Below are 72,089 nucleotides of genomic sequence, written 5' to 3'. Positions count from 1 at the left end.
GGGAGTCACCAGAAGCAGGACAATCCACGCAACCGACACATTGAACTGCACCCAAGCTATGCATCGCGAGCTCAATCGAGTAACACAAACACACAAAGGGAAAAGACGACAAGACCGGCCACGGAGTAATTTGTAAAAAGTCACAGGATCCGGATCAGAACCAACCAGAACACGAGTGAAAAATTCAATCAGTAATATTACTCATAATCAAAACTCACCCCCTTAAGAAGCACGACCATCCGCTTCGCTTCCTGACAACGCAGCTATGATGTCAGCTCGATTGACGAAAAATTATCTATCCAGCAAACAACTCGAACAAACAACGAAACTCGGATTTGACACAAAGAGATACTCTACCGTGGTGTGTCCAAAGGTGCTAGAGCAAAAATTACGTTCGTTGGGATCTCGATAAATATCAATCGTACATTGCTTGGTGCCGTTCCGTACTGTTTCACAGCAGGAAAAGTCAATGCTTATTGTGGTTGTGCAACTCCCCTCTTGGGAACTGGCTTCCTGTCCGGTCCACTAGAGTCTGCCAAAATGCACGTTGGTTTGAGGTAGTCTTTTACTGTTTGAAGAATTATCTCTTCCAGGTTGTGTGGGAATCTTCAAGTATGGATGAGGACCATGAGGCAAAGGCTCATTCTGGTCGGTAGCTGGTTCGCTATGAAATTGTTCTATCGATCAGATCTATTGGCTGGTCGAAGCAACTAGCCTCCGGACACGAAAAACCTGGTTATGTGGCGTCGTAATGAATCAGCGGCACCTGTGATGACAGCCATTTAGCCTGACTAGCAGTCACTTCGAGATGCAAGGTTGAAAACCACTCACCTCCGAATCGCGAAGATTTAAATCTCCGCAAAATATAGACGCTACTCGTGTTTGGGATAGATCAACGTTGGAATTTGTACTGAGTTGTAGCATATTGGCCCAAACCTGTTTCAACTGAGATTTTCTCTGCTTACATCCATCTCGACAGCTCTCCAAATGGGCAGTGATGACACGAAGGCGAAGTGGTGGAGGAGAGGGTTGGTTGTTATTCTCACAGATCGGAGGGTGAGTGACATCCTTAGCTGACCACCTGGCGCGATCGAGTAGTACATCAACCGCTACGGTGTGTCGTCCCATCTGTGAGCCGAAGAAAGGGGTGACCTGCGGGAAATGTTACATAAAAGGTTTTCAGATAAGCATTTGCAGTTGTGGAGAGGAAACTATGAAGAATAAAGAGTAAAGTCAAATCTGTGAGGTGAAGTGTCTTGCGCGGACACGGTTCAATTCCCGTCTGGCTCTGCTATCTGATAGAATCTATGAACCTACGTGGATGTGACCAGTGTTCACATTGTATGAATTGGGACAGAAACGTCTGAAGTGTCAACACAGTTCGCGGAAAAACGATAGGAAGGCCGACGTTTTCACCTTAAGCCTACTACCAATGATTGGACATGAAAATGGAGTTGAAGTTTGACCAGTATATGAAATAGAATTAAGGATTTACAAAAAGGTAACGCGAATCCCGTAATGCGGAAAAAGAAGGGCGCGATGAACGTATTTGGCCGACCGAGGAAGTCGACCCCCAGCGTTTTTGATGACAAATTCCGGTCATTTCGCCCTAACATCTTTTGACGACCTGTTTTAGTGGATATTAGTGGGACGTTGGGCAATATTTATACCAATTCACTTCGGTTCCCGTTTTATGGCTGGCATGTACCCAACTTTGGGCATATTTATACCAATTCACTTCGGTTCCCGTTTTATGGCTGGCATGTACCCAATCGAGCTGAAACTAAGGAGAAAAGTTGACCAGTTCAGTAGTTTTGTGATGAGACAGGAGCCAGTTGATGATTAGACGATACATGTGACCCGGTGCTCTGTTTTTGTAACTATTTCATCATCTTACCCATCTACCAATGAGTGGCTGTATACCTTAAGTTTCCAGAGACCTACGAAGTCCTGATTCAAACGATGATATACGATAGTGTTGCTAATTCGCTTATTTCTCAGGTTGACGGAAACTGATTTCTGTAAGACGCGGGGAATCTCTAAGCAATGTTTTCTCACTATATGTGTTAAAATAGTTCCGAAGCTGAATCCGGGTGAAATTAAATTTCATTCCAGTTAACCAATATTGAACCTGATGCCGATTTCGTTCTCTAAATATCAAGTTTCTCTGGAATTGGTACCATTTTTCGAGTTATCTGAACACACCATGTGGCATGGTTGAACACTGCCATCGCAGACAGGATACGCTCCCTTAAAAATTTCATGTCTTCTCAGTTTGTACAACAAATTAATTAGCTTCAATCCTTCAGTGTGCCGAATACCCTGGTGCATATAATCAGATATAGTTATTTTTCGCAAGGGCTACCACGAACCGGCTTTTGGCATCTTCTAGATAAAGTATAGCATTCAACGTCAGTTGTCCAGATTTTTGAAAAAATTATGAGACGGAAACCAGCGTCTAGCTGAGTGGAGAATTTCAAACCAATGCACCGTCTCCCTAAAAAATTGAAGGCTTTTGCCCATTGTTCGAAAGGTGAGACGACATTGGGTGTTCTAGTATCCAAACACACTCTGGCTGGTTAGTTAAATGTGATAGCTAACTCAGCCAAGGCCGTATCGGATCAATGAGAACAGAGCATCATTTCGGTTGGGCTAGCTGACGTGTTTAAAATCCGAAATGCTTCAGCGATTACGAAAAAAAATCAAAAGACCTCCTGGTTTAACAGCGCATGTATCGAACAAAATCTCACGTAACCTGGAAGCCACAAAGCAGACATAATGACTATGTTGGAAGATAGATAAATCCGATGCAAAGAAGGACAACAGATATAACAACCACACAGAAGAGGTCTACCTCCATCAAAGAGTGCTGGTTTAAGAGGTCATAGTCTGTGAAATAGGAAAATAGGCAGCATCCAGTAATTAGTACTGATGATACTTGTAACACTGATGCACATATTTGGAAACCGGACACGTCAGTGTTGCCTAGTGAATTCATATATCAACAACAAGGTGAGACAGTTCCACAAGAAGGAGCAATGGCTCACACTTCTCGCCCATGATGGGCTGACTCAGGCTTCATTTTTGACCGAAGAACTCAAAGCTCTAGCTCTGTCCAAACAAGAGCGTCTGAATACCAACAGTGCACCAAAGACAGGTGGTCAAGTAGGTTCAAAACTGAGGTGGTTAACCATCGGCGAAAGTGTCCAGATACTCAGCTGAACCATCATGAAAAGTTCCAATGGGAAACTGACCGACAGTTTAAAACTGTGGCAGTCTGATACCTATATCGCGTCCATTCTTCACCGTCTGGCAGTTTAGCGTCAGTTCCTTTATTGCAGATTAGTATCATAATTGCGAGGAAAACTCGTAAAATTCGCATCACTCGCATCATCAAAGTAAGTCGTGTGTTTTATTTACAATCACCGCACCACATGTCTTTCACATTTGACACATTTTCACATTTGATAGAGTGGCGAATGCCTTCCGAATTCTAAAAACGGAAGGTGGACCCTAAAGCGTTTGACCATATCAGTGTGAATATGAGTTTAGCTATCAATTTTTCGTTGTTTGGATTCGGTCCCAGCCCCAAGAATGTAAACTTAGTGACTGAAAAAAGGTAGTGTTTCACCGAAAAGTTGTTTACGTCTAAGGAGCGTATCGGCTTCCATTGGAAGCGCCGCTACGCACATAAGCCACACAATTGCGGAACCAGTGGGTGAACGCATAACACCTGGTTCGAGCTTCAGTAAAACTGCGAGGTGCTTAAGTTTGAGGCAAGGTATTTATCATTTCGGAACGGAGAAAAAAATCAGAGGCTTCGGTCTCCAACGTTGCGAAAGGGGTGGACCATCGTGTAATGTGGTAGTGTCATTTGCTACTGGAACGGTTTCGTTAATGTAAGCATAAGAGCTGCTGACTATGTGTAGCTGCTGGGGTTATAAAAGCCACGTTAATGGTGGCTGGTCGTAGTGTATTCACCTGAAGTTGTTAGTGAGCTAGGTGTGACAGAGGGTGAAAATCTACGAAATATCCTGCGAGTCCACTATATCCTGTGGCATCAAGAAGGATGGTCTTCTCACCTGATCTCTTCAAGATCAGCGATACTATCACAGAAGACTCAGTCCGAGCCTATGAACCTGTGGAACTGAAACGTACGCTCAGTAATATCCAACACACAGACAATCTCATGTTGTACTGATGCGGATAATAGTAAGTAGTCTAAATACTTCTGCCTTAGGGTTTGGTGCTTCACGCCTGCGAAGTATAGGGTGCTGCCGCAAGACTGGATGAGCTCGAATCTGAATCTCATGCTTGCGAAGGAGCCGATTTAGCTGTCTCAGGCCCAGTGGATTAGCTAAAGACGATATTTCCATCTGCATTGGGAAAGCTAGAGCAGTCTTTGTCAAACCGCATCACCTGCGGTATAGGCGTGACATCAGCTCATCTGTCAGCTACAATGCAGCTCCCATATTGTTATACGGGTCAGAAACCTGGCCGCTGCGTGCGGAGGACGTTTAGTATTTGACCATTATTGTCTTCAGAGAACTGCCCGAGTCTGGTGGGAATACTGGATCAGTAAAGCTCGAGCAAGTTTCCAGTAGAATGTCTCACTCATGATAGATGAAATAACACGTGATTTGAGTTTAATTTATTTGCCCCAAACACGGGGATGTAGATTAGCGGTTCCTGGCGGTGGTTAAAAAATTAGTAGATTTGATACATTTACTGATTGTTGATCGGTTCACCGACAGTGTACTTTGATTCACAGGCTTTGCGTTATAATTCGAGAATGTATTATCGATAGGCGATTTGGTGCGCCTTTCTCCCTTCTATCGCGCATTGAAGTGACTTTCAAAGGGTATCTTATACTACCAGAGTACTAAGTCCTAAGAAACTCGTTCTCCGTTAGTGAACGACCAAGCATGTGAGTGTTTCTTATTGAACGGGAATGAGACAGAACTGATCATCTCTTCTAGGAGAGTTTGTGTTCGTTTATTCTCGCTTGTCAAAATACCTGGACTGTATTCGTAAATGACGTCAGTCTTCTCTGATAACGTAATGTGTTCGTAGGATCAAATAAGGACAAAATAGATCGCAATCGAAATATCTCCCAAAAACTATACACAGAGAAACTCCGTCTCTTCGAACACAGACAAATGCTTGCAAGCAAACTGGGAAACTAGAATACCAAACTAACAATCAGTAAACACAAGTGGTCTAACAACATTCCAACTAACTGGGCTCTCAATATCCCCATTAATTGGCAATAACTTTGGGTGTTGTGAGTGCAAAGTAGCCAGTAGACGGGAAGTTCTTCGTTGCCAATGAGGCTCAGCGCAACAGCAGTTACATTCCCCAACAAATCGAATCCACAGCTTGTAATAAAAACAAACGATTCAAAGAAACACGAGCAGGGGGGGAAGGGAGGTGCTAAGAAAGGTATGCGAATCAATCGATTAGCCAAAGCGCGCACTTTAGATAAGCCAGCCAAAAAGATGGATACTACTGAAAACGGAAGGTGCACAAAAAACATACGAAAAAGAATCAATTGGAAAAAGTTTGGAACCGATTGAGAAATCATCATTTCAGAAGAGCTTGGTAAACAATCGGTAGTTTTTATTTGGGCAACGTTTCGCTTTTGACACACAAAGTACGAAAAAGAAGAATAAGATTGAAGTGGACCAGTCAGAAAGGTTAAAATAAGAACTTAGAGAATAGTATCCAACGGACCAGTCAAAATCAGGAAACAGCACAAAACACACGGACTGAAACGTAACATAATTCTCAGAGTTGCCATACACTCTAAAAGTTACGTGAACGCACGTGGAGAGGAACAACAGCTATTCAATTGTGTACTGACAAGGTCTCCTCAAATAGTGGCGAAACGCTTGCAAATAGACTGTGAAACTCGCAAACAAACGCATCGAGAATGGCTTGCAAGCTCACTGTGAGGAGCAACATAAATTCCAGCTTGGATCACCTTAATAACAAGCAATGAGAAATAGAAATATTCGCTAAACTCCACTCGCTTACCGCAAAACTGGAAAGGTCTACTGATAAGCCTGGACATTTTCTGACCAGTAAAACTACGAAGTAGTGTATACAATCCGCATGGCTATCATCTGTTGCGCTGAAAATATGGTAGTCCTCTGCCAGCTGTGTCCGCAAAGCATCCAAACTATCAAGGACCACCTCTTGGAGGCAAACAATGTCCGGCAGTTCGCTGTCAGCGAGGGAAAGAGAGGAGTAAGAATGGATTTGAAGTACACCAGCATACAGCATGGTGCAGCGAAAAATACACTGTGGAAAAACAATCGCTATGGTCTTCTGCGTAATTCACACGGGGAACTCATTGTTGACTATTTATGGTTCTGTTCTTCTGAAACGACCAAACGCGCACAGCCGGTAATAGCAGTTTTACCGGGAAAGAGGTTTCTATATTGAAAGCAATATGAACATAAGACCCAACTAATATCTGGTTCAGCGACCATCAAATAGATGTATTCCTTACGAAACCGTGATAACTTCAATGGGTGCCAGAGGAACTCTTACAAGAACCGTCCGAAACACGAGAGTTGCCTATGGAGTCGTTGAGAAGAGGGTTAGTTTCATGCGTCAAAACAGCGTAGGGAAATAAGATGTCGTAATCCGACGTTTCGGTTGCCGTGCGCAACCTTCTTTCAAGTATTGTGGGAATCTACATGGCGTTTGATCTTTTTAAAACTATCCGAGCCGAATTAGGCTCGAAACTCCTAAGACGGCTGGTTTCGTCACCATTTAAGAGATTCAGTAAAATGAGTTGCAATCATTCATTTATTGTATCCGAGGGTAATTCAAGCAAGATCACTGACTCCGCCAGCTGTTGGTGGCTGTGAAACCGATGGACTCCGTTTCATTTGATGGCCTTATTCTAAGGAAGTGTGACTACCGAGCCGCACTTTCTCACTTTCCTTTCTAGCTGCAGTAATCCGGACCTGAGACACGAGATTGGAAACTCTACATGTTCCAAGGGTTGTGAAAGTTGATTGTTACAAAGGACGACATAGCTGAAGAGTTAAGGTAGAGGCTACTGACTGAGAGGCCTCTGATTCGAACCCAAAGCTGGCTTTTTGACTGCTCTTGTGCGGCCTTGAGTAATCTGGCATTAATTTAGCTATCGTGCTTCCCTCGAATGGCCCAGCAGCTGTGTCGAAGGGATTCCACAGATGAACGATTTCTCTTTACAGACGAGGTATTCAAATGTCCAACGCACTGAATTTTCTTACCTCCAACCGAATCACTGCCAGCGATATTTCTATGTATCCAAAACATTTGAATAAGGCGGTTTGAATGGACGAAACGGTCATACCATGTCGAATAAAGTAAAAGATCTTACGTTCATTTGTGTATAGTGAAATCCTGGTCAATTAACTAACTGCTAATCGGTGGGGTCCGGTTCTACGTTTTCAAAAAAATTATGATATTACTGCTGCTCTGGATGGCACATGTGCCTTCAGAACGACACTACCGAAGGGCATCTTTCAACACACGATCTATCCTGAGAAAGATCTCCTAGCAGGAGAACTACACACAAATGGCTTCTTCGTACTAGTTGCACTGATGTATCATAACCGTAGGGCTTTAGAATCGCCTTCAATTCAAGTGCTCGGAAATTTCTGCTGAAGGGTATCAAAACCCTTTCTATCCCTTTTACACATCTATACCGATTGGAAAGAATACGTTCAGAATGGCGGAAACGGTCGAAAACTCTCACCTCACAGAGCCCTTTTGCCGCCATTTCTATTGATCCTCTACAGATTTTAATACTTGACGAGCACCACACTCTTTTATCAACATAGCATACTCCACACTAACGAGCGTCTACAACAGAGACCGTCTTGGATTCTACGGCTAACAGAGTGATGTCATGGTGATTTTCACATAGTCTTGAGTAGACGCTCAAGAATTCTAATCTTGTAGCAGTGATTCGATGTAAGCACTCACCTTTTCAGGCAACTGAGTATAGCCTTCAGTCGTACATGAAAATTTGTCTTGTCCAGTCCATCAATATTCCAAGAAAGTACATTCAAGATGTTGCTTTGCTGGAACACTACCGATTTGTCCAGTTCGCTCTGGTCATCGGACTCGGTCAGATCAACGTAGGCCCTCATTCTGGGTTGAAACGCAAATAGTTCGACATGTGATGGCTAGTGAACCCTTAACGACAACACACTCCTGATAACCTTACCACGTCTGAAAGCGATACCGAAAAACACGGAAATAGTAGGGAACGATGGAAAAACGCTTAATATCACACTAACGGAGATTGAATGGCCACCAAAATAACATGTAATGTGATGCCTTGATTGTTGAAATCTAACTTAATAAGTTATTTAATGTGCTTGATTTTCGGATCCGGTTTTTAGAGCTGAAGTATGGTCAGTGAACCATACTTCCATACCACACTGACCAGTGGACCTGGTCAGTGTGGACCAGAGAAAAGTAAGAACCAAGTTTGATCCGCCGTCACGTGCTTGCTTAATTTTATCAGTTATAGTCCGTGAATATTGCAGAAACCATATCAGGGAGATATGCAGATTCCGTTCGATCTGTGGACAACACAGCTTATTCATTCGAAGTCCATAAATGGCGCAGGACTAGATCATCGGCTGGCAATCGAATACGAACAACAACCGTGCGCAGAGAAAAAAATAAACCGGTCACCTGTACCGTTAACGGAAGACCCAGCAAATTCTCTGTGACGGCTCCTCTAAGAGCGTACTGTTGTGCACCAGCAGCCCGACCGAAACGTGCTTACTTGACCGTAATGTGCCGAACACTAGCTACACGACTGGCTTTCAACCCAACACGGAAATGGGGGAAGGGTAGCTGAATGCCAGTGTTGTAGAACATCAGTGATAGGAGCAGTGTCACACTTATCGTAAGACCCAACAAAGGTGGTGCTATTCATTTAGAGTGGAAAAGGTCTTGAGAAAGGGTGTTTTTCGTGGGGAATGAAGGTTTACGGAAAGAGATAAGCATCATAACTGATTTTCAACAAAAGAACAAGCCCAGAGTAAAAAAAGTAACAGTCCTCGAGAATGGGTGTCTTTACCACAGCGGTTTTTGTTCAAAGGAAAACGAGGGTCGATATGTGGGAACTTACACTGGGTTGGATGGTCCACCATGTTCTCGGAAGTAGTCCGAGAGTGCCTTCTGCAACGGGATATGCAAGGAAAGGTACATATTCGTTCAAATGGAAATTTGTCTGCAAAGCAGATTCAAAACAGTGTATTCGACAACAAAGGTAGTTTCATACCCGGCAGAAATCAAGGAGACTAAACACATCAATAACCGATACATTTGTCAAGTGTTTCATACAAGCAGACGATATGGAACAGCTGGAGGTATCGACGAAACTGATACCCTGGAATGAATCCAACTGAATCAACATAACACTCCAACATCCGTATCTCCCACAAAATGATTAGATTACCGAGTGATCCATTCCACAAGTAGCGAGCCAACTACAGTACGACTCGCATTTTCACTTCCTAGTATTCTATGCTTTTTAACCAAAAGTAACTTCAGATGGAAATCACCTACAATAGGATGTGAAAGTGATTTCCTTTTGGTGTTTGACTAAATGTGGCCAAACAACACCCAGGGCACAATCAATTTTGGCATATTATTGCCAGAAGCATGAGAATTTGTTGTAGTAGATAAATGGCAATCAGAACTGTACATCATGGACTGACAAAATCTAACTGAAGTTCGTGATGTCCCGGAAGAATCGCGTTTCAAAACGACTACAGAGCGACCAAACTCTTGTCACACGACATGGGAAGATACAGTCATTGTAGGGGCAGTAGCTGTCAACGGAATATCGTAGTCTGAGCCAGCTTTAAATACCACCCCAGGATGAATTGAAAACTAACGCAGTGACAGAATAATCCGTCTGATAAGATATTGTGGGAGATTTTGTGCACCAAATATTTCCATGTTTTCTACGTGCCTGGATGAGAATACCTAGCACGTTAACCAAATCAATATAGTGTACAAATGTGACATTTTCTCGGTTAACTTTGCAGCCGAACTCATTTTGAACATCGTCTAGCATTTTCAGTTAGGAAGCTTCAATTTGTTTGGCAAAATGATTCGACACAATACCAACACATATGAAACACTCCGACAGGAATCCTAGGATTTCCGGAGAGGTGTGCAATTCTTCAAGTCATCCTTCAAACTCACCACGATGCTCCCATGCGACGTGATATCGTGTGGTTCCTGTTGAGGAATTCCTTTTCACTCCATTCTTGTGCAATGCCTTTGCTGAAGTGAAAGGGTGACCGTGCCGGTAAGGCGTTATGGTCTAGTTGAAGGTCCATTGTTTCTCTAACTCGGGACGGTCAGCTAAACCTTGATTTCAAACCGATAACATGAAGCACACGAGGACGGGTTTGAAGGCGAAAAAATTGAAGTCGAAAAGTCAAGTAGAGTCTGTTCGATAGGTCTACACACGCGGGGCAAATAGTGTAGTCCGTAACATTCTGTGGAGAATTTTGTGACGTGACTGCTATAAGATATTATTATTCGCACGCCAGTGTCCCAGGAAAACGAAAACAATGCTGCCAAAGCGGCTGGGATGACCAATTAGACGTCTAACAAACCCAACTTCAGAGAACGAGTCTTCGGGAATGCTGGGGTCGTTTTGTATGTTGAAATCAGGCTAAGAGAAAGTGTCCCCTGCATGGGTACAATCTTGGCAGCGTGTTTTCCGGTAGTCCAAACACCTGGGCACATCACCGATATCGTCATCAGTGTTGAAACACCCGTTTACCAGTCGCACAAGTGTTTAGGTTATTTGAGAAAAGATATGCCGGAAGTGGAAGCCCACAGTTCTAGTCTGGCATGGACATGCGATATGCATTCACTTTCAAAACGCAGCCAAACAATCTGGATAGAAACTAGTGACCCGAATCCCACTGACTTCCGTTTGTTATCACATGCTGCAATGTACATGACCAAATATAGGGAGGATCACTTGAACACCATTCCGGAAGGCTAGCGGCGTCTACAGTATCCAAACTTTCCGTAACATCCTCAAGTACCTTGTGCTCATCTCACAATTTACGGCAATCCGGAATCGTCACGGAACACTACACCTTTCTTGATAATCGAGTACTAAGAAGGCTAGTTCCTTGCCATGGATATAGTCTTGAAGGAACGTACCGTTATACCATTGAAAATATGTTGAATAACTATATCATTGTGAATTCACAAATTGCAAATTGATTATTTGCAGCGTATTCAGCTGAAGAATATTATAGATGAGGGATTCGGCTGGAATTCCGTTGGGTCGCCCGTTGACAGAAACATAAAACAATGTATTACATCAATTGCATACAGTTTGGCGTCAAGTTAGAACAAAAGGATAGCTGATATTCGGAGAGAGCGCGTATCCGATGTGTGTGAAAAAGGGCGAAACCGATCGCAGGCTATCGAAAGGTTTCTAATGATAGCGATTAGTCAGAATTGACACCCACCGCTAATGAAGCCGGTTAGTTGCGAGAAATCTCACTAGCTGGTTTTTTGACTGCATTAACAACTCGATCAACCCTGTAGCTTATTCACTTGGCCTGACAAAGCAGTTGTGTCAATATCGAAACGCCCAGCGATAAATTCACCGATTGTTTACCAAGCCTTTCCGGAACGATGACAACCCAATCGGTCCGAAACATCTTTCAATCGATTGAAAAGCTGTGGAGACCTTCAAAGTTTGTGATCCACGATGCTCCTACTAGCCATCTGAACAACGCAGCAGACCTTCAGAAGGACAGGATTGCGGAGCACACTGTGTTCCCCAAGGAGAGGGAATCATGGCTCACAAAAGCACCAAATCAATGAACTCTCTGATGCCTAGCAATATTATATGCCACCAACGAACGCAATCGTAAGCAAAAAGAAAAGCCCATCGAGTGTTGCTAACGGTGCACACATTTTGGTTTCAGTTACAAGTATTTAGAAAGTGACTATGTGATGGAACAAATGAATGGTGATGGAATCGACAATACCTGCTGGTCTGTATACAAAGACCAGCACGCAATCAGAAAAACAAAAATAAATACCGATACTGACAGTGCAAAACTGCATGAGAAATCCCAACACAAGCAGTTACCTCTAGGTTCCATTCCCGATCCTGGAGATACATCATCGCCATAGCGTTGTCCGTATGGGTAACTTGTGAAAACTCGGAACATCGCTTCATTAAATCGTCACCATCTCCGCTAGAAGCTGGATCCACTTCCATAGGAACCAAATGATCACGACGTGCCATATTCAGCTGAAGTGGGTTAAAATAACTATTTTTGTTGGAAAAAACAACACAGAGTCTATCAGGGCTGCATTTAGCGCATAGCTAAATGGTACATGGTACAACTGAACCCAGGAACTGATATTGCTACTGGTCCATAGTTGACGTATACTAAAAAACGTTTCTGAAAATGAAACAACAGATCATACATAGTCGAAAACGACACAGCATTCAGCTCTCACTTACAAAATCAAGGAGTCACCTGATTATGGCACCGCCCACATTCTGGTGGAACGATTCAGCATACAAGCCAAGCTGGAAACATCCGCTGGCGATGATGCGTATAGGATAAAAGAATAACACCGAAAAATGGACGCGGGAAACAAGTTCTAAGATCTAGCTATCAGACGATGACCGTTAGGAAGGGAGCATATTTATGCTACAACAAAACCTAGTCTCATGAGGGATACAGGTGAACGTGCAAACATATGGAATGCAGCCATAATCAACAACCAAGGGACAAAATATTATCTAATCGTCACCGTCAAAGAGTTCACTATATACATAGAAGGCATCATGGCTCGCTATCCTACACAATGTTGACTGATTATTCCATGGCATTATTCGCGCTCAGAATACGATAATGGAATAACACAAAATACATGCTTGAACAGAAACCAAATCGCTAGCAAAGTCAACGCGCAGAAATAAAACATCAAAAGTAAAAAAGAAACCAAATCTCAGCACAGCTTAACCGGGTTCGATAAGCTGGTCATCACAGCGTAGATTCTACCAACAACAGAGATCCCTTTTGAGAGTCACTGTTCAACCCAGTTGAACCAGATCTAACGGAAACGCTCCCTCCATTCAATGGCAGTTACCGAGACAAAAGTTAGCTACGCCTTAGTGTCTTCGTGTGGTCTATGCTCCCTAGAGAAAGCTCAACGATGTAAATACCGCTCCGCATAAGCACGAACGGAAAAACCCGTCCACCGGTCCTCCTCAAGGAACAACGCTGTCTAGTGTAGTTGCTTGCTGTGGACTTATCGCATTTTGGGAGAATCCTGAGAAATCCTAGGGGTCGTATTCCCGATGGCATTTCACCAGCGAGCGAAACAGCTGATAATGACCAGAAACAATTCGCAAAGAAAACATCCAAGATAATCGAGCTCCGTAGACCCTCTACAATACTACCTGTTACTTGCTAATGAGGACAAGGTTACGATTCCTTTAACATCGGCTCAATTGAGCATTAGAACTGCATACTGGGTTGACAGACGTTAAAAGAAGATTAAGGTCCACTTGAGCTCTCGTTCACGCAATCCACTATGCAAGCGAGTGCTTGAAACATCAGTGGGTGAGAAATCCACGAACGCATTATTCAAGTTGTGCAAGCCATGCACTTCTCAAGACAATGCAATGTGTCAACGCAGTGCACAGCGCACAATCCCACGTGTTCGGTGCTATTATAGCTGAATGCTCCACTCCTTGAGCGGACCAATTTACGCTGTCGAGCCCAGCTTGAGTTCACTCGACTATAAAGTGTCTTCACCCATTCAATGGGTTTATCAGTGGTCCTCTCAAACAAGTAGGCGTTATCTTACAAACATGCTAAGCAGTGAGGTGGAGTTCTTTGCAGCCAGAAAGTAGGTTAGAGATTGACCATTTTCTGCTCGTTTTCACCCAGGTTGCTACTTTGCTTTTTCAGTGAGAGCCCGAAAATCATGACTTAACTTCCTTAGACTGTAGGTTCTTAATTTTAGAAAAATGTGCTCGACTCATGTTTGAGTCGTTACGGAACGCGCTGAGCTACAACCTCATTCAGTCTGATGGAAACCGGCGGTGCTATAATAAAAATCGTTCAGGTGTAACACTGGCCGCCATATCACGCGAAGGAAGCATGAAGGCTGAGATAGTGCTAGGCTGCCCAAGCCTAGACGGGGGAAGTCGAGATGCAGAGGTCGGGCTCGAACCACGGACCTTGAATTCAGTAAACTTGCGCTCTGACCACTGAGCCATCTCGCCCCGAGCGGCAGTGTTGACAAGCGGAAAGCCTGTGGGCGCCAACATTGTACAGTAACCGCATTCCCCGAGCAACAGGGGACGAACGGTGCATGGACAGTATGAAGCCTATCTCTGATCGACAACCCGTCTTATTGATGCCATACACGTTTTGATTAATCTTCTTCCACAATACTTGGCAGGGACTGGGTGTGCGCAATGTGTGGATTGGTCGACAGCCAAGAATCCACCGCCCACCATATACAGAAATGGAGTAATTCTGATTAACCCTGATGGCAAATTTTTAACTTTAAGGAGCCAGTCACATTTGTTCAACTAGGCAGACCTGTTTGTATTTGAGAGGCAGATGAATTGTAAGCGATAAACCACCAATATGGCCGATTTGGGATGTGGAACGTCCTCTTTTCAAACCAAATGTATACTGGACAAAAAATGCCATCAGAAATTTGGAAATGCCGCAATAAAGGTCACGCGTTCGGGCAGGTACAACATTATAACCTTAATCTTCAAAGCATGACGGTGAGCGAAGCGTTTGGTCTGGAAAAAAACGAATTCAAACACCGAAGGTCGATACAGGGGACTGGCACAATGCATCGCGTAAATCTTCGGATATGTTAGACGACAGCTTGGTCTCACACAACTCTTCCTACGATGCTCCGCCTTTCTGTAAAGCAGATGTGAAAAATCCTCTATAGTGATACAACACGATCTCACGTTTGACGTCTCTCATATTGGGAAACACCGCCCTATTTCTTTTGCCGATTTCCTTGCGAGGTTTTACTGGTGCACATGTGAAATGTGGGATTTTTTGCTTCACGTAATCGGTCATGCAGTAGATCAGCTGAACCCCGTATGACGACACTAACCTACCCTAAATCTGATATGACTATACCACATCCTAAATAAGGGTGGGCGACGGCGTCCCATCCAGTGTCCTCTGGTACTGATTGACCATCCAGCATAGATAGCATGACACGGAGATTTATGAAGCAGGAAAATGGAGTGTTTTCATCTGATATTATGTTCAATGGTCCGGTGAGTAGATGATATATGGTAGAAAAAAGTCAAATCCCATTGTAATCCACCCAAACCGTCTCCAGTGTAGATGCATTCGTTCCTAGTAGACATTTGAATGGAAACAAGGATTTTAATGGTAATCACGAAGTACTGATTTTGCTAGCTCTCACGCTTGACCAAGCAAGCTACCAGGGATACAGCAGTCATATCCGGGTTCAGGAACCCGCTACGCCAACTAAAAGCTTGATGGGCCAAGTGGAACGACAGAATACAGACCATATGGGGAGTTGTCCCACACTTTTCCGGAAGGAATGCCATCACTTAGTTTGGTTCTGCAGGCGTTTGTACATCTAGTTCAGGCAGTGAGCACAACGTAGGAAGAATCACTGCGACCTGCGACGATCAATACGCAGAACCGCAGTAACCCGTCTTCTGTTCGATCAGTCGTACCTCCATCCATTGTTGGGTACTCCACCGTTAAGCAGTAATTATTAGTACCCCTCGGTCGACTGTCAAAGGCTTTCCAGTAACAGAACTGAAAAATCGCGACCCACGAATGAAGCGTTAACAGCCGGCTGATTGCAATCGTGTTCCCTTCTAACAGGATGGGAGTGAGTAATTTGGAACACCCAACTGTGTGCGAAAGAGCCGGATACTAAAACCACGATAACCGATGGCTTCGCTTCAAATCTCAAAGGATGAATTGGTGATCCGGTGAAAAACTAGAACCCGGACTCATACTTGCGATTTTTTCTACGGCCAAGCCTTTCAGCACTAATTATGGGGAGGTGGGTACACTGGTCACTTTAGCAAATGGACCTGGTGATTTTTGCCCCACTGAAGGGATTAGAAAACGATCAGTCGATCAATCAATGAGATTAAAGGATTATAACGGTGAATCCGAAGTATCCCATACTCGCTGACCAATCGGCAAAAGCTAAGGTCACAACTGCGGTCTTTTACGATTGGTCAATGAAATATACAGCAGATTACCTACAGGCGTTGGAGTACAGCGATAAGAACTAGGTCCGATATCGAAAGCAGTCAAGAGTTTCTGTGTCAGTGAGTCAGATGGGTTGAAATGGGTTTCTAATAGACAAGGCAAGTGGAACAAATCAGCACGTAGACAAGCATGCTAGTAATGCGACAGTCAAGCCAAACTTTCGCCACAAAGTGCAGAAAGATTTGAAGAGTAGGAAAGTTGCAGGATGGAAAGGGTAACGAAGAAAGCAGTTTCCAACGCACCGACAAAGTGAGACACCCTTATTACTTTTGACGCAGCATCTTCACCGAACAGAATAACCTCTATAGGATATAGAATTTTGGCCAGGGTCAAGCTAAATAAATGATAATGTGACCATCCCTGAGAACGAATAAGTACTTTGTACCCCCTGGATTCAGTCACAACATGCAGAGATGGACCCAAACTAGTGCAAATATCCGGTGGCGCTCAGGTTGACAACACCTGCTCCAATATTGTATTACCATATCATAACCTGTTTACCAAAACCTCTCTATAACATGATCTTGTGATGGAAGAAAGTGCCTGCTTGATTTGTGCAGTATATTGCCCGAAATTCCGACGATTAGTAATTACCAAGCACCCGCTTGTGGACGATTTCATTGCGTACACAAACATTTGTTAACGTCAGCTGTGCCAGAAGGACAACACGGATAAGAAAGTTGAAAATGTTTGAGTTGTTCGGACCCGAGGAGCGAAGTCTTCCACCTAAAAAGTAACCTTATTTTTGGGTAGTACCACCAGCATGGTCCTTTGTTTTCAAGTGAAATTGTTTCTGATAACTGATACAAGTTGGATGGTGTTCACACCTTAATGCATAGCACCTATAACGCCCCAACGATGTCAGCTCGACTGGTTCTGTAACGCTCTTAACCACAGTGCCTAATTGAATGAACGAAACAGCGGCGTAATAACCCATAGCTCACATTCTCCCTTCATCTTCTGGAGGTAGAGAGGCAGTGATTCCTGAAAGAAAACAGTTGAGCTTTGCTCACACGTCCATTGTTCGCTTACGGATACGGTTGTCATCTGGATATCCAATAAGGAAAAGTCCGCTTATTTGGACTAGTCATTGCCCTGTTTCGTAAGATTAGCGCAGAGATCAGGAGTACAGTACGGCATGAAGTGAGTGTCATTCAAATGACCGCAAATCCGAACAAAGGTGAGCAGCGAAAATGATTAATTAGTGAGAACCGATGCATTCGGAGAATATGGCAACCGGCAGTATCGGAATTCGACAACAGGATACATCTACCAGAAAATTTTAGCTCACCGCACACAAAAACGTTTCTGGTTGACGTACGGAAACTGAAAAGGCGACCCTCCACTAAAAATAACACTCAAGACAACGACTTAAACCATGCTACTGTAGGAAGAAATCGCTTTGAAGAGGACGCCTTCTATACATGATTAGGCATGAAGCGTCCCAAGCACAGTGGCTACAGCTGTTAGCTCCAGGGGTTCGTTCGCTGGACGAACGAATTGTGATAACGTCAGCAAGTAGCGAGTGCTGTCGACAACCACTATACTTCATAATTCTTATCTTCAATGATCACATATTCGGATCACCAGCTAGCACCTGGGAAAGCGTGGTCATTGAACCAACACATGTGCTCGTTTTTGCGACACATCAGACACCTGGAACTGTGACGTCATGCACCCAGTGTGAGAATAAGTGGCATAACCACCACGGCATTGTTTACTGTTCCATATTTTGTCCAATAATCACTGCGCCGGATAATTCGCGCTCAGCATACGATAATGGAATAACACAACATATATGCTTGAACAGAAACCAAATCGCTAGCAAAATCAACGCGCTAAAAACAACTGAAAAAATCGAAACCAAGTCTCAGCATAGTTTAACCGGGTTCGATAAGCTGGTCATCATAGCGTAGATTCTACCAACAACACAGACCCCTTTTGAGAGTCACTGTCCAACACAGTTGAACCAGATCCATTCAACGGCAGTTACCGAGACAAAAGTTAGCTACGCCTTAGTGTCTTCGTGTGGTCTATGCTCCCTAGAGAAAGCTCAACGATGTAAATACCGCTCCGCATAAGCACGAACGGAAAAACCCGTCCACCGGTCCTCCTCAAGGAACAACACTGTCTAGTGTAGCTGCTTGCTGTGGACTTATCGCATTTTGGGAGAATCCTGAGAAATCCTAGGGGTCGTATTCCCGATGGCATTTCACCAGCGAGCGAAACAGCTGATAATGACCAGAAACAATTCGCAAAGAAAACATCCAAGATAATCGAGCTCCGTAGACCCTCTACAATACTACCTGTTACTTGCTAATGAGGACAAGGTTACGATTCCTTTAACATCGGCTCAATTGAGCATTAGAACTGCATACTGGGTTGACAGACGTTAAAAGAAGATTAAGGTCCACTTGAGCTCTCGTTCACGCAATCCACTATGCAAGCGAGTGCTTGAAACATCAGTGGGTGAGAAATCCACGAACGCATTATTCAAGTTGTGCAAGCCATGCACTTCTCAAGACAATGCAATGTGTCAACGCAGTGCACAGCGCACAATCCCACGTGTTCGGTGCTGAATGCCCCACTCCTTCCGGAAACACCCATCATGTCCGCGAATGCAGTTTTGCTGACCTGAAGCAAATTTACGCTGTCCAACCTAGCTTATGGGTTCAGTCGAGCTGGTGTGTTTGTTTGAACACATGCTGGCGATAGTGTTTTAAGAATACACCTTAAATCAACTGAAGCTAATGTTGGACTCAGGTCACACACCAAGCCAAGATGTCTTGAGAACACCGTAAACCTATTCACATTTAGAAGACCATTGTTGAACATGTGATGTTGACTGCGTCTAAAATCGGTAGTCATACAGCTGCAGTGAGTTCGCTAATTCATTTTAAAAGTTTGACATAACAGGGTTAGTCAAGTATACCTCATTTGTAAGACGTTCCGTCCATGCTACGCTAACAGCTGCATACGTTATAGGATAACTACAGGGAAGACGTGCTAAAATTTACTTACCTAAGAAGAAATCGAACCAACTCGCACAATAATAATTGAAACGTCTGATATAGGGAAAGTACGTCTTGTTATGTTCTGGAAGATATTTGGTCAATAGAGTGACCTGTGTCCGAAATTTCCTGAGTTTGGCAAGGTCATCCTCCAAAGGGAGGCATTCCAGTTGGCAGTTTGCAGAGGACGACCGCCGAAACAACACAGACAAATTGGACGGGACATTGTGACTACGAACTGTGGCCTGTTAGAAAAGGCTTCGCAATCCAAATTTATACACAACAACCGAGGTCCTTATCGTTTCCGCGATGTCAGCGAACAATGGCCAGTGGCATTTGTTTTTGAGATTAGGATGGTTTGTTAACGACTGTCATGACTGTTGATTGGGTACTGGCAATCTTTTTCCGAGAACGCTCTGCTGCCACATTGCTATTTTTCTGCCTCTACCGATTCACACCGCTGTTGACTATGTTCGCTCATGTTATACTAGTCGATTCATCCAGGGAACCCGTTGTCAATGGAACAGCAACCGCCCTTCTTTAACCCCTCTGACCGTGAACAACTTTCCTGTGAGTCCTAAGCCACTTCACACTTAGGACTCTTCACTCTGCGGCTTTTGTCGTTCAGACTGAGGACAGTGAAATAATGGACGAACTGAGTGTTCGTCCGACTTGTCACTGTTGGATGGGATATCTCGTGTTCCGGTTGAAGGTTTATGGGAGCATGAAGTTAAGAGTACAGTGATCAACTACACAATAACTGTTTCCAGTGGGCAAAATACACTGGGATGAAACCACTGGTTTTTTAGAGGATGTACACTGTGCAGAATACCACTGAAGCCGGGTTTTTATTGGATTTCTTCGCTTCTTTCGACTTCAGCAAAGGTAGCTACTCACATAATTTGGGTCCAATTGATGTGACTTTTCGGTGCATAGGGACTCTCAAATAGCATCGCATATGCGGCAAGAAAGCACTCAAGATCAGCGTAAACTAAAATGCAAAACCAGCAGGGCGTTGTCCTGTTGAATGAGTTTTTTTACAGAAAAATGGAAATTGTTCCACGCTGTAGGTTTAATCGGGGTATGTTAAGCTACCACATAAGTGAAATCCCATGTAAAGAGGGCTATAAAGCCCTCTCTTTTCATCAGCGGCAAACCAGGCAACCGAAACCGTTCAAACTGGAAATCTATTCAGATTGACCGAAAATATCCTCCTTTCGTTAGTCCACAATTTACGAACTTCAGCTGATTTGAAACTCGTTTGGATCCCTCAAAGATAATCCTGAGGCTGAGTAACCCAGTCAATCTATGGGCTGCTCAATACTGCGTAACGCCCTCAAAAACTAACGTCTGTAGTTCATTGAAGGCTTTCTAAAAATCTACCTCTAAGGAGTGATTCAGAATTTGTTCACTCAGTTTTTCGATGGAGTGAATTTTGCCGCAATCTATCGACCGCTTACTATCTAGCCGACAAAGATGACCAAGATTCCGTACCATGCTTCACGTGACTCAAACAGGCTATTAATTTGCTTGTATCGGTGCAATCACTTGTTGAAGAGGAAGACCAATGAGGTTATCTGTTTTTTGTACTTCCAAAAATGTCACCGGGCGTAGTTATCCAGTGAACAGGTCGCAACTTCGTACTCAATTACACAGGAGTGAAAAAACCCTTCGGGGTGCTGCATAAGTACAAAACGCAATTTGAACCACTTCTGTGGTTCGATAGAACTGTTTCTAATATGAACGATGCCCACACATTCAAACATCACAGTGATGGACGAGATAAGTTATGGGTTGGAAAGCAAAAACCGTGTCCGAACACAAAACTGGAATGAGCGGAATATCATTGTCCGTGAGTTAGATTCACTGATGACCTATTCTCTTTCAGTGAACAAAACCACAGTTTGATTAGAATACTTGGACTCTAGCAAGTAAGTGATTATTTTCATAGGTGAAGAGAAGGCATTTTTGCCTCTTGGGGTGATGGAATGAGCAGCAAAGGTAGTGTGACCGAATTTGTCCACTTTAAGGCACAAGTTAAAAACTTCGGACATGATTAAAAAATGCTGAATGGTTTAACAATGAATGAGAAAGACCACACGCACTTAACCATAAGACGAGATCTTGAGGTTGAATAGGTCTGTCAATTTGAATGTAGGTGTTATAAGTGCTCAAGGGCTAATTCCAGCTTCCCCGAGCCTAAAATGATACATCGGGATCAGGAAAGATCGCTTACTGACTGTGATGCATATGCAGAGCACAGTCAAGTGGGTGGGACAACACATCTGGAATGATAAATGGGACAGAAATAATACACACTGACGAAAGTCACAATATAAGTAACTGAAGTGGACAACGCCGGAGTTAGCTAAGACACTGCGTTACGTAGCTACGGAGGTTCGGTATAGATTGCGTGCCAACAACCACACAGAGAACATTTCAACAAACCAATGTTCTCAACGATCTACCAACGAGTTCAAATGTTCCAGAGTAGCAGACGAGACGAATATGACCAAAACGCTTACGAAAAAGGAAACGATGAGAAAAAAAACTGAAAAGATGGCAAGTAACTTTGTATACGTAGAGGCTTCATTGGTCATGAAGCACGAGGGCTGGGATAATGCCAAGTTGCTCAAGCCTCGATAGGAGCAGTCGAGATGCTGAGGTTAGGTTCGAACCACGGGCCTTCCGGTCCGCAAGGTGGCGTCCTAACCACTGAGCTATTGTGAGCCCATGAGTAGAAGTTGACTGATGACGAAGAATTGTATTTTACAAATTGAGCATGTCATCAAAGAAGCATGGTCGCCGAACTGTGTTCTTGATATAAATTTTATTATAATGACGCTACAAAGCGTCCTTTCAACAAGGCGTGGGTAGCATAATCTGTACTGGTCTAGGGATAAGCGTGAACGGCTTCATCTGTCAAAGCTCTGGGATATGTCTGATTTAATGTGTGATGGGAAATGAGAATGACTTGAAGCTAGAAGTTGGTGCTCGCAATCGAAATATCATATTCTGGGCAGAAGCTAATCTGACAGTGTCGTATGAGAAACAACTTCTCAAACAAGTCGAGTCAAACACTAAGCGACCAAGGACATTAACAGTACACTTGTACAAAGTGCCCTAATGGCGATGGCATATTCGCTGTGGGCGTCAATAGGATAATAAAGGTTCATTGTAGCCGAAAAATGTGCACGCGACAGCGATTTTTCAAACAGCACCAAGTTTGAAGATCATCTCGCAAAGGACGGCAGGTTTGAGTGTGAATCACCCGTTCTCAATAGCACTCAAATGCTCAGCTGCATTGTATTGTTGTGTTCAGCTGCCCAACCGCAGTTTGAAGCGCAAAAATGTCACCCTGTGTTCTCACACTAGGCTTGCAGCACTAACCACGTATCGATGTCAGCTGCGCACGTAAAGCATAACAGCCATTCACTGGGTAGCAAAAAATCGGAACAGTGGACACCAAGTGCACACGAACGACCTGAGAGTGCACTATGCAAAACAAAAACATGTGGAATCTGGAGTGGCATTGTTTACCAGAGGGGCAGCCAGATTCGTCCGAAAAGGATAGCCTTCGGTCTGGAGGATTGGATACACTTTTCAAGTAAGAAGGCAAAAGTGCAAGTGGTTAGCAACAACAACAGTGCAAGCGTTGTTTGATTCAGAAGGGAGGGAATTTTGGATTCAGCAAGCGTAAGACGAGAAGAAACTAGCCGTGTGAACTTGCTGCCTTAATGCTGAAAACATCGAGCCCGAAAAATGAAAGCGAAGTATGAAAGAGCGACTTGATCGATAATCATACCCGCTTTAATGCCCAGAGAAAACCAACATCCCGATAAAATGACGGAGTGGGTAACAAAAAACAATCAAGAGCGGCATATGAACCATTAACGACTTTCACTTGAATGAGTATCTGAGTTACGACGTAAATGAGTGATTGACAATCGGTAACTGAAGTGCGGCTCACGCTATTGTCTCGAGCGATTATCGCCCTAAGTTGTCCGACGCAGCAAACGCCTCGGTCTTCGAATAGCTAAAGTGGTTTGATGGTAGACGAGCAAAACCTGCCAGCTTTTTGTTCGAGGAACAGTCTATCGTTTTTCATAATTTCAGGTTCGTGACGTAGAAAAAAAGACGAGTCCAGTTCCGGAAAGGCCGGCCAAGAGATTCTTTCATGCTCCCGAATGCTAATCCACTGATCTCAGCTCCAGCCACTATCCAGTCACCATTTTGGATTTTGTGATTGTGGCGTTCATAAGTTCTGATAAGGAACAATCCAACAATTGTGGATGGACATCCAACTGCGAAACTACTAGAAAGGAGCATGCAGGCTGAGACAGTGTCAGACTGCCCATGCCTAAACCGGGCATGGGGAGAGATCAGGTTCCAACCATGGACCTTTCAGTCAGTAAATTCGCGCTCTAAACACTGAGCCATCTCTCCACCCCCGCGGACATGAACTTCCCTGGGGAGTGGAACGTACTCGGTATGGCCCGCACCTGTTCGAGTATGCGGCCCTAGCATTTACAAACGAACCCTTCAAACGGTTGCCTTTCTCTTTCACAGCACCGATACTGAGACGATGTTCTATCGGCACAGTAGTGTGCCAAGTTACCGTTCGTGCCTCATTATTCCTTCGTAACCTGTACACAAAATTGTGACAGATTGATACAGTGTTTCGCATTCGCACGATTTTTCGATTGAATTAAATGGGAAGGCCTAGTGGACAGTCTGTTCATCTTCACCGACACACAAGTTAGTTTCACTCCGCGGTAAAAGTTTTCATTTTAATCCCTTCGTTGTGACCCTGAGATTACCATAGCTTCACCGGCCTATTCACGGTTGGCGGCATCTGTTTAGTAACCTCACTGTAAAACCTAAGTGATTCTTGTGTCTAGTTTGTTTCCTTGAAGTTTCGTTGCAAAAGAGTGCGCACATAGGTTAGGGAAACATTTTACCGACCTTGTTTGGATTGCCCATATGTCTAACCTAATTTTCCAGAACAGACTGTACATAAACAGCCCCAATTGCTGACCATCACCGACTGTTTTGATCTAAGTAGGACGCATCTTACTCTTCTCTTTAGTCACACAGCTGTCAACTAATCCAAATGGAATTCATCTATGCGGAAGAGGTTACGCAGTTATACCCCGTTGAAAATGTACGGGACGAAAACGTATTATTTAAGCAGGCCGATTTTGAGTCACGTATTACTTCATTCGATGCGCTGCGGTTAAAGCTGACTGAGTGGGAAGATCAGGTTCTTGAGTAAGAGTATTTCTCTTCAAAGGGTAATAGCTCTACTAAGACGAGAGTTAAAATGACATTCATAACGCTGACGTTTCTGGAACAACTGTTTTCGGTAGGTCTATCAATGGACAGAAGCAAAAAGGAGTGGCTATACAATTAGTGCCAGAAAAGGATTTGATAGTTGCGAACGAGGGTTTACATGAACCTGGGATATGGCGGGATGTTTGAGCATTTTCATGCTGGAGCTACACATGGCAGTAGAAATTGTGAGGTAAACAAATCCAGTGGAATGCGTGAAAGGAAGTTCCAACGACAAAACAAAACAAAGACCCGTACCGGATATCGACGGCGAAAAGAACATGACAGGAGAACACGAGGATCTTTTGCGAATATTGCTGCACCGAAACAAGGTGTAGCGACAAAAAGTCCACGTTAACGAGGTCATGAAATGCACCGGACCTACACGGTAAAATTCATAAACGCATAAAACGGTGGAGTGGGACATGTAGATGATCGAAAGGCGTCAGTTACTCAGTAATAAACCTACATTCATATTCTGTCGCACGAATCACCATGAAGGAATATCATACGAACTATGCTATTCTACAAATAAAATTCAACTGTGGCGCTCGCTCGGTGCACAGAAGTTGCGCACATAGAGGCGTGCGTGTTGCTCAGATATGAAACAGGATCGGTGGCTGACGGTTGAATCAACAGTTTCATCCAACACTTCTATGTATCTTAGGTGTATGCATGCCAGCCGTGAACACACACGACTCATGTGTCAGACAGGGATGAATTCGACCACGAAATTTCCAGTCAGGAGCCGGGACTGTAAAGGTCGGCTTACAGATATTCACTGAAAAGTAAACGGTGCCTTAACATCATACAGCAGTGTTAGGCGTACTGCTCAACATCTTATCATTCTAGATGTGTTGTTTCTGTAGTGTATTCTGCGAACTCTTTAGGAAGATCTGTTTACTTGTTAGAAGGTAACTGAGGCACGCTTTGAGACTTGTCTGACTCTCTGGCCAAGAAACATGACGCTGAACCAAACCTGTTTCTTGAAGTCCCTATGAAACTCAGAACCCACTTCACCGGCCCTGTTTGAAACAATGTCTACTAGAAGACGATTCGAGCGCAATCGTGTATCTTCTCGGAGTGAAACTTAGTACAATTGTGTTTTCGATTTTAGGACCCGATATCCTGTTGATGAGTAGACTGTGGCTAAGGATTTCGAACCTTAACACTCCCACGTCAGATCATTCAAGATTTCAAGGTGACTATTTGAGTCCGCTCTAATTTCATATGCTAGAAATTTGCCCTCGGTGTATCAGGCTTTCCTTCGTTCGATTTTAATGGTGATATCGGTCCTAGCAACAGGGCCAAGCTCACCACTGAATTGAAAAGTAAACAGAATGGGTAGTGGATGACCACCGGTTAAATCTTATAATAAGGGTCTAAGCTTCGTTCGGTAGTGCGGCCATCCACGGTAATCAAATTGTCTTAGGTCAGGCATCCGGTTAACAGAGGGAAGCAGCAGATGGGACTTCGTTTCGGTCACTCGTTATAAATAAGGGTTTCCACAGTGCTTCAGCACACTCACTGAACCAGAAAGTGTTGCTCATTGCTGCCCCAGCCGATTGGTTCAGTACGGTCGTCCTCTAAAGTAGTCTGATGACAACACGGTATTATTAATCATACTTGTTTACTTTCGTGTCTGACAGGACAGAGAATAACAACCCAGTTGAAGACGAAACCCTTAACGAAACATGTTCAGCTTGTGACGCCTATACGACGGAGTAGTGCGTAGTTGGGCTGCTCGCTGTGAGCATAAGGAAGACTTTCGACAGATCACACAAGAGTACTGCTGCCGGTGAGTGTAGTCGATTCAGTTAACCCGAGTACTAAAATGAAACATAATGGTATATTACACAAGTGAACCATTTTTAATTGCATCGTACCATAAAGTTAGAGGTGACCGGCAAACACAGTTCCAACAAACATACACTGGGCACGAAACTCAGAGATGCAATGAAAAGAACAAGGGATAAGAGGCTCTATTAGGAGAATCAACAAAAATATTACACGAACTGGTGAACGTACGGATCGAACAAATGGAAGGCAGACGAAAAACATGGATGCGGCTGAATGCCGCGAATTGGGAGGGCGAATGTGCAAGGGTAATCGCAATGCAAAGCAAGCGCGCACAGGAAAGAACATGGAAGCCTTTGCTGTCGGGTGACAGGGTCCAATCAACAAGAAAAATATGAATTTCATAACGTAGACAACCAGATAGGAGTAGAGGTTCAAACATAATCTGAACAGAACAATTGAACTGGAAAAAGTGACAAAAAGTTGAACGCTGTATAATTGCGAGTCTTGATAAACGGCTCAAAATGATTAGGTGTTGCCAAGTTTGTTACCGAATGGTGAGCTCGGTAGCGTTCGTCTGTAGGCAGCAGCGCAAGTCTGATTGTGGTTCGAATCAACGAGCGGTGGGGTAGATGAGAACACAGCGTACGGTAGCGATTTGCGACTTTTATCCGAACTATTTGTAACACAAGGTTCACTAAGAGCGTCACTATTGCATGTCCCAGCAGAAGTAGATCGCCGATATGAGGCAAGCTCAGACGTGTTGAAACTACACTTACTGGCTTGCAGATCACTTGTGATAGTCCCATCGATATGCAGCAGTGGACGACCGCGTTTGCCCAACGTTTTGGAAAGTAGTGTTTCAAACTGGAGGTAACTCCTTGGAAATGGTAGGGGAACGGCGTTCAAAGCTGCATATAAACGGTCTGTAAAAATGGAGGGAAGTTAGGGAGAAATGGTGTTCGAACGACAGCTCCATGGTTTTGAGGGAGACATGAAAAATGACAGTTTACATGAGTGGCAGTGCTTATCTGTGCACTAAAACTCCTCTTTAGTATGAGCGTACCCGCCTAAGAACACCAGTATAGTGAAACCAACAAAACTACCGACGGCGACCTTTCTACGTGTAATCACCATTCCCACTGTCCCGGAATAAAAAACGCTGTTCCCCCGTCTTCTCTCTCTTCTCCGATTTACGCACAGACGCCATATGCTCTCCAAACAGATAAGCCTGAAGTCTTCGGCTTCCCTGTGCTTCTAAATTTGCCATATCTCCCCTAACTTCTGTTGTTTCACTCTTTCCCCTTCAGTCGGCGCTCGTTATCTCGTGCCTGACATCAATACAACGGTCACTGATCTCCTTTTCGTTCACACACAGAAGCGCCTCCATCCGGGCTTTATCCCAATAATAACGTCTATCACTGTGTATCAGTGATGTACCCTCTTGTAGAGAACATTTACAAGTACTTTATTTACTTCAATNTGCCTGACATAATACAACGGTCACTGATCTCCTTTTCGTTCACACACAGAAGCGCCTCCATCCGGGCTTTATCCCAATAATAACGTCTATCACTGTGTATCAGTGATGTACCCTCTTGTAGAGAACATTTACAAGTACTTTATTTACTTCAATGTAGATTCTGGCTTTACCCGAGCCAATATCACCCCAATTGTGCACAATTAATGTCCGGAGCTCCAGGAACCAATGTGACCAATTTTTGAATCGACCTCAAGTCTGGTCACCAATGTTCAACACGTGACCAGTTGACATATGCTTCACAGCTTTAGTCCTCCGTCCTGGAACACTTCTAATTAGGTACCGGAGAGTGCCCTGACAAAACTACCCATGCACGACCTGCATCTTTTCTCAAACAACTGCATCGACAACATCAACAAACATCGACGACAACCTTCCATTTCGCTCTGGCGGTGTGGTGTCCCGGGACAACAACAGCAGAGCAAAGTTCGTCGGACTCCCGCCTGATCTTACCCTATAGTCTTTTCGTTATTAGTTCCAACTACATCCTAAAATTCCAGACTTGTGAATGGGTTTAATTTTTGACTCCGATATGAAAAAAATCGTTCAGCCATAGCACCCTTTCGGTGCCTAACTGCCATGCCACCCGAAGGTTGCACGAGGGCTGGGATACTGCCAGATTGCCGAAGCCAAAACAGAGGAAACTCCGATATGGATAATACCTGGTCCGTGTTTTGATTCTCTCCCATCAGAAATGCTCATTTCAATGGGATACTGCAGATTGCCGAAGCCAAAACAGAGGAAACTCCGATATGGATAATACCTGGTCCGTGTTTTGATTCTCTCCCATCAGAAATGCTCATTTCAACACAAATTATGTTACCACGCATGGGATTGAAAAATCCCTCATCTTCCAGCGATTTCAATTGAAAGCTGTTTCAATGCTGTCCTTCTCCCCTCCTGCTATTCTGAACTCATGATGACGAACACACGTCTCTGCAACTCCGAGTTTAAAGCCATACACCCGTTAGTTCTTCTTCATGCCGTCCAGTCCAGGATTAGGGTATACCTATACAATTTTTTCCGATTATGAGAAATGGGCTAACTTGTCTTCTGTATTCCAAGCACTTCAAAATGTTTCTCCGTATTATTTCATCTGTCATGACCATTTTTAAGGTGGTTTCTCGCTACCCCAAAATGCAACATTCACATGTGAAGACTAAGTGGCTTCTCATCCGACAGGCAAGGGTACTCCTTTGACTAGGGATCCCTGAACTGAATAGTCCAATGCGGACATAAATTAGCCACCAGACTGGCAATCGACCTTGGTCGGATGCAGCGCACAATGGTAAGGCGAAGACAAGTTTCCGAGATCAGTGGGGAGGATCTTACACGTGTTACTGACCTGATGTCGGATTGTTGTCCAAATGCGGCAACATCTCCGAAGCCACTAATAGTCGAAAGGGTCGGTAACCAAAAGGTTAGCTTTGTTACCAAAACAAAGTGGGACGTTGACATCTGAGCAAATCTCGTTTCAAACTTTAAAAAATCGTCTTAGATTGAGAGCATCGACTCTTATTCCACGCATCTATGAACAGAATTGAGTCAATCTGGGGGGCAACAATATTAGCGACCAGGACGTCGAAATGGTTTATTCTTGTGGGAATCCATCAAAGCCCTAGTTTTGTGACAAGTGAACATACCTCAAGTCAAATATATGCCTTTTGTTCAGAAAACGTTTACGTCTATTTATATTCCATATTGTCCTTATAAATTCACTCAGCTTGGAATACTCCCGCACAGACTTAAATTGAAGACAAGAGAAAACAGTAGATGAAGCAGACCTGGTGCCGATCTATTGCAAACATTCTGAAGTGGGCACACCTCCAATCAGGCAATCCGGGAAGAAAAAAGAGCACGTGCGCTTCTGATATCGCAATATCTTTCACTGCTTTTTTGCCGAATCAGACTTTATCTACCTCATGGTGTGCGCCATTCTGGAGGAGGTACGGAGAACAGCGGTCTTCGTAGACGATGTTTCGATAAGTACAACAAATGGCCCAGTCACCGCAACTGACGGTGCTGGATGTTTTCTGCGACTGAAGTACCTGCTGCACAACCTAATACCCGTTTTCTAATTACCTCGTTCGGGATGCGTTGACGCCATCCGACACCGCCAACGCTTCTGAAACACCCGCAGAAGTCTCACCTTTGTTCGTAGACGCCATGCCTCGCAACCATCCAACAACACAGCGCTTGCTGTAGCAACCCTTGAGACCCAGTGATACGCCTCTTTAAACGTCAGAAGTAACGGAAATTAACATAAGTGGTTCTGGCCTTTGAGAATTGCGCACCGATTTCCGTCACAGCTAAAACAACTTGCACTAAGCTTTCACAGCAAACATTCACATTACAAAGAACCGTGAGGCCAAGAGGAACTTCCCACGACAATATCCAATCGATAATTAACGGTGTGCGTCACGTGTATGCAAATTAGGATGCATATATTCCACAAATCCACCATCAGGAAACAGTATGCAAAAAGTTTTGGTTTTCGACAGAGCCGACTTTTGGGTCGATCAGCGTTAACAGCTTAATATAAACTGAGCAACGTCTGATCACAACTTTGGGAGTGCTCCTACCTGATGAGCCCCAAAAAGTAAGAAAGCGGTCGCGGGTTGTCAAAGAGGTCTCATCAACCTCATGAGTAGTGTATCAAATCATTATTCACCTTTGATGATCACAAGACATATTCGTCCGAGAACGCAGACCTCGCACATAGAGTATCAACCGCGATTCAGCCCACAATACTCCGAACTGTTCACCTGTACCAAAGCATCAGTTGTCAGACAGTATCCAAAACGCGAACGGAAGGTAAGCAGTACAAGTAGACTTGGTTCACTACACACAAGTTCCCCAATTTCCTGTTTTCTAAGAAAAGGTGATCCGTGTTGACGATCAATAAGACCAAAATAATCTAAATTCTCCAATCTCTGAATTTTTCTCGTTAACCCAGAAGTTACGTTCGTGAGACCGGCGGTTGTTTCGCTAGGCAGCGAGATCTTTATTCAAGAAGAATTAACTGGAATGCAATTAAGGAATAATGAAAAAAGTACCAACCGGGTTTATCTCACTTATCTGTTACTAATAAGCTAAGCAGTACTTACCAGGATGAACAGGTGCAGACTCATTGATCTCGCTGGTCATGGGATCCTGATCAAAGTATTCAACTGAAAGGTTGATCAGTTCGAAGATGTCAGTACTCTGTTGTTGTGCGTTGAAAACGTACAGTATCAACTGCTTTGCATCAGAGTGCCTGATGGCCCAGGTTCGGATCCGGTCATACGACCCGCTGCTCACCGCAAGAGGTTCAGTTGGTGAGTTGGGGAAATAGGGTTCCTTGGGGGGGAAAGCCTAGAGAGAGGAAAATGGCAATTACACTCTACCTGTCCTTCACAGGCCATTAGTAACTTGAGAATTTCACTTGGTAAATCTTTCATGTCCCGGAAAGCCTCAAATTCGGTCGAATAGTGAAGAATCTCGTTCTTCGAAGTGACGACAGAGATCGGTGGGTAATTGAATATACCGGAAAGTTTATTTACTTAGCGATCAATGTGAGAAACCTATATACCAAAAAAGACTGTCAACCGTATAGCATAAGCCAAGTACATTTTCTAGGAAAGCATAACCTTGAAGTAACCCCTGAATAACGCGATCAACTGGGAGTCAGTTGAGTTAGCGCCTCGGTATATGGTTTAAAAAATTAGGTCGCAGTAACGCGGTGCAGAATACTCTCACTGACGGGATGACAATGGACCTTCCACCCATGCAAGCGATGCCATGATGCAATATCCATGCGAAACACATGCCAAGTAATTAAGTTCACTCTTCACTGATGAGTACTGAAATCAGAAGGAAGCCGCAAAGTAAGCCACGAACAAAGAGCAGTCTAGTGAAATGTTTCATACGATTTCAAGGTGGCAAGGTTGTCGGGATTCCCAGTTCGACATAGTTTACGCGAAATTGTAGGATAAGAACCCAGACAGCATGAAGTGCGAAATAGGTAAAACTGAAAAACAGCTTACTTTGACAGCATATCGTATAGCCGTACGCAAGTCTGAGGCGAAGAGGAACAGGCAAGCTCGTGTGATGAACATTCGAAAATCCACCCCAGTCGAGGACTAGAATAGAGCAAACACAGATTAGGATTATCGACATCTATACAAATATACCACTATTCTGGACATACACAATGTTACCCAGAGCATGCATATATGAGTCTGGAAGTCATCAGTCGTTCTGTTGGAACTATCCGCCAAAACTACACCTATTGGTGGTCGCGACAATCACGGAAAACCATATGGTGTTTCAGAAAAAAAAGATCTACAGAAAACAGCGGATGGGAAAGGGGACAGAGGAAACTTAAGCAGCGGTATTTTGAGACCAGTGCACCTCCAAAGGCCCACAAACAACCCACCAAGTATCCTTCCTATCCAGGTCTTATAGGTCAGATACCATTCAGATTCTCTAAGATGAACGTGGAAAGTTGCGCAAACTATGCGACTGTTTTCGATAAGTCTCATCGAACCTGAACCAGGGAACCAGTTATGCTGATAGCACGAACGACCCTGAAGTACACGCTACACTCGACCTCAGCTTGCCCAACCTTTCCCCTAAGAATGCGGCAACGCGCAGTAACACCACAAAATATGCCGAGAAATCACATACATAATTCACTTCCCACAGAGATAAGGTAAAAAATAAATAAATCGTTCAGCTGTAGCACCCTTTCGGTGCCTAACTGCCATGCCATCCGAAGGAAGCACGAGGGCTGGGATACTGCCAGGTTACCCAAGCCTAGACAGGGGAAGTAGAGTGGCGGAATTCGGGTTCGAACCACGGACCTTCCCGTCTGTAAATTCGCGCTCCAACCACTTGGGCCATCTCGCCCCCAAGGTAACGCAACTAAACCACACAGCCCGTACTACAACCTGATACATCACCATCCTCATCAACAGCATAACATCAGTGTTCAACACCGATGCTTCAATGCCGTACAAACATGATTTATTTGACAGCCTTATTATAAAGAATGGAATGAAGGTGGACGGGGAAGGGACTCGGTGCCAGCTTACTGCAATCATCCCGAGATGCCTAGACCTCCAGACATTCACTCAGGCGATCTGGATAGAGACTGACAACAAGAACACCACCGACATCGGTTGGCAGCCGTCTCGTAGTGTCTCCAACCAGGCGCAGTGAAGATCACGCGGTCCCCACCCTGGAAGTCCAGTAGCACCGACAGCACCAAAATATTGCATATTCTCTTTCATACCCCTTTGCCAGTTCAAGGGTTTCCCACCTCTTTGCTTCCGCCACTATGAATGGAGCACGAAAATCAGTACTCTCTTAGGCAAACGATGGATCGACATACGCAATAAATGACACCTTCTGGTTCTGGACACATTCTTCAATGGAAGTACCCGTCGTTATGGATTCTCCGACACCAAATCATATGAGCTAAGGTTCTGAGACAACGATTGTCGAACACCTGAAGACGTCTCAGGTTCGCTGCTCGAACAGGCCAAGTCTCACAGCCATACAACAAAACAGCCCGCACTGGAGTTTGATACACACGTCCCTTGGAATTCAGGGTTAGACCACTCTGACGCCATAGGTGTCTCGAATTAGCAAACGTGAACCGAAACTTTCAGATTCGTGCACTGACCTCACCGGTCACAGTACAATCAGAACTAATACAGCTTCCAAAGTATGTGAAATACCCCACAACTTCAAGTGCCTCTCCCTGGATTATAAGTGGCGTGTTCAGTGACTGCATGTCCATGAGCATTACCTCACACTTTGTGGGTGCAAAGTGTGAGGATGACCTTGATGAGTTCATCCAAAAACAACAGCTCTTTCTTCTATTCAGAGACGAAAACTCTGTGATCTGCATATTCCAGATCGTTAGAGGCTATATGAGCACTGGGGTTTTGAAGACCTTTCAGCGTTCGTCTCACTATCTCACTGACCGCGCAATTAAATCAGAATGGGGAGTGTTCAATCATGACGGACACCGCTTTGTGTACAGAGAGCTCTTCGTATACTTTCACATGCTCGAAAGTTTGAGAACACAGAGAATTCACGGTGTTCATAAACTTACGGGACACTGCTTGATGGGCAAGCATGCTAAGGCCAACCAAGCAGAATGCGCCTTACGAGTGGTTTGTACGTATGACGCTGTTCTGCCACCTGATGGAGTGTGAAGACTTGGTCAATGCAACCCCTACCAGGCCGGGATCCTCCATGCTGTTCTCAATTCAGTGCTTCACGGGCTACCGTAAGGCGACGAAGCAGTAATGACATCAAGAACCTCGTTACAACTGGGGTAATGTTGACAGCCTTGTGGTTACCACACTCACTATTAGCCCATTTTGAGAAACAGCACTATCACTAACTTTCGAGAGTTGTTTGAGAAAGTCTCCTTTTCCCAAATACAGACCAATAGATCACACAAGCGCCGACTGAGGATTTTACCCCATCTTTGAACAATGTGGGTTAGAGGTCATCCGGACCAGAACTCTGTGGCGTTTGAGAGTTCCGCAATCACCGTCCAAGGTTCTAAGGCAACTGTGGATTCCAGATGAGTGGCAGCTGATGGTCACCATAACTGTTGTTTGATGCATTCGGTCCACCTGTCGAGGCGTTCCTTTTTATTCAAAATGGCCAATCCATTCTGATGCTTGATGGTAGTTTCACAGTTGGTTTCCGGGGACCGGTACACATAACAGTCAAGACTCTATGGTAGGTCTTTTGAGAGCAATAGTGGTGTAAGTAGACGGGGCGAACGTAATCCGGACCTTCTAGACTTCATCAGGAGTGATTCAACTACTGATAGTCTGTCTCGAATAACTAAGGAGCATGCAGGGAGATCGCCCATGTAGATAGACACGAATACCAAAAATGTTTATTCTATTTAATGGCGCTTCCGCCATCGTCTTTAAACTCTAGGTGAACAAGTTCGCCGAATACATTCCAAATACCCTGCAGTATTTTTCGGAAACGCTTGGTAACCATAGGTAGATTTATTGTTGGGTAACCTTTCGCTTTTGGCACGAAATCCTCGTCGACGACGAAGTTGAACGACAAAAGAAAGAAGGGACATACTTGTGAAACATCGTTTTCTCAAGGAAGACGACCTATTTTAGTAAGTCCACAGAGCGGATGATGTTCATGGATTCCTCGGCAGTCTTACTTTGGATGAGCGTGACTAAACGAATTTGTCCCTCAACGGAATCAGGCATGTCACTGAGGTCAAGTGACACTGTGGGTCGCGTGCATATATGATGCCTTATAAAACACTGCCAGAGCGTGAACATCAAGTCCATGAAGCTGTATCCGGTGGAAATCCAACTGGACGCTCATGAATCAGCGTTTCACTAGCCACTAAGATGAGGATGGAACAGTTAGCCTAAAACGCCTGTTATAATAGGAATAAGACCAACGCTTCTGTTGTTAGCGCATTCACCTGAATATTCTTTGAAAATAATACAACACTTGATTAAACCCTTGTCGGGGACAGGGGCATTCGCCCGAATAGGTGCAAACATGTCAGCGAGGCAGCTGTATAGGAAGTCACCACCGTTCTGCAACGGAACTTGGAAGACTGTCCGGATGAGGAACTGCAGTTTCGGTAAAAAAAAACTGTCCAGAGACGAGACGCTAGCAGTAGATGATCGTTACGTCGGACGGATGTGTCAAGAGCCGGCTACAGACTAAACGAAGGCTCCTTGATTTGCCAGAACTTAAGCCAATCACTGTGGCTGGGCCGTTCTCCTCCAATCACGAAGATTCCAGCTGAGCCTTGTGGGAAATTCTGTAACCACTCCATAAATATTGTCATCATCAGAGACCATCTTAGGCTACAGTGCCTCGTGACATACCATAGTGAGTGGAGTAGAAAGCTAAGGGCCGACAAAGGAGACGAATCCCATAGCGGAAACACATTTATCTACTTTAGAATCAGGGGTGGGCGAGATGGCCCAAGTTGTTAGAGCGCGAATTTGCCGACCGGTGGGTCCATTGTTCGAACCCGACTCCTACTTCTCGACTTCCCCTGTCTATGCTTGGGCAACCTGGCAGTAACCCAACCCTCGTGCTTCCTTCGATAGCATGGAAGCTAGGCACCGAAAAGGTGTTACAGCTGAACGATTTCATTGACGAAAACATGAGTATCCCAATTTGAAAGTGTTTGAGCAGTAACTTGAATCCGGATGGTCGAAACGCAAGTTTCGTTCATTCACTGGGCAATCCGGGATAAGTTTCGACATTCTGCTCTCACGTTCCTGTAGTATACCGGATGCCTATGTGGAAAGTCGCGAATAACCAGCTGAATCGTTGTTCGAAGTCTGCAGCCCAAGCGCCCAAACGCCCTTCTTTGTTGGAGACCATGAGATCATTTTGGTGTTTGATTATTTCACTGAGGACTAATTGTACAGATCAACTAGGACTACTACTGTACACTTCCAGCCTCTCTCGGTCCGCATGTACCCTCCTTTAACTGGTGACTGATGTGGCTTCAATGCTTGAAAAAGGTCAGTTTGGATGATCCACAGATAGAAAGTCCGGCACAGCGGATGGTTCGAGGGATCTCGCTTCAAAGACGGTAACTATTCGAACTAAGGTCATCTCGTCGGGAACGGAGAAGGCATGTTTTATTCTGGGCTATGTGCGTTCGACATAAACCGCACAAGCGCGAATAAAGTCAGCACCGAACAATAGTATCAGAAAAGTTCAAGAAAGGACGGAAAACGACTGAGCTTTGTCATCAGCAGCCGGTGGTTTGGACTGATTTCTCGATGAGGATACAGCCATGGAAGTCGTTCCGCAGGGATTCCATGCACCTCCACAATCTATTACTATTCGTTTCACTTAAGGCATATTCAAAATACACCGGCGAGGCAGCAAAGCATCACCGTCAAAGTTAAAACTTTTTCCCAGGTGAAGAAAACAACATATATTAAACAGTGAGTGGAATTTACACGTCCACTGCATATGAATTCGCAGACGCTGTGGTGGCTTGTATGCAATCATTTTGCTGTGACAGTAATCTGCAACTGGTGGGATAGAGCTAAGATCTGTCAGATCTTCAAAAGTGTTCGCAAGCAGGCAGCCCAAAACAGAGGACCATCCTACCAACTGGACTATTCTAAGGTCACAGATCACAAGAGTGATCTCCAAATGGTGAGCATGAATTAAGCGCTTCTGGCCCGGCGTTTGTCGTCCTGTTGATAATGATAATTCGGTGTATAAACACATGTCACAATTCCTCTTCGTTCCATCGCCTTGCTGTGCCAGCCGTTTGCCTAATTCAACGCCAACAGGGCGTTTCCTACTGCGGAAGCATAGTTCGGAGGCTTCCGGTGCCTGCCCGATTACCCAAACCGCTTCAGTCGGGAAAGAGATGGCTTCGTCACCTCTGGGGAACCACTTTTGTTCCGGGTTTATTTTGCTTAACAGATAATGGCAGAATCTATCCGCCCCTTACGGTTGAAAACGTGCGTCCTTCAGAATGTTGATGGTTTCATTCGCAATATTTTGATGTGATTTCAATTCACAACAATAACGACAAAGCCTGCATTCTCTAGATCAGACTACTATGGTGAGTGCTGGAGTTGGTGACCTGATGCGTAAGATGGTAGGACCAAACCTCAAAGTCACGATTCTCAGATCCATTTCCTTCATTCGATTTGGCCAGTCGGAATTACAGATTCTTCTTGCAGTTCTTTGTCCACGGACTGCCACCGCCCGCGCTCTTCAACTGGGTGTTTCTAGGACAAATTTCCAACTGTTTAGCAGTGCCTAAACTTCTGCGCAGTAGAAAAAACAATTATATTGATCCGAAGGTGTTCCATGAGATAGTCTTCAACTTCTGTAATATTCCTTGAATTGGTAAGCAGACATCTACTGAGGAGGCTCTGCTTACACTGTCAGTCGACGCATCTTCAGTCTGCAAATCTTGAATACAAGAGCCCAGTTCGGTCATTCACCCCAAATGGTTTCTAGGCAGAGTTAGATATCTAACACCTCACTCCCGGGTTTACGGCGCAATGAATCGTGATGTCTGTTGTGCTACGGCAACGCCAACAAAAGAAGCTGAAAGCATTGATTTCCAGTAAATAGCCACCCGGAAACGAATCGGTGACCTGGATTCAACAGTGTAGATTATTCCGACCAAAACGTATGCCACATCACAACCCAACTTAGATCTGAAATCTAATACTGGCAAAATAAACATTGACTGAAAAGTACACCCTCATTTACCTCGGTGGTGTAATGTTGGACTGCCTTGTTGAGCAAAAACGTCTCACGTTCATTGGGCTGCACGTTTGGAAAGATTGCATTGATGAAGGCCAGTTGTGATAAATAACTCTTGTGTCGCGCAATGGAGAGTAATTTCTCCAGGCGTACGTGGACCCAGTCTCGGTAACCCGCATTTTCGCATTGCCGTGGGTCTTCAAACCGTTCAAAAGAGCTTTGGGGGGAATGCGGAAGGAACGGCAGATTAAACTGGAGGCAAGAGCATGGGGAAACCAGAGACGGTTAGGACAATGTACACACGATTAAAAACCTTTTCTTCATGTGATATGGACCAAGAATGGTTATCCCATCTCAAGTTCATTAACCGTCAGAAATGGCTTTCCTGACGTTTTCTACCAGATTTAGAGTTTGAGCTGACTGACATGCGGTGCAGTGTTGTCCAGCTTGTGTGACAGCCCACAATATACCAGCAAATACTTGTTTTCGCTCAACTTCTTGCAATTTTGTAGGGTGACCCGTGGATACGTTATCACGTAGAACAGGGGAATGTAACCTACTTTGATTATTACAGTGTAAACGAGATTAAAAGGAGTTGGTGATTTGGATGATCAACGAGCCGAATTAAAAACCCAAGTTTACGTCATTCATTTTATGCAGCTCGGAGTAATTCAGCATGGCTTTTCGGCAGTTAAAGATCACCAAACAGGAGAACATTACTCCAATCAACCGCTAATTCGCTGATCACATTCGCCACAAGTTTGATTGTTTCATTGATATTGTTGACAGTCAGGGATGACACACATTAATATAGTATTTTACACTTTCCAAGAGTCACTGCAACGATGCGAGGTGAAGAAATTCGTTCCGGGCTTGCTTATTGTTTCAGGAGGCCGCTTCAGCGCACTTGGTCATCTACCGCGGTTGAAAAAACTGTAGTGTTCAGGAGAATCTTCATTTCACTATATCAGACAAGTATCGTAGTGAAGCTTTACCGTTTTCCATATAACTGGTACATTCCACCTATGACACTGAAGAGAGCAGGGTAGGCCCCGCGTCGCTGAAAGCGATTCAGCGATGTTTGTTTCATTATCATCAGCACTACCACCGACAGTCGCGCAACTGTGAAGACACTAGCGCTTGAATACCGCACAACTGTCAGTTCGTCCGGATGAATTCTTATTACTAAGTAAAAAGCATGAAAGGAAAATAATTCAGTGCAGATGATGGGCCTTCAGAGACAGTAAGTGGTTTGAAGACACGATTTTTAATCGCGGGATCAGCAAGCGGGCATTCACGATTGCATATCCGTCCCCTAAGCGTATTTAGAACGCAATGAACCTTAGTAGAGATGACTTCCCAAGGAAATCCAAAGCTAGCAGTGCCTGCCAGGTCATATCACACGTGTACAAAGAATTCACGATTTTGTTCCTCGAACAACGACTGTATCCTCCAAGAAAAGCACCATATACACAGAAACAATGAAAAAACCTACGGTTCGAAGGTCGGGTAGCAATCTTCAAAAACATGAGTTTGGGATGCATTCCAACCTAATCAAGAACATTTAGAAATCGTCGACACTCGATAAACATGGGGCTTAACCTCACTTGCAAACCTTTAGAAGGGCTCGTCCCTGATTTCTTTCCCGTAAAACAGCTTCCACAGGTTCTCCGATTTGCAATCGAGGCTGTTAACTGGCTCCGTGCAACTGAGCAGCGAAAATGATGCAGTGGGCTTTTTTTTGCCCACACATGCAAATTCAAGTAAGTTCTCGGGTTGTCACCTCAGCTGACTACACATGAATTGATGCTACAGGTAACCAACACACAGCAGGGCTTTGTTGACTTGTTCGCCTTGGTTGTGAAACATCCATTTACCGATTGATCCTACGCAGCCTTCATCGTTGTCGTACGCTGCAACATTGTTCAATTTTTCCAAGTCGATGGCACCGTTGGTGGGGCCCATTACCGCACAATGCTCTTAGCTGTAAAACCTTTACCAGTGAAGTGAAACTTTTTGCTCCAGAATGTTGCATTTTGTCGCGTATGTGCTCAAACTAAAAACTGTCCTAATCTACATTCATATTTTTGCAGCTCACCGAATTTCGTTGTCCACTGAAGCAATCATACCTCTGGAGAAAAAGTCTGGTGGAATAATTTCCAAGCATCGCTGAGACCCCGGGATGCCTAAATGGGGCTCGAAAGTCTGGATTAGTACTCTGAACTCAATTGCCCGATTGCTTTGGTCCATCAGGGACACATCACAGTCTTCGAAATTTCAATTTCATTGTGCGAATACTACGCGCCGTGTTGCTAGGTTTCTCAGGTTCGCAGTTTAAGAAATCGAAACGCCAGTCAGTGTTCCTGTGGGTTTGATTGGACGACATTTTGATCAACGGTGTGAAGATCGGCGTTTATTGAACACATGACACATATGAGGAGGCCAAAGCATGGTATTCGAATAGACTAGTAGGCAGTGGGCAGCACTAGAGCTTCGTATCGGTACCGTGATAATAGCGACATCATACTACACAACTTAGCCTGGTCACAACAAGTAAGTGTGAAACACTCATTCATGAGAAGCAATACTGCCCAACTTCAAGAAAATAATAGCTCTGGAATGAGTGGAAATTGACAATCGATATACATGACCAAAATTGGCCCTCACAGGTTACCCACATTCGATTAGGGTCTATTTCATCTTACAAGGTATTCTATATTGAAAGTTGTGATAGGATTTATGGAAAAACAATGAGGCACAGGACTAATTATTGAGATAACGTTCGAGGGTTAAAATGTCATCATAATCAGAAGTCTTGCAGCTATCGAAAACTGGCGCTCAAAGGGTGAGTGCGTTTAGCAGTACTAACAGATCGCGGTTCAATCGCCCGGTTTGTTGGCAGTAATTCACGTGACTAGTCACTAGATAGGAGAAACGTAATCATGATGAGACCATATCAACGCAAGCCTATGTTTGCTCCGGAATATTAGTCACCAACATTAACCTACAAGTGACAAGATCTACCTGACAACCAGCACTGAGTAAATGGGTCAGTCGTAAGGAATCTTAGCGGCTGATTATCTGACTGCCTTAGGACTCGGTCAACCTGGTAACTTTTCACTTATCATAACAAAACTTTTATGTCGAAAACGAAACGTAACCCAGCAATACATGCACCGACTGTTTACCAAAGTTCTGAAAAAGGGTGACTCTAGTTTATCGGACTTAGAGCTTCTCCCAAAGGAACCGCAAAGGTCAGTAACAATAGACCAATTCACCTGGAGCACGACACTTACAATGCAGTGCGAAGGAGTGCATGCAGGTAAACCATACCCTCTGGATCAGGCAGACCACATTCGTTGGCTATTTGAAATCGACAAAAGTCATCGTACAACAGATCACAAGTTGGGATGTTCAAAGCCCTGCAAAGCATGAGAGCACAATATTAAAGAAACGGGTATGTGGTGGCATGGTAAAAGGAACTGAATGCTACAACAGGCGTAGGCTATCCGCCTCCAAACGACTTCAGCCCAGTTTGACGACTATGAACCATATAAATATGTACAGCAGTACGGGCTGGGAAAGAATACGGTCTGATTGTGGCACCCTGTCGGTGTCTAGGTGCCATGCTACCCGAAGGAAGCATGGGAGTTGAGAAAACCTGCAGGTTGCCTAGGCAAAAGTAGTCGAGATGCAGAGGTCAGGTTCGAAACACGGATTTTCCAGTCAGTAAGTTCGCAGCTTAACCACGGAGTCATCTTGAGCATATAGTAGCGAACGCTTACTGAGAAAGAGCAAACCACAGATGTAGAGAACAAACAAAAGAATAACGTTTCCCTAAAGTGGTACGGTCAGTCGACTGATAGTCTGTGTTGCCGTTACTGGCAAAATTCTCTAGTCATAGCATCTCCGTGCTGAAATAGAAGAAAACAACGGTTTCCCTCCAGGCCGCCTTGTAGAGAGGAAACCCGCTGAACCTAAATCCTGTCCTTAGTCTATCTTAGATGGCTGACCTCAGAGGAACAAAGTTCCAACCAATATGGTCCTCTGAGAAACCAAATTCCGACTACCACACTATGATAGCTTTTGGACAGAACTTGCGGTAATTATCAGAGGAGCCCTATTTACTGTCTTTGCCGTATTGAGTTGTCTCCATCAGGATGAAGGGCGAACGCATTCTTAAGGTGTCTCCATTAGCAAGACAGTTTATCCGCTATAAGCCATGCATAAAGGGAACTCTGATGCCAGCTCCTAAAAATTGGGTCACAGGAAAATTGGAGAGCAAGAAATACAGTCAGACATTGGAGGTGATATCCTAACCACTTGTTCGTGATTTGGAATTAGGATCGGATGACGGACTAGCGAATAACGGACATGTATTCCTCGGGACACTTGAGTGACCGGCTTCATCATCATCAGCTGTTAGAACAACGTACTTGTCATACAGTGGTAGTAGCTGCCACAGTTTCGTTCACTGATGATTTTGGGAGGTGGGGTAGATAGCTGCGCATTTGAGGCGGGAGCTGATAAATTGGTGCGTAAATACAGTAGTCAGTGGATTGTCAAGCGGGGGGATTGGGAAGGGAGTTATGCATTGAAGGCAATGGCTTGGGTGCATGAGCGCCATTGAGGACTCGACTGGACCACGCCTGACAATGTCTCTAACCATTAATATTGCCCGTCTCGGGGTCCCCACTAAGGAAGATGGCAATGACCTGCGCAACTGAGTTTGCTGGTAATGACTTTTATTCTTCGCTGCCAAGTCATTGTTTGACCGCCTCTGGCTCACTTCCACCCTTCACGTGGTTGTGCGAGAAGAGCTCTTCGAGGAACTCGGTCGACTGACTTATGCAGCACGTGGCCAAGCCAGCGCAACCCATGCAGTGTGATCAGTTCATTTATCGAGTGAGTTGTTTACCCCGAATACCATTCGACGTACTTCAGCACTGCTGACCCGGTGTTCCCACCAAATTCGAGCAATGCTCCGTAGATACCGGTGATCAAACAGTGAAAGTCTTTTGACGCCCTCGGCGCGCAGCGGCCACGTTTCTGATCCACATAGTAATATGAAGCGCACCGCAGCACTGTAAACTCGACCCGAAGCTGATGTCACGCCCACGCCACAGGTGACGCAGGTTCACAAAAGCTGCTCTGGCCTTCTCAATCCGGATGGAAATATCGTCTTTCACCAGACCACCGGGGCTGATACAGCTGCCCAGGTCTAATACCTCAATCGGTTCATCGGCAAGCATAAGGCTATGTTTCGGGGGCCACTCAGTCTTGCAGTAGCACTTTACATTTTGCTGGTGTGAAGCGCATGCCAAACGGTGAGGCAGAATTATTTAAATTATTTAGTATTGTTTGCATTGCCACGGGGTCAGATTTAAGAAGTGCTGTGTCGTCTCGATCTGTGAGCGGACGCCCTGGGAGCACTTCGACCCCACAGGCATTAGAGGCTGGTAGTGAGTCTTCCATGATCGTATCGATGACGAAGTTGAAGAGGAAAGGTGAAAGCAGACAGCCCTGTCTGACAACACCTAATGTGGTGAACTCAGGCGAGGGCTTCCCACAGACCTTCACAGGACCACTGAAGATGGCGTACAGCGCTTCAAGAAGGGTCAAGAATTTATGGGGGACACCGTACAGCGCCTCAAGAAGGGTTAAGAATTTATGGGGGGCACCTTTGCTTCGCAGAAACTGCCATAATGCCTGACGGTCATCAGGGTCAAAGACAACTTTCGGATCAAGAAACACAATCAGTGTTGGTTGATGGAAGCAGTGCCGCTGTTTCAGAATTTGGCGGAGAGTGAAGATATGATCGATGCATCCTCTTGCAGGACGGAACCCAGCTTGGTTTTCACGGATCTGTGTTCAGTCAACCTTCGAAGGATAAAACCAGAGAGCACCTAGATACCACAGCTAACAGGCTGATGTCAAGGTGGTTTTCATACGGCGTCCGCGTACATTTTTCGAAGACAGGAATAACTTTCGACACGCCCCCCAGGCAACTTCTCTTCGTTCCATATAGCACTAATAAGCTTTATCAGATGGATCGCCAGGGATTCTTCGCCTTTTTGAAAAAGGCTACATACAGACCGTCCGGTCCTGGTGCCTTCTCAAGTTTAAGCACGGAGATTTTGTACTTTCTTCCGAAGGGTGACCAATGTTTACATCCCATTCGCCTGTATGCACTATCTCTACAGGCTCTGTTGCAGGAGGCCAGTACTCAGCTCTGGGGCTGAATGCGACTCTCATGTCATATATTCCACGAGTTATCGCTTCTGGGTCACCGGAATCACGGAGGGAGAAATGTGAAAGAGCTGAGTTCACCCTTGGCATTCTCATATTTATAACCACGTCTGGGTCTTGTATGCGTGTTTTGGAGACAGTATAAATCAATTTTAAGAGTATAAGGTTTCAGCAAGCATTGCCTGTTTGCCAATTTAACATAGAGTACGGACGTTAAAAGCTCCTATATAGAAAGGATCTCGAGGATTTGGAAGGGTGTTATTTTGTTTACCGTTAAAAAAAAATTATGTCGACAGTATTGGATAATGCGCCGGCGGTCACGGTCAACCGTTGGGCGATCAGAGTGTGCAACTTGTAGGGCCGACCGTTTCTAACCCGTCTCTCCTCGAGGGAAGGCAGCACCGTAGCTTCCACAAATATGGATATGCTGGTCGCCTTGGGGAAACACTTTACTGCCTTCACACTCCTGTCGTAGACGACAGTACGACTTTACCCCCAGACTGTCTCGTAGAACAATTACTCGTAGTACGGGGTCTCACTGCTCTTGGTCTGACTGCTCCCCTTTGGCCTTCCTGGCATGGTCGCACCTTGTGGAACGACAGTGCACAAAAAGGGAAAGGGGAGAAACTAATGTCAAAGCCTAGGTGAGAGTGTATATTTAGAATCGGTGATGAGTGACACGAACATCCTTTGCAATAACTTCGTACGTTTTTTACGCCTAGCCCAAGTAAGACGGAATACGCTTGAGAGATATATGAAAAATAACAGTCTCGCACATGTTTCATTCAATATGAAGTTGAGCACGAGGGCGATCACCTTACTTCCTAGCAGTCACTATTTGCCTTCTTTTGATTGTGTACCTGCTATAAATCCTTTTATTGTTGTTCTTTTTGTCACAACAAGCGCTACACTGCTTGAGATGTCGTTTTCAATTCACTGGAGGGAGGAGTAAACCGGGATCGTTTTGATTTTGTAGTACCTTGTCTGATTGTACAAGGATTCAACCCGAATCAGATTGTAGCTCAATCGACTCGTAAAAAAGCACGTGATCCATGCTGACGGAGATGATAAAAAATGAAAGCCATTCTTGAAATCGCGACATTCCAGCCATAATCAGCATGTTCAGGGTAACAGCCACGTTCGTCAAGTAAAACGTTCCGATCACACTCCGACCGTTAATACTGCGAGACCACGTACATTTCTATCAAAGTTGGCATATTGGCAAAAGTATGAATGGTGATTGGGAACGAATAAGGAAGCTTATGGGATAGGGTAAGACGAAGCTAGGTGCATATGAGATTGATATTACGCCAATGAATAAAAACAACAATCGTTCAGCTGTGAAACCCTTTCGGTGTTAAGCTGCCGTGCCACCCGGAGGTATGAGGACTGAGATTATGCCAGGTGCCCAAGGAGTGGAGAAGCCGGGGTTGGTTCGAACCATGGACTTTCCGGTTACTGATTTGCGCCTCAACCACTTAACTATCTAGTGCTCCAATTAGTCTAATCAGTTGGGAATGTAGATTAAGTATTCCAGGAAAGAAAATGAGCTCGTGATATCTCATTGCTGAATTATCGTGACTTTTTAACCAGCTGTTTCAGACTGCACAGGATGGAAACACAATCAGGAACAATTAGATCCCAGCTGACTGCAATTAATTCTAAGGACATCTGATTTTGCTGAACTACTAGAAGACTTCAAGTTAATGGGTTAATTAGCTGTACAGTCACTTTTTACTCATGCCCATTTTCATGTGGTCACCACCGCCACAAAACAAAGCAATTTAGACTTTGGACTCCTATTGCGCAACTTTTTATTAACAACGGCCAATTTTCTCCTGAGAGTATACAGTATATATAAGTAGGCAGTTTTGCAATGATGAGAACTGAAAACTGTATTAGCCGACAAGTAAATTGTACAAAACGAATTCTTTCAAGATCCATCCGGGGCATTTTTATTTTCAGGCGTCACGTGGACACTATTTTCTCAGTCTGCACAAACCAAGCCCAAGTCCAAAAGTTTAACTCGTGTCTGAGGAAGCATGTGCACGAAGCTGACAGGCCAGACCCACGCTCGCCAACTGGCCACATGAGTTCCAAGGGTCGCGTGGGCCACACGAGATTCGTTGTCGTACGGTTGCGAAACTTGGCCTATGAGGGTAGATTATCCCAACCGCCTTCAGATTTTAGCACTGACGTCTTACTGGGGTTGCTACTAATGGATGTTGTAACGAGTTAAATAGAAGACAAGTGTACAGCGGCGCGAAAGGTACCCCAATTGCGGGGAACATCCACCACATTTATTATCGTCTTTCAAGACAAGTGTTGTTTTTCACACCACCTTTAGAATGGCGCAAACTTCGGAACGTGGCTGAGAACATAGATGAGGAAGAGACTACTAGGGGTCTGATTGCTGATGGTACAATCCGCCTTCCAGACTGTGGTTTCAGTGACCTAACCTGTGCTTGGCTGAAGCCGTTGCAAGATATGACGTCGTTCGTCGTACCAGAATGTCTGACTAAGCGCCCTGCGGTATATTCGCTTCAGGGGAGGCCAGCATCGGGTCTTTTCAATGTCCACTCTTTTTTTCACTGTAAGCTCTCAAGGATGTTTGCTGAATTTTGTGCTTATACGGCAGTGAAGCATAGGCGTCAACATTGATGCTGTTTGTTTCTGACAATGAGATAACACCCTATGAACCGTGACTGTTGCTAGCATGCTTTTAAACTACCCCGAATTCAGTCGAGAACAGCTGATTATTGAACAGCATATCCTCAATTTATTCTCTAAGAATGTGTGAACTGTAGCCCCAAGCAAATATAGCAATATCAGCCTCACCGTTGCCCCACCCCCTTACAAATGACGCCCAAATTCCGCTTATATAATTTTCCTCTGTCCATTCTGACTCACGCACAACTCGCGTGGCCTGAAGTATTTACCTGACGCAGTGGTTAATCCACGGTTCCTAAGCCCACACTAACCCATGTAATATGACCGTTTGAGCTTTTGCGAATATGCCAGTTCTGTTGAAAATGTACGTCGTGTCGCAGAGGTAACGGTCGAAGAGGAATGGCGCACTTCAATCTGATCCAAGTTTTATTTGTTTTCGGAAAAACGTGAGTAAACGGACACTGCGCGACCAACTGCGGATACGAATTAAAAAAAAACGTCAAGTGAGGAAGCAAACTGAAAGTTGGTGCTTACTCTGCCATCTTGGATCGCACGTTATTGGCATATAGTCGGGGATCCATACGCTCCTCGGAGTTGGGATTGTAGACGGGTAGAAACTGTGAATGGGAAAGGGAGTTTAGAAAAGCAACACAGAATTTTGAGCAAAAAAAATTCACATCCTGGGAAGGATTCTTTGAAGATATGAGCAAGAAGCTATTAGGCTGTAATGCTGGAAGTCTATATCAACCCTTTACAGCACATTTGATTAGTGAGGATCATTGATTTTCAAATGAATTTTAACGCCCATACTAAGGCACATATGTGGGGAAAAAATGAGCGCAGATTAAGCGCAGCACGCAGCTCGTCATTCACCATCAAACGAAGCTTAAAAAGGTATCTATTAAAGGGGAGGGTGGTGTTAAATACCCGAACATCATGACTCGGTAATACGACGTCTAGTGTGAACAGTAAAACACACAAAGCGAGAACACACCTTTAGAAATGAGTCCGTAAACTACCAATCGTAATGTGAGGAAGCTACATAATGAGCGGCACTAAAAATCAGCAACCGGTTAACTGAGCCATACCACGGCCTTCTGGGTTTTACATTCTGTAGTGAAAATCATACAGCGGTTAGAATATTTTCCGACGCAAGTAATAAAGTAAAGCGTAATAGTCAGCATTGTGGTGAAAGGTCAAGTAAATCCTCCAGATAAGCAGGTGACTACGCGTACTGGAAGTTGGCACACACGTTGACCCATGTTCAGAGGAAAGCCACCTAAGGGACTATGAAGAACGGTAATTATGGTGATTCCTATCGGTGAAATTCAGGCTAGCCAAGTATGTTGAGGAAAACTGCCACTTGTGAAGGACTGACCCATTACTATCGTACTACGCGCATCCCAACTCTCATACTGCCACGTTTTACAGAGATACGTCTAGGTCGGCACCTGTTATTTTGATGCTGACGCGAACAAATGGTGGGATGAAATAAACACAGTGGTTCATTCGACTGGACAATGGGTTAGTGATCAAATTTCACGGCGATATAATCTGCCAGCAGTCAAGGAAAGAGTTGGTATAAACTCGTACTATGTATGGTGTGTAGTTACCAGTCCTTTCGAGAAACCAGTTCAATAGATTGAACAGAGATACCTCTCTTGAGTGTGTCCCACCTAGTGGGTAATAACTACATTAGGCATCATCCGCATCTGTTGGGAATGAGTGTTCCAAACCTGAAGAGAAGCAGGGTAAAACTTGGGGTCTGCCGTGTTAGTATAGTTGGCAATTGAAAGGCTGCACGGTCGAAGCCCATTGCGGGTGAGCGTATCCACTATTTCTAGTGGTTATGGTACCATGATCAGGTTTTCTGGTGCCCTCGTCCAAATTAGTAATAGCAGTTTGCACACAAGAAAGAGGGATGGCAGTGCATTTTGTGTCCGGATGAAAGCGGACCAATATGGTCCGCATCTCCAAGTTTTAAGATCTTCCTCCGGAAGAAGTTCCATACCGGGATTGGAAAACATAGCAAACGTGTGGAGAACTCACTTCCCCACACTGCTCAAGCGCCTATCGCAAACCGGATGGGATCAACTGAATCAAATGTCGCAACGTACAACGAAGAACTCTAGGAACGATTTTCCAACGTTGGAAGAACTACAAACCGTATTTTTGCAAGTGGAAAACGAGGTCGCTGGAAATAACTGCGCATGCGCCAAACTGTTCAAACTTGCTGGTCGAGGAGCGATCACTTCTTCACTTAGTTTGTACGACACAGGAAGCTGGGGCGCTCCATGGGGTTGCAAAGAGGAAGCAGAGAAAAGCCAGAATTCTGGCTCGTATTCTGGCGAATCGGATAAACATAAAAATTAAGGAGAAAGACAGTCCAGAAGAGCAGTGTGGACTTCGCAGGGGACTTTGATTAAATGTTTCAAATGAGAGGAATGCTAGAGGAATGTCAGTCGATTTCCAATCCGTCGATCTCACTAAGGATTTTGACACAATAGGCAGAGAAGCATCGTGGACCGTTTTTTTCAGGAAGATGAACTGTCAAGACAAGTTTGTCAATCATGTCATCTTTGCAGCCTCGGGTGAAGCCCACAGCCTGAACCTGCGAATTTCGACAGTGACACGGACTGAACCAGACTGCATCGGGAGCCGAAGTTACTCGGTTTGAATTCCGACTGAAATAAGCGACGACACTTTTCGAAACTTACTTGTGACTATTCACTACCGCCTGGATGATCATCTGTTAAATTGGGAACGCTTCCTATTCAAACGAGCGTTGAGTGACCTGAAAGTTCGAATATTGTTTTCTTTTGCTAAAAACCGTACTCTATATTTTCCATTATGAAGCGGGCATGCAGCATCTAACGAGATGAGTCTGCAGTATCCCGTTTCGGTTGAACTATAACTGTTTCCAAAAAGTCTGTTATCCGACAACCCAATGCTGGGAAACCAAACCTTGCCACATGGAATGAAAGTGGGATAGCGTGCTGCTCAGATTTCTGTGAACTCGGGAGCACTCAAATTACCAAAGAAATGATCGATAAAGGACTGGACTCTATTCCGGCCTTTGATATTCGGAAGAATGATCGCGTGAACGACAGTCCTGGTACAGTGTGGGATCAGAATAACATTTCTACACCTATTGGGACAACCGAACATTCAATAGCACAGCAAAAGTATTCTATAGAGGAAAATGTTGGTAGCTCAGGTAGCGTAGATGGTGGTCGTTGGCTTGTTCGCTGAGCTGGGCAATTTGATTGCAAACATTTCATCACCAATCGAGGTGACATCATCAGTGCGTTATTGTGGAGCATAGTAGCACGTAGCGGTGGGTTGGTGGTTGATGGTTGTTGGTAGTAGTAGTAGGTTGGTGGTAGTTTGACAGAGACAGTCCAATAACTTACGCGATAGTTTATGGAATTTTCTGCGTTTTCCCATCATCATTTGGATGGTGATTACATCAAACTACATCATTCGAGTTGTCTCCAAGTTTCCAACTGTTTGCCAAGCAACATGAAAAACCAATGGATCTTGTGGTTTTATAGCAGCCTTTTCCAGAGTTCGCAATTTACAACCCGATTCCATAGAAAAGCAAACCGACTTGCTCAACCTCTCGGGTAACTAAAACGAGTAGCGTAGCTTTTGCTCAAATAAACTCCTACAATGTGACTCAGTCTCAGCGAGTCCTCTTCCGTTACAGATAAATGTTCAACATAAGTGAAGTCGCTTAACACGACTTGTTGACTAGGTGCTCAAACGCTCATCTGCCATAGTAACACAATGAATGACTTAACGTTCGTTTAAGGCTATGGTCTAGTGCATAAAAATTAACGTAATCACCATGAATTTTCTCATTTGTATTGTCACTGGCATGAACATAGTTCTGCCCTTGATTTTCGTGGACAACCGGTGGTCTGAATACCTTCTAGAGAAACACCAACTTACGGTACTGCTCACTGGGGTTTGGGCATTCCGACACTGTCGTGCTGTACGGTAGAGGAACAGCAACGCTCCTTATTTAACCCTAAGTTATCAAATGCAACAATCGGCACCATAAACCGCTTTGAAGGGATAATCTAGACTCAAAACAGCTTTTTCTTTAGGCTCTACTGAACTTACCCAAGTAACAAGTTCAAAACATACCGAAAGGCAGGTGGGAAATCAGTGGGCGCGTGTGAGTTTCCTCTCCCTACCTTTATGTTTAAACTAGACTCTGAATATATTATACTCTCCTCTACTCGGATATTCAAGGCATCCTTTTAATGCATCATGACAATGCATAAGACAAGGAAACCGGGTTCTAGGCAAGAAACACTCTCCAGGAGCAAATTGGAGGATGGATGCATACAAACAGTAAACTGAATAAATATCGATAAAGCACTTAATCCCATAGCTCTCAAGCAAGCAGATTACGCATCTCCCATACACAGATCTTTTAATCACGTGCATGCCGCAGCACACCTTATGGCCAATGCACATTACCCACTTTCATCAGCACAATCAACCAATGACGCAGACTAATGGTCAGTCTACTGCCAACTTTTAAGTCACAAAAGCGGAAACAAAAGAAAGACGAGGACAGCAGCACGGCTTACTTCAATCTCGAATCTTGTGGTGAACTGCGAAAAGGTCATCCACAAAAGCTTCCAACTGAAATGAGATAAAATGAAGTAACCAGGACAGGGTATGCAACCCGGCGTAGGTAACATTATTGCGTGCGTATAATTCAACACAACAAATGAGTATGCAAAACAACTTTAGACGAGTGCAGAGATACGGGGCAGGCAGGAAAATTAATTCATAGCCAGTGACAACGCAGCTTAGGAGTACGGGTAAAAAGACCGAGCGTCGAAATAGGTCATCAGAAAATGCATACACAAAGGGATTCCAAAGATCAAACGTACACTGAAGGTCCCTTCCAAACCCATGTTGAGGTATCCTGTCAAGAAATGAGAGAACAGACGGATTCGTCTTAATTAAGCATGGGTGAATTTACGGAATCCAGAAAAAAGAATGCCAAGAAAGAGCATATTTAGGAAAAACAGTCGTAAGCATATCATTCGCTGTTCACAGCGAAACATATTTGGAAGGATGAACTGATGATATGGTGTGTACTCTCGAACGAACTGCTCTACAAAAATGATTCCAAATGAATGGACCTGAAGGGCTAAATGAGGCAATCTCTGGCAGTTCAGCCAATAAGAACTACACTGAAAACGACAAAACAGGAATGGAAATGGAGATCCACCGGTCTGAATAAACCTAGAAACGGAATTCACTCTAGTATCCAAACTCGAAAACTTAGCTTGGAAAGTGTAGTTTCACATATTCCATGAACTAGCAAATTCTAGTCACACATGAGGAAAATCAAGTTCAAGACATGGGATAGTTTACATTACTATCTTCCTTTAATGACGACAACGCCTACATCAAAGTTATTTTTGTACGACTGCCTCATTCGTCCGTAGTATTCAGAAAAAAAGCACAAAGACCTACTTACGCCAGAAAATAAATTCAATGATTGCCAGCAGTCGTCATAAAAGCAGAAGTGTCACAAAAATGCGGAAAACTTTGTTTTCTTGTTCATATCTTCATTTATATCGTATGGTACGCAGACCTCTCTGAAACATGATCATTATTTATACGAAGTTGCCCAATTTTGTTACTAAGTTGCCACTGATCCCATTTGTTTTTCATCAAAGCTTTCGGTCCTGCTTCATGCATTCGGACAAGTAGAGCCTCACGGGCTGACGGCAGATTTGGGTTCCTGTTAAATAGCAACCTAAGCAATGGATCATTTCGATCCAGTTGACGACCTGTTTGCAGTGGCACTTGGTGAATAAAGAGGCTGGGTTGTGATATGACAAGCAAATCGAAGCACCTTCTTGGGTGCCCAACTGTCATGCACCCTGGTAAAGGCACAGAGAGGTTTCTAAAAGGCTACAGGAATTCTGTGATCAGACAAGCCCATGAACTGTTTTCATGCTCCACTGTAATGATTCGAGGTAATGATCAAGACGATGAACTTCCTAAAATCGTTCATCCGATGGAAAGACGCAGAGAAAAAACTGATTGTGCCATTCAAACGTATTTTCCACCGCAGAGAAGTTCACTCCCACAAAGTCTCACAACGTACGAGTTTCGTTTCGAGGAGAACTGTCCTTCTGAATGAACGTGTGTTTATGGCACGGTGAGTTCTATTAAAAGTAAGCACTGGGGGAGTTGGTCAGAATAAAACAATGGGAATCCAAATTATTACTTCAAACGCCCGTTCAACTTACTTACCCGTTAACAGAGTTAAAGTGGTGTGACGAGGACTAACAAAAAATATAACAGAAGCATTTCGACAAATACGCTAATATACAAATCAATTTGGTTTAAAACAATGCCAAATTATTACTTCAAACGCCCGTTCAACTTACTTACCCGTTAACAGAGTTAAAGTGGTGTGACGAGGACTAACAAAAAAAAAAACAGAAGCATTTCGACAAATACGCTAATATACAAATCAATTTGGTTTTCACGAGAGACTCAAGTGTAGCTCTCGTTTATGATGTCCTTCAACTGAATGTGCTGCACACAGGCCGCCTCANGCAGAGATACGGGGCAGGCAGGAAAATTAATTCATAGCCAGTGACAACGCAGCTTAGGAGTACGGGTAAAAAGACAGAGCGTCGAAATAGGTCATCAGAAAATGCATACACAAAGGGATTCCAAAGATCAAACGTACACTGAAGGTCCCTTCCAAACCCATGTTGAGGTATCCTGTCAAGAAATGAGAGAACAGACGGATTCGTCTTAATTAAGCATGGGTGAATTTACGGAATCCAGAAAAAAGAATGCCAAGGAAGAGCACATTTAGGAAAAACAGTCGTAAGCGTATCATTCGCTGTTCACAGCGAAACATATTTGGAAGGATGAACTGATGATATGGTGTGTACTCTCGAACGAACTGCTCTACAAAAATGATTCCAAATGAATGGACCTGAAGGGCTAAATGAGGCAATCTCTGGCAGTTCAGCCAATAAGAACTACACTGAAAACGACAAAACAGGAATGGAAATGGAGATCCACCGGTCTGAATAAACCTAGAAACGGAATTCACTCTAGTATCCAAACTCGAAAACTTAGCTTGGAAAGTGTAGTTTCACATATTCCATGAACTAGCAAATTCTAGTCACACATGAGGAAAATCAAGTTCAAGACATGGGATAGTTTACATTACTATCTTCCTTTAATGACGACAACGCCTACATCAAAGTTATTTTTGTACGACTGCCTCATTCGTCCGTAGTATTCAGAAAAAAAGCACAAAGACCTACTTACGCCAGAAAATAAATTCAATGATTGCCAGCAGTCGTCATAAAAGCAGAAGTGTCACAAAAATGCGGAAAACTTTGTTTTCTTGTTCATATCTTCATTTATATCGTATGGTACGCAGACCTCTCTGGAACACGATCATTATTTATACGAAGTTGCCCAATTTTGTTACTAAGTTGCCACTGATCCCATTTGTTTTTCATCAAAGCTTTCGGTCCTGCTTCATGCATTCGGACAAGTAGAGCCTCACGGGCTGACGGCAGATTTGGGTTCCTGTTAAATAGCAACCTAAGCAATGGATCATTTCGATCCAGTTGACGACCTGTTTGCAGTGGCACTTGGTGAATAAAGAGGCTGGGTTGTGATATGACAAGCAAATCGAAGCACCTTCTTGGGTGCCCAACTGTCATGCACCCTGGTAAAGGCACAGAGAGGTTTCTAAAAGGCTACAGGAATTCTGTGATCAGACAAGCCCATGAACTGTTTTCATGCTCCACTGTAATGATTCGAGGTAATGATCAAGACGATGAACTTCCTAAAATCGTTCATCCGATGGAAAGACGCAGAGAAAAAACTGATTGTGCCATTCAAACGTATTTTCCACCGCAGAGAAGTTCACTCCCACAAAGTCTCACAACGTACGAGTTTCGTTTCGAGGAGAACTGTCCTTCTGAATGAACGTGTGTTTATGGCACGGTGAGTTCTATTAAAAGTAAGCACTGGGGGAGTTGGTCAGAATAAAACAATGGGAATCCAAATTATTACTTCAAACGCCCGTTCAACTTACTTACCCGTTAACAGAGTTAAAGTGGTGTGACGAGGACTAACAAAAAATATAACAGAAGCATTTCGACAAATACCCTAGTATACAAATCAATTTGGTTTTCACGAGAGACTCAAGTGTAGCTCTCGTTTATGATGTCCTTCAACTGAATGTGCTGCACACAGGCCGCCTCATTTTTCAGTTGGTACCTGATGAGCTCCGAAAAAAGTGAAACCGGCCGTGGGCTGTCGAAGAGTTGTCAACAACCTAGTGAGTAGTTTCCTCTTTGAAAATAACAAAAGTATGATTGTAGACGAACAGCCTTCAACTAGACGCTTTGTCTAAGAGGTAATCACACGCGATTGAGATTTACCTGCATGTGACAGTATGGCTATCTCAGATCATTAAGTGTATGGATATACCAAAAACATTCCAATGACTCTACCATCGGGATTAGAGGTGTCACATGAAGACCGACCCGACAGAGAACAAACGGTGGAATAAAGTAACGGTGGTAATCAAAGCGATTAGAAACGGAGAGCAAACGTACTGTGGTGTTGGGCCACCGGAGAAGGACAGGTTGTACAGGCAAACCTGGCTGAAAAGCACCTGAAAAGACAAGCGAAAAATCAAGCTTCCATAGAAGCAGTCAACAGCTAACTGGCAGGTCATAGTTATATGTATAGCCCCCTTTTACGGTGGTAGAACTAAAGCAGACTACCGAAATTGATCGATGGCGTATAACTTGAATTCCACATGTCTAAAGATCTATGCTATACGAGACATAAGACAAACAATTTTTTAAATAACATCATTGTCAATATCATTGAAAGCAATATATATGTAAACAAAATATCACAGCCATGCATCTGTCTCTCCCTGTGTTCAGTCAACCTTTAAAGGATAAGACCAGAGAGCACCTTCGATGCCACAGCTAAGAAGCTGGTGCCACGGTGGTTTTCACACAGCGTCCGAGTACCCTTTTTGAAGACAGAAGTAATTGTCAACATGCCCCATTCTGCAGGCAACTTCTCTTCGTTTCATATAGCATCAATTGGCTTTGTCATATGGATCGTCAGGAATTCTCCGCCTTCTCTGAAGAGGGCTGGATACAGACCATCCGGTCCTAATGCCTTTTCACATTTTAGTGCAGGTACTTCGGACTTTGTTTCCCCTTCCGAGGGGCGGTCAAGGTTTACATTCCATTCCCCGTATGTAGTATCTCCACAGGATGTGTTGCAGAGGCCAGCTGGACTGTTCTTTGAAGTGTCTGGCTCACCTTTCCAGTCGGCGAGTGAATTAATGAATCAACTTTCCCACTTATTGTTTCGCTGACTGTTGCTTTTCTAGTGCCAGTCGATCGTATCGGTTGATATACGGCATGGCTGTTTCTCGAAGCAAAAGCCTTCTCCATCTACCGAGCTTTCGATGTCCACGAGAGCTCTCTGTTTTTCCTTGGACTCCTAACTATTTGGTGTTTGAGGGATTTGCGTGCGCCGTCGTGTTCGTTGCTTGCTGGTATGGCTTTCCTGGCATCAATCATGGATAACGACCTCGACGACATCCAGTGATCTTGTGGCCGAATCGGAGAAGTCGCAAAAACAGCACTGAACACCCCTAAAATAGCCACGATTAATCCACATGCTCACTGCCACCACAGTATGGGTTTACTGTGGAGAGTTGTTGGGCTAGCTCAGATCGGTACCGTTTAGCTATCGTCGTTCTCCGACAGTGGATTGGCATGCTTCTTGCTAATTTGCGAGGGCCTCGATAAAAGCGAGTTGTCAGGCGTGCACGCACTATGGCGTGATCAGAATCAAGTGGTCTGTCCCAGAAGGAACGGCAGCCTTGAATTGTGGCTCTCCACTGGTGGCTGATGGTCACGTGGTCCAACTGGATCCACGGCTGATTTGCAGTTGGTGGTCGCCAGATTACGCGAAACGAACATTTATGTTGAAAACTCATAGTTGCCAGAAACACTTCATTGTCAACACACAACTGAAGGAGTCGATCTTCGTTGTCTGTGTGGCGAGCATCGACTCCGAGTTGACCGACCAAATGTGATTCCAAGGAGTTAAGACGGCCTACTTGAGCACTGGGTTGAGGTGCTCCACCTTGAGCCTTTGACTCAAAAGCCTGACTCGCGAGGCAGTGGACAGTAGGGTTTTCTCTGGCGACCATGCCCGGAGCCGATGACTTAATAGTCTAACCTGCACGGCTGCAGGGAGTTGGCCTAACCCAAAGGTGCAGGAAAGAAGGCATTGTCTCATTCCCGATGCGACTACGCACAGCAGGTCCCCTTTGAGCAACACCGGAATCTTTAGTTTTAAAAGTATTTCGACAGTATTGGATAATGCGCCGGCGGTCACGAGCAACCGTTGGGCGATCGGAGTGTGCAACTTGTAGGGCCGACCTTTTCTAACCCGTCTTTCCTGGAGGGAAGGCAGCACCGTAGCTTCCATAAATATGGACATGCTGGTCGCCTTGGGGAAACACTTTACTGCCTTCACACTCCTGTCGCAGACGACAGTAAGACTTTACCCCCAGACCACCACGTAGAACGATTAGTACGGGGTCTCGCTGCTCTTGGTTTGACTGCTCCCCTTTGGCCTTCCTGGCATGGTCGCACCTTGTGGAACGACGTTCCAGTCAGTGTAGCCCGTGAGATTATTGCAACACTCAAACCCGACAAGCACATCAAAGTGGCAGCTTTAGGTCGAGGGTTTAGCGGTCGTTTAAGCTAATCTTTTATTTTTTATCTCCTTAGCATGACCATTTCGAAACCCGACGGTTGCTCAGGAGACAATATTGAGGTAGGAATTTTCCTCACGATATAGTTTATCACAACCACCAGAATTCGAGGTCGATTTCATGCCCTATAACATGTCCGACCAGCATAACGGACAACGTTATCTTTCGTCGTGGCGCGCGAAAGTCAGCCGGTTTTCTGAGACGGGTTCCCGTTGTCAGTTGGGTAGCCAACCCCTCCCCCAGATGTCCGTTACAACCATGGGTCGCAATGCTAGAATCCGACATACATTGTCATCACCGTTGAGGAGTTATCAGAGGCTTCACCATACACCCTCACTTCCCGAATAAATGGACCAGAGTACGTTCACACTATATAGGTATCCCCTGATGAGTAAATGTAGTCCGGAGTAGTGGTCGATCGACATAATCGAACGCATTCTTGAAGTCAAGGAAAACCTATATCAGACGGCTGCCGACACCTGACTGATGGAGTGTAAATGTGCGACTGATGCAGTGTCTACCCGGTAGGAATGCCACCTAATGATGGGAAGTGAAAGCTTTGAGCGTCGACAACAAATGATTAATGACGCCAGAGATCCAGTTACGACGATGGTCAGACTGACATCTCTGTGGTTACTATATACGCCGGGAGTACCGTTTTATGGGATGGTCTGCGTGGACACTCAGTCTTGCCTGGTGTCACATGATGCCTTGAGTTGGAATGTGGTCGCTACCGGAGGGAATCTATCTTTCAGCGTCCAGCAAAACCAAACTTCTATCAGAGACCCAACGGTCGGAGGAGTTGCGCCACGGTTCGAAGTTTCGGCATCAATCACAGGTTTGGATGCCCCTCTCTAGTGACCATCAGAATCAAGCATCAAGCCAAAAGAGTTAGTTCTGACATTTTTGTTCGCCATCCGGGTCCACAAACTTTCGATCGCCAAGCATTATGCGAAAGCCCGAAAAATGTAACCAAAGGCAGCAACCAATATCTGCAAAATCGGAGTCCGACCTCAAGAGACCCTGGTGGTTAGGGCGCGAACTTGATGACCGGAAGGTTTGTGGGTCGAGTGCAAACCCGACATTTCGATTACTTCTTTTCAGGTTTGGACAAGCTGGCAAGCTCTCAGACACCATGCTTTTTTCGAGTCGAAATGGCGACTCGACGCCGAAAGGGTGTAAAAGCCGAACAAATATTTGACCGCTGCAAAGGTTCTCCAAAATGAACAGCAGGCAAAGATTGATTCTCAATACCGGTAACTAATGGCCATGTGCCCTGTTTGGATTCGAGGCCGATTTGTTAGTGGCTAAGATCTTCGTCGTTCCAGAAGTTGATACTGTAAGGGAAAAGTCTGTGAGCAACGAACATCTGTAGCAAGCGCTCTCAGTTACCATTACCGTGTCTAATCCAAGAGTAACACTTGACTGAAATGCGGTAACCAATATGGACGCTTCCGTACGATGGCTCAACACAATATCCAAATCTGTGTCCAGCTGCAGCAGATTCCGCATCGCAAGGGCACACAGAGGGAAGTAGTGCGGCAGCTACTTGCATGGCTGGCACCTAGGATTCATGTTTGAGGTAGACAACGCATCAGTGAAGAGGGAATTCGTGTTCGAGCACGACTAGTTTTTAATCTTACATTATTCAAAGCGTGAACAGTAAACGAGCAAGTAGACAGGATTCCTGGGTTTGGAAATCGACTTTAAGGGTTTTGACGAAGACTTGCGGGAGATAACACTGAGAGTAATGCGAACCAAACAGAGCAGCCAATCCTAGGACTATAACCTGTAAAGTACTCAATGAGTCGCGGTTATAGAGGGGGCGAGTAAGTGAATTTCCTACTTTTGAGGTTACTTTTGGGTTGCTCAAATACAGAACGAGAGAAGACGAAAGCCAAAGTAGACACTGACCAAGGTGACAGATGACAAGAGAGAGAAGACAGAATTACCTAGGCGGAATGATAGTAAACAGGTTCGGTTTGTGCAGGTTCCTTCAGGAAATATCAAGAGTTGAGGCCAATCCTCCTCTGAATTAGCTCTAAGACAAATGGCGGAGACTGTTTTCTCACGAGAGTGTCGGTCCTCACGGTTGACCAGAATCGGTTGTAGCACGCGAATAATCCCACCAATGAATGAGTTGGCATGTCCCACAGTTGCGACACATGACGGCATACCCATTACTACCACCGCCAAAGAGTCCAGAAAGGAGGAGTGTGGTCCGAGTACGATAATCGGTGCCACTGACCGAGAAGCCCGTTCCCCCTTGACAGTTACCCAGTGGATTCCTCCCAGAAAATAGACAGTCCTTGAAAGCAGCAATAGTATGGGCATCAGCAGGCGTCTAAAAACTGTTCAATTTTCAAAATAGCCCAACCTTTTGAGGTCACGTTGCGGTTTCAGTGCAGCATGAGAAGATCCGGGAGTAATGAAGTTAGCCAATCCAAGAGCAAGCAGGAAAGTCAGTCCAGTAGCTAGGACACGGACTGGCAGGACGATCACAGAAAGAAGACACATCTTGAGGAATTTTGCTTTTTTGCAACAAGTTTACCTTCAGATAATGTAATGCAGATATATTACAGCGGTATTCAAAAGGTGAAAAGTGCAGACTGATGCTGTCATGAGGATGAAACATCCTAAGATCAACTGCTACAACATATAAGCATATAACAACACAAAACCTACTTGACAGAGGTACTCCTAATGTGTATAAATGCTTTCGACGTAGATAATGCGATTGGTCGATCACCTGGTGTTGAACAAGCCCGATCAGCGGCACTCTGGTAGCACACAATCTCTGTGCAGCGTGGGGCAAGCCCTCAAGGTTGATCGTGCGATGGCGACCTTGGTCATTCGCCGGACCTTCTACGCCAAGGTCAAGTACTGCTACCCGATTGGACGGTGCCATTAATCGACTCACGGATTGGTACATAGGATCGAGGCTTTCGCCCAAGTTACCCGGGTCTGTTTTGTTCTTGTCGTACATCAGCAGTTACCCGGTCTGTTTTGTTCTTGTCGTACATCAGCTGCCATTCACCAAAAAGGTACAAACAGGAAAAGGGTGCCGCTCTTCTCTTCAAATTCTGAGCACTGAACAGTATGTTTGCCAGAGCAAGTACTCACAAAATAGTACTCAAAAGTGCTTCAGAGTGAATTTTAAATGCCGCATGAACAACATACAATGAAACATTATTACACGCGTCACCTATTCGAATTACTTAAAGCTCTATTCGGTGAGAGCGCGCATGGTGAGCTTGGAAAAATGAGCACATCCTCTCTGTGTATTAAAGGGTCTACAGAGAAACCCTGAATCTTTGTGCGATTTCTTTTTGAATCCCATAAGTCTCTAGCACTGTGAGCAGTGAAACGCGTCAGAATCAATCCAGTGCTTTTGGGAGGCCGAAAAATCTGGCGTTTCATATGAGCCCCCCGTCTGTGGCCTAGGTTACGCTGTCCATAGTTGTGAGCATGCTCGTCATACGATAGTGGTTTGGGGAGTGATCCGTGTTGACCTGGAGATTTCAAGTCGTTGGTAGTAGGGTGGTTCGAAATGTCTCGTTTCGCATTGCTTCTCATCACCTTGCACGGTATTCTATCGAGAATAATAAGCCCGCATTGCTGGGAGATATGCCAATGACAACGGTGGGACAACGGCCTCATTCCAAGCAAGGAGTATTTCGCCTTCTGTGAGAGAATGACGAGATATCAATTGAACCAGTTTCCCCCTTATAAGCTATGCCTCCTTCAGAATCTTCGGATAAACTTCATTTGGCCCCGAGTTTTGTCTCTTACAAGAGTCATGCACTGGATATGATGAAGTCGCCGGGTAGAATACACATCCGAATAATTGCATGTGGACCTAAGATACTAGTGCGTAGCCTAAAAGTTCTGCATTTCCGCGTACCAACAAGTGGGCCGTCGGCTTTTTGCTTTGGCGGCGTTTCATAAACTTGAATGGCTTATCTTTATGGTTTCGGGTGATGAACGTTTCCTTATCCTATCTTCAAATGTTTCCCGGGGAATCTCTTATTAGCGTACGAAATGTACGAAATGCCACATTATCTTCTGTTTACTTTGGTTACCTTAAAAAAAGTAATTGGGAGCACATTTCTGGAAGATTCCAAATCATTTCGGGTAGCATTTTTCGCTTCTTTCCACGCTGGTTTCTTTTGAGCAAACACCGCAACCGCCTCGTGAATTCTCTGGAAAATCTTCCTTTATATCCCCTTCACCGAAAGTGGTCTCAGTTTTAGCCTATCAGGAAAGATACAAATACTTCTGAAGTATACATGGCTGGTGCTTCTAGGTCATGTCTGACTTTCTATGTGTTTGCCCAGTTGGAGATAAAAGCAACATCGGGGTCACTACATCCCAGCGGGGATGGGGATGACCACATCTTATGGGGGTGATAGCCGGACTGCACGGTGTATAGTGGACCGTAGGACATCCTGAGTCCAAGCGCTCTGTTACACGGATTTGGCCACCGCCGATGTAATGAACCCACTGGATTCGCCGCGTTAGGCATATATCCAGGTTGCTCAGTGAGCGAGAAATCCACCTATCAGCTTGAGGTGCATAAAGTTGTAGCTAGGGGAAGGCTACTTAGGGGCTTGTATGTGTAACAGTTCGCCTTCTGGATGACCCCAGAATGGCTGTACGAAACACAGAGGTTAGTGTCAATCTCAGAAGCGTGCGTTGATTCCACAGTTCATTTTAAACAGGTGCCGGAGTCACGCAGTGCAGTACAGAAAATCACATCAGCTCTCCCGCACTTTGATGAGGTACAGAAAATGGAATAGCTAGCCATCGAGATCACGGGAACCAAGATATTTATCGTTAGGCGATTTTTTCGAAGTGCGCATATCGACGGTCATTTAAAGGAAACCGAACGTTAGATATCGAGAAACTTGTTGAAAAGACTTAGGCAGATTGTGGACGAGTACTTCAACAGTTATCCCCCACATCCTAGTTTTTGTGCGGCCTTGATTCCAGTGCTTTGAAAATCCTCTGGACTAGCCTGTCTGCTTCTCGATTACGTGCTTCCAGTGTCTCAGGAAACCGAACGTTAGATATCGAGAAACTTTGTTGAAAAGCTTAGGCAGATTGTGGACGAGTACTTCAACAGTTATCCCCCACATCCTAGTTTTTGTGCGGCCTTGATTCCAGTGCTTTGAAAATCCTCTGGACTAGCCTGTCTGCTTCTCGATTACGTGCTTCCAGTGTCTCTTGTCGTCTGTGTATGATGTGAACCCGATCTTCAGCGATCTTTTGTATTCGGGAGACATGGACTTGTCTTCGGTCACATGCGTTGGGGAATGCCGCTAGAACTGCAACACTTTGGGCTCCTTTGTCCGTTGTTATTCAGAGATTCACTGTGGGTATACTTTCGCTGGTTGCTTGGGATTTTGAGCGTGGTTACGCCGTCAAAGTCTCCCCGGTTTGCGTCTAGTCTGATGCACACACTTGTAATGGACTGAACAATGAGTGTTGTTCTTGGCGGCACTCTTGTGAAGCTCGTTTTGGGCGCATTTGCAATTTGAGTTCAACAAGCAGCTGTCCGGTTGTACAAAGTTCACGTGGCTTATTCAATTACAGTTGCGCTCTTTTTCGCTTGCGCACGCGAACAAGAATGCACACAACGTCATCGGATGTATGGTTTTGGCTGACGGGGCCAAGAATGATTGCTGAATTAGCAATCATAGTGGCCGCTCTTGATAGAGTGAACTTCAAGTCTGTTATTTCGGCATTCTAACAAGGATCTTCCCGTGTTGTTTCTTCCAAAGCCTCATCATGAAGAAAAATCGTCGGGACTGGACTCGTCCAAGTTAGTCTAACAGTGGCTTTCGCAGTGGCCCCAAAATTCCAGCGATACGTTCTTCCGTGGACACCGATACCTGTTTCTGCGCAGCTGATCAAACGCAGCTTGGAAAGAGTAACTCATTTCTGGAGGTCACCGCTGTGCCCTAAACGTCTAATGACGAAATAAGCGACAACAGCGTCACAGGCTCGGCGATCTGTTATTACGAGGCTTATCTCAACACGGGCAGATAGTCTGGAGTGCGGTTGCCCCGATCACCATGTCATTATCAGCAAGACAACCACCATCGAATTATGCTTTGGCTTGAGCGCTGTGCCCAAACGTCTAATGACGAAATAAGCGACAACAGCGTCACAGGCTCGGCGATCTGTTATTACGAGGCTTATCTCAACACGGGCAGATAGTCTGGAGTGCGGTTGCCCCGATCACCATGTCATTATCAGCAAGACAACCACCATCGAATTATGCTTTGGCTTGAGATCGGTTAACTTGACGCCAAGGAAAAGATACCTCTGAGCTTCTCCCTCGGATCGATGTGACCCAGCGGCCAGGCCTCCAAAGGACGATCCGATGATATACGCGAGATCTTTGCGGAGGCTGTTTGAAAATTGATTAAACCGCTTCAGGTTTCTCCTTAGGAAAGCTGGAGACGGTGTGACTGGAATCTTCAAAGTTCGCGCGGTTTCCTTCCAATTCAGCTTAGCGCGTCCCGTCACAGTATGGATGCAAGTCGAAAACGAAAATAAACTGACCAAGAGTTTTTCACACATATTTCGCTGAAGAACATAGCTTAATGACACGTGCTTATCCGCAAATGGGTTGAACAATGAAAGAATTCTGCAACATATTTATATGAGAATAAACCGAGACCAGTCTCGAACACAGTCACCGATGCAACCATGCACTATACGCCATAAGCAGATTGGGGAACAATATATGAACTATCTTGCCGAAGCTCATTCTGACTGTGCAAAATTTTCTGCATGAGACTTTAAAGATTCCCATAGTGATTGCAAACACTGTTACCGCAATGGTCGAAAAATTAGAGAGGAACCACTCAATACCTTGTGATAGGAGGGCCGCTTGACTGATCCCCTGACGTCTCCGCGTACCCCCTCAACTCTACCCTAAATACTGCTTCAACGCATCCATCCTGCGTGACCTGAATTGCGCTATTTCTGTCCAGCTGCCACATATGGTGCTATCCTCCGAGGCCATTGATATGGCTGTTATTAACGATTACTCTGCTTATCCTGTAACTCGTTTTCCACGGGCCACCGCTGTCTTCACCCTCACGTCAACGCTGTCTCCGTGTCCATCAAGGTACGTCCCAGCATCTTATCCACATGCGTCCTCAAATGACTCCCCCTTGCTCATCATTTCGAGAACTCGTGAGTCAATTCTCCCCAATCTATACTGGCCCCCTGGTATTTCCAACGTTTTATTAGCCACCCTATGTATCACCTGTGATTCCGATGGCAATATTCTCATCCTTCTTATCAACACCCGCCCTTTTCACCTACATTACGCAACTTAAAAGTTGACTTCACTATGGTCTGTCCAACCTCCAAATGCACCACTGCGGCGCGGCTCTCTGCCAGCACGCCCAATGCCCTTATCTACGTCCCGGTATACATTATTTTCCGCTCCAATCGTTCCCACCGCCGTGGCGGTGGCCGCGTCATTTACTCTAGACTCAAAGCGGATGCCTCTGCTACTGGTGATTCAATGCTTGCAAACACTCTTTACTGTTTGAACTGTTGGATGTCCGGCCAACTCGCTGTTCGCTCTCGGGTTTTTATGCATGCCCTCTCAGCACACTTGCAGATCGGTTGGTTAGCTATGCACACTAAAGCTCTTACTCACCCAAACAAATTGATCGTTAGTTCCCTTAGTACTGCCGAAATCTGCTGCTCGCAAAGAATCTTTTTATGTGTTTTTCGCCTTTACCTGTCTGACTTGATGTTGAAGATTTGTCTCAGCTTGTAAGGTATCACGCAGGTGATCAACAGACCGGGGAAATTACCCCTGTGGTCAGTCCTCTGCGTCCCATCGCTGCAGTTGGTTCAAATTTCTCTGCTTGCGAGAATCCTACTGTCACTTGCAGCCGGACAAGTGCTCAGTTTTCTCCTACTCTTCCACCTCAGGCTCCTTTATGCTTCCCTCTAGCGTCCTTGAAGCCTTTGCAATGTTTGCATCAACAAACTTTGGACGAGTGCTTTCTCCTTCGTGACACCCAAGGCGTGGCAAAAACGTTTAAGCCGTGTACCAATATAACTATGTTCAGTTGCTTCCACACAAATTTCTTTTGATTCTGGTTGTCCTTCAGCTAAACAGTTATCCTTTCTTGGCATAAAATTAAGGAGTAGCGTAGACTCCTTTCTTATTCTTATGAACAAATCTACGACCGAGATTACCGCTGGCATACCAGCTTTTGAAAGGAACAAGTAGTCTACTGCCTTAGCTCAGTCTCTCAAGTCTTACATGCTAAGGCGCCTTTTCACACGTGTTTTCTCTCCATTTTTTCTAGGTATTGTGGCCGCGGGCGAGAATCCTCTCTCTGACCCTGCTGATGTCAAAGAGGAACTGATTCCCAATTCGATATCTGCCATGTTACTTCGTAATCGACCCATCCTACTCATTTTTCCTCACACGGTCTGTAATGACCGCATACGTTGATGACAGAAGCTCCACCCGTCGCACACTCTCTGCTGCTTTATCTGACTTAAATTCCCCACTCCTTATCTGATTTAAATTTCTCACTCGTCCGTCCAGTTTCCAGGCATTGGCGGTGTCCCTTCGCTACTCCTAATAATTGGCGTCCCGGATATTCAACATCATCCTCAATCTCTTAAATATTTCCCAGTCACAGTTCGAAGTTGTTGAGAGCACTGCACCATTGTTCCACACCATGAGTCAGGTCCACGGGCTGCTCCAACTTGCTATCATGGCATTCACCATACTTGATTGCTCTCCTGTACCCTAGAGCGGCTCATCAAAGTCACTGTCTTGGGTTACCTGTTTACCGCTAAGATCCTTAACATTCGAAATTATGGTTTTGCAGCACGGCGGTTAGCTAACATATGCCAGGTTGATCTCTTCAATCATATATCGTCTGCTTATAATTCCGGGTCCCGTATGATCTTTATGAGCTTTGCTATTCGCAACCCCTTCGACCAAGTACCTCACGGAGCACTCCTAGGCAAATTATGCTCTACAGGGGGTTGGTGGCGTGCTACTGCGTTGATATTGTTGACGATATTACGATGACATACCTGTTCAAGACTGGTGACGCCGTTCTCACTCTAGCTGAAATTTAGTCTGACGTGGTCGTTCTTCCGCCATTCCGAAAAGCCATGCTTTCTCACATCGCTTCTAGATTCCCCTTGCGATGCTGATTTCTAATAGACTCTAGATTCCTACTGTCGCCGGAGAGAGGTCCCTATGTGTTTGGTTTTTCACGAATGCATGGTCGTGATTAGCTGAAACCCACAAGCACTGCGCTTTTATTCGCCCTTCTTTCCACAGTAAACCATGTTTTCTTGAAATCTTTGGGCAATTTGTAGGACATTCTGGAACCTATCCCTTAATTCGCTACACGGTATCCACAGACGTTGCGTGCCGTTGCATAGAGTATGCAGCGCTCGTTTACTAAGTCATTGTTCTCGACGTCACCGCGCCACCATATCGTCTCCGTCTTTTACCACTTGATCTAGATCATCTATGGCTAAGGATCACTGGCCTTAACCTATGCATCCCGATTGCCTAATCTACCGACGGGGTTTCACAATTAACTGCTACCTTGAGTTTTCTTCAGGCCATCACTCTAATGTCCGAAACTCCCCATTTTGTCCTCATTGTCGGTCCCTCGACTCGTTTTTTGTCTGTATTCCAAACTATAAAACAATCTTTCCTACCATATCTCTACTGCATTTTCTCATTTTGGCTTTCGAAACACACTTCTTTCTTACTTTTCTGCTGAGGAAGCCGAGCATCTCGTCCCACAGGTTACACTCGACACCTCCTTAGAAAGAGGCTCTAAGCCCTCTTATGTTGCTCTCTTACCATGACTGTACCATTACTTGTTTCTCGCACATATACTTACCGGCTTGAACACCACATCACTAACTCACACGTGAGTGTGTGAACTCACTGAACTGTTTTTCGGGGCTGGCTTCCCGGATAAGATGCCCGTAAGCTGAGGTTTTCTATTACCGCGCAAGCCAAAATTATGAATGCTCGGTGGCTTGTCATCCCGCAGATTTGGTCCACCCATAAGGATTAAACCCTCATGTAGTAGACGGATACGCCTCGCGGAAACTGTGGCTCTTTTGCATTGCGCTGAGGTGCGTCTGCACCTCCGCAGCAGCACGGGTGCATTGCCCATCGGCGGCGGCCCCGATCTTCGCCCTTACTTAAGGAAATTCATGAAAGTGCACCGTTGTTGTATGTCTGTGGCTGTACCGGAATTGTTTCGGCTGTCATTTATATAAAAACGCAACAGAGGTTGAGCGAAGAACATTACTTCCTTTGTCTGATTCAGAAAATGGAAGTGGTTGCTTTAAATACTCTGTAAAGCTCGCAGCTAACCTCGACGGGTAAGGCTTTGGTGCCCTCGTTTTCGTTGTGGTAGCGTTACTCCAAGTCCACCTCATCATCCAGACATAATACACACGTTCTTCCCTGTTATACACATAAAATATAAAGACATTCATTGAATATTGGCAGTCACGGCTAGCGCTTGTAGGCTGTTTTTGCCATGCGTCATTTGTCCATTGGGGCTGACAGCTGTGACTCTGACCGGCGAACTTTGCTCTTACCTTTCTGTTTAGGTCACGTGTTGGATCCCACCTAAACTACGGTCCCTATTCAAATCTCAAAATCTCTCGCCCAATCGATCGTCATCTGCATGCTGTCTTTCTTCGCATATGCTCATTCAACCTGCCAGTGGACTGGGATTAGGTATGAGGGCTGAAGTGGGAATTACCACACTTCAGTGCACATTTTCAACCGACTGGGCTCGTTCTAGCTGATTACTTAAAATCGAAGTGCTCAAAGCAGGTGCATCGCACAGGGTCGTTCGTATACAGACAGATCAGAAGCCCTTCCTGCACCTGCAATGCATCAAGCCACCATGAATTTCAGGCTATACCTGTTTTTTTCGATTAACGATCGCACCGCACGTCTTATGTGCTAATATGCTGGACAAGACGCAATCTAGTGACTGCAACAGTTGGCTGTAGCATACGTGTCATCTGAAGAACGAGCATCTCGTCCCACAGGTTACACTCGACACCTCCTTAGAAAGAGGCTCTAAGCCCTCTTATGTTGCTCTCTTACCATGACTGTACCATTACTTGTTTCTCGCACATATACTTACCGGCTTGAACACCACATCACTAACTCACACGTGAGTGTGTGAACTCACTGAACTGTTTTTCGGGGCTGGCTTCCCGGATAAGATGCCCGTAAGCTGAGGTTTTCTATTACCGCGCAAGCCAAAATTATGAATGCTCGGTGGCTTGTCATCCCGCAGATTTGGTCCACCCATAAGGATTAAACCCTCATGTAGTAGACGGATACGCCTCGCGGAAACTGTGGCTCTTTTGCATTGCGCTGAGGTGCGTCTGCACCTCCGCAGCAGCACGGGTGCATTGCCCATCGGCGGCGGCCCCGATCTTCGCCCTTACTTAAGGAAATTCATGAAAGTGCACCGTTGTTGTATGTCTGTAGCTGTACCGGAATTGTTTCGGCTGTCATTTATATAAAAACGCAACAGAGGTTGAGCGAAGAACATTACTTCCTTTGTCTGATTCAGAAAATGGAAGTGGTTGCTTTAAATACTCTGTAAAGCTCGCAGCTAACCTCGACGGGTAAGGCTTTGGTGCCCTCGTTTTCGTTGCGGTAGCGTTACTCCAAGTCCACCTCATCATCCAGACATAATACACACGTTCTTCCCTGTTATACACATAAAATATAAAGACATTCATTGAATATTGGCAGTCACGGCTAGCGCTTGTAGGCTGTTTTTGCCATGCGTCATTTGTCCATTGGGGCTGACAGCTGTGACTCTGACCGGCGAACTTTGCTCTTACCTTTCTGTTTAGGTCACGTGTTAGATCCCACCTAAACTACGGTCCTTATTCAAATCTCAAAAGCCCATGCTCAATCGATCGTCATCTGCATGCTGTCATTCTTCACATATGCCCCCTCCCGATTTCGGGACGAACTCGCTTGCTGTTGGACGAGGTCTAGTGTAAATGATCATGACGATCAAATCGTTGACATCCGGTGATGTGAATTCTGATATGCAGGGTAATCTTTTGATAGCAAACATGCCGGTGAGATGTAGGTAGACTTGTGGTTGCCAAAAACAGGCTGAGATTGGCGTGAGATTGGTTGGTGAGGGTGTAAGTGCGCAAGATTTGATAGTATCTGTGAGTTTGCGGGTCACTTCGTGGAATCAGTGTCTTTCGGATTGAGGTCTTTCTGTTTTGTGTGCTTTGGATAATGTTGTGGACTATTAAAAATTTGCTGAGCATGCGAACATCTCATTGTTTTTCTTCCTTCTAGCACTCTGCACTCCGATGCGGACGAGCATACCGAGAATCCAAAAACGGCACCTCATTCAACCTGCCAGAGGACTGGGATTAGGTATGAGGGCTGAAGTGGGAATTTCCAGACTTCAGTGCACATTTACAACCGACTGGGCTCGTTCTAGCTGATTACTTAAAATCGAAGTGTTCGAAGCAGGTGCATCGCACGAGGTCGTTTGTATACAGACCGATCAGAAGCCCTTCCTGCACCTGCAATGCATCAAGCCACCATGAATTTCAGGCTATACCTGTTTTTTTCGATTAACGATCGCACCGCACGTCTTATGTGCTAATATGCTGGACAAGACGCAATCTAGTGACTGCAACAGTTGGCTGTAGCATACGTGTCATCTGAAGAACCCTAGGTCGCCTTCGAACACGGTACATTTAGTTAAATTACCTTCACAGTAAAAGTACTACTGTAGCCATGTCCACGCAAAACACCGGATCATCGGCGTGAAAAAAGTAAAAACGGCCCCGTAGGCGAAGTACTACTTGCGGTTGACCAGAATCAGACAAGAGAGGAGAATTTGCTTTCGCTTAATTTTTGGTTTTTACCGGCCATCCCACAGACGAGCTTGGAGGCCTTAAAGGGGTTTTTGGAACGAATCATCGGTGATTTGTAGGTTATTTTTGATTGACAAACGAGGCGTGGGCACATTACTTCAACCATTCATAGATTTCGCTTGACCCATATCTTGATTAAGTGCAAATTGTTGAAGATTCACAGTTTTGAAAGGCCTTAAAAACGTTGATCACCTCCAAAGAGTTAACCGCAGCGTCTAGTGAAGCTTCCGGGTTTGTCCCTTTTTTTAAATACCTGATACCTTTGTAGCTTTATCGAGACCAATCGTAGTCCTCTTAATAAGTGCTCGGAAACCAACGGTGTGAAGGTCTGACGGATCACCATTTGTAGTGATGTATTAAAAGAGCCGCTTCTTTTTTGACGCCGCCAAGGATGTGGAAGAAAATTGTATGTATTATGTGGACAGAAGGTTGATTGGGGCCAACATGGACAAAAAGCCATAGGCTACCGCAATCAAGCAGTTCAGTAGTTTTTTCACTAGAAGAATGCTGGCAGGCATTTGTCAAGCTGTTGACGCGGGAGTAAGCTTTCACATATCTGATATGCTTCCGTTAAACTTGGCAACAACTGTAACGTCTTTATTTTGGCAAGATATTTCAATACATATTGGTCATGTGTGACAGTGTTCACTCAAAAATACATTCTTCGAACATGGAATTCACATCATCTGGGCAAGTTTTGACTGCCTCCTCGAGCAGTAGCTTCGTAAGTGGAAGCTTCACTCATCTCGTGAAATCATTCCCCTCTGAGCTACTTATATTTTGTTGGTAGTGCAAGATGGTTTAAATGTTTTCAACAGTGGTCGTTCTGTAAGTCAACCCAGTCTGTGCTGACAAAATCTGTTAAGTCAGATTATGGTAAATCAAGATAAAGCGAGGTAAGTCAACTACGAAAAATGTTTTAGTTGCAATTGCTGTAATGGAATAGGCTCTGAACGATACAATGTTTCAACATAGACGCTCCTTTTGCAAAAGAAAACCATGGCCCATACTTGCAGTGGAATAGCGACCCAACAAACAAACCGACAATACAAGCAAATAACTAGCGTATTCCA

The 72,089-nt window shown here is 44.8% G+C and overlaps 4 protein-coding genes across 4 annotated transcripts in view; 2 read left to right on the top strand and 2 right to left on the bottom strand.

Annotated features, from left to right (window-relative positions):
- T265_14031 (hypothetical protein) overlaps nucleotides 1-12,325 on the bottom strand; it is a gene marked incomplete at both ends in the record, with an annotated part of 13,950 nt that extends 1,625 nt beyond the window's left edge. The window contains 5 exons of the mRNA XM_009171701.1: nucleotides 832-1,152; nucleotides 6,037-6,226; nucleotides 7,987-8,154; nucleotides 9,149-9,198; nucleotides 12,161-12,325. Coding sequence (XP_009169965.1) covers nucleotides 832-1,152; nucleotides 6,037-6,226; nucleotides 7,987-8,154; nucleotides 9,149-9,198; nucleotides 12,161-12,319 — 888 coding nt within the window. The remainder of the gene's footprint in view (nucleotides 1-831; nucleotides 1,153-6,036; nucleotides 6,227-7,986; nucleotides 8,155-9,148; nucleotides 9,199-12,160) is intronic.
- On the top strand, nucleotides 998-4,521 carry T265_06418 (hypothetical protein; the record flags this gene model as incomplete). The annotated part of the gene is made up of 2 exons (XM_009171676.1): nucleotides 998-1,056; nucleotides 4,344-4,521. The coding sequence occupies 2 exons, from the start codon at nucleotides 998-1,000 to the stop codon at nucleotides 4,519-4,521; spliced, it is 237 nt and encodes a 78-aa protein (XP_009169940.1).
- A 10,535-nt stretch (nucleotides 12,326-22,860) lies between the features above and the next one.
- Nucleotides 22,861-24,623, top strand: T265_06417 (hypothetical protein; the record flags this gene model as incomplete). Its single annotated transcript, XM_009171675.1, has 2 exons — nucleotides 22,861-22,955; nucleotides 24,446-24,623. The coding sequence occupies 2 exons, from the start codon at nucleotides 22,861-22,863 to the stop codon at nucleotides 24,621-24,623; spliced, it is 273 nt and encodes a 90-aa protein (XP_009169939.1).
- A 1,961-nt stretch (nucleotides 24,624-26,584) lies between these two features.
- On the bottom strand, nucleotides 26,585-51,910 carry T265_06416 (hypothetical protein; the record flags this gene model as incomplete). Its single annotated transcript, XM_009171674.1, has 7 exons — nucleotides 26,585-27,402; nucleotides 31,124-31,370; nucleotides 32,042-32,137; nucleotides 38,280-38,490; nucleotides 41,570-41,695; nucleotides 47,727-47,809; nucleotides 51,797-51,910. 7 exons carry the CDS (start codon nucleotides 51,908-51,910, stop codon nucleotides 27,005-27,007), a joined length of 1,275 nt encoding a protein of 424 aa, XP_009169938.1.
- Between the last annotated feature and the right edge of the window lie 20,179 nt (nucleotides 51,911-72,089).

The sequence above is a fragment of the Opisthorchis viverrini genome, assembly GCF_000715545.1.
Source record: "Opisthorchis viverrini unplaced genomic scaffold opera_v5_132, whole genome shotgun sequence".
Classification (NCBI taxonomy): domain Eukaryota; kingdom Metazoa; phylum Platyhelminthes; class Trematoda; order Opisthorchiida; family Opisthorchiidae; genus Opisthorchis; species Opisthorchis viverrini.
The sequence above is the reverse complement of the archived record's forward strand: the minus strand, read 5'-3'. Positions and strand labels throughout refer to the sequence as shown.